Source organism: Solanum lycopersicum, chromosome 7 (assembly GCF_036512215.1).
Source record: "Solanum lycopersicum chromosome 7, SLM_r2.1".
In the NCBI taxonomy this organism is placed as follows: domain Eukaryota; kingdom Viridiplantae; phylum Streptophyta; class Magnoliopsida; order Solanales; family Solanaceae; genus Solanum; species Solanum lycopersicum.
Genome location: NC_090806.1, coordinates 22,270,603 through 22,342,691, shown reverse-complemented (window position 1 = coordinate 22,342,691; position 72,089 = coordinate 22,270,603). Strand labels below are relative to the sequence as shown.

Sequence of the window (72,089 nt, the reverse complement as noted above, 5' to 3'; positions counted from 1 at the left end):
GCCCTTGCTGAAAGAGTGACCATGCCAATTAACCAAGCTAGGTTGACTGCTGTGGAGGTGCAAACAGCTTTGGCTTAAATAGATCGGGCCATCACCATGATAGACAAGGCTATGACGGCCCAAGCCAATAAATAGACTGTTCATAGGAAGGATTCACCGGTACGTAGCATTGAAGATAGGTTATGAGATTTTACGAGGATGAATCCTCATATTTTCATAGGGTCCAAGACTTTAGAGGATCCCCAGGAGTTTGTAGACAAGGTGGATAAGATTTTTGTGGCAATGAAGGCCACAGATACAGAGAAGGTTGAGCTGCCTTCCTATCAGCTCAAGGATGTTGCACAAACTTAGTGCATGTTGTGCCAGGATAGCCGAGCATGGGACGGAGTTCCGTTCACTTGGAAGTTGTTTAAGACAACCTTCTTGGAGAGATTCTTCCCCTGGAAGATGAGGGAGGCCAAGGTTAAGGAATATATCAACCTTAAGTAGGGATCTATGACAGACAGGGAGTATTCCCTTAAGTTTTTTAAACAATCGAGGTATGATACTTCCATTGCGTCTAACAACATGTATGAGATGCGCAGGTTCTTCACAGGATTCACCAAAGATGTGGAGGAGGAGTGTTGGGCTGCGATGCTCCTCCACGATAACATGGGCCTCTCCAGGATGATGGTACATGTCCATCAGGTATAGGATAGTCGGAATAAGAAGGGCGTCCGTGATGCTAGGAAGCCTAAGCCTTCTGATAATGCAAGTCATAGAAATGGTATTAAAAGGAACAACTTCAGCGTCCGTTAGCAGCCCTGATTCAAGAAGGGTAATCACAGTTTAGGGAAATCTAACTTTTAGAGGAGTGCAACACCAAGAGAAGGCAGACCCGATCCCTAGAAGGGAAATGGAGAATATATGCAGCGTCCCAGAAAGGAGTATGCCAAGTGTTGCCTTGATCACGGTGGAGAGTGCAGACAGGGAACTAATGCCTGCTTTGGTTGCGGAAATAACGGGCACATGGTCATGTACTGCCCACAGAACAGGGGTAAGGCTAGAGGTAATGCTCAGCCTAGGCCTAATCCACATGGTGCAGCAACAGTCGAGCCTCCTAAGAGGACAGGTTCTACGCCCTAAAGGGCAGGATGGAGCAGGAGAAGTCTGCTGATGTGGTCACTAGTAGGCTGCAAGTATTCTCAACTTCTGTTTATGCCTTACTTGATCAAGGATCTATGCTTTCCCTTGTAACTCCTTTGATTTATCTTACTTTTTAATTATTGCCTGAAGTTTTGCATGATCCTATATTTTTTAGTACACCTTTAGGAGAAAATGTAAGAACTCATAGAGTATACAAGGATTTCCCAATAGTTGTATGAGGTTAAACTTCCTACTCTTTAGTAGAAGTTTCCTTATCTCTCCATTCTTTAATGGTGTTGCTTGACTCTTCACAATGGTTATGTTATGATATTATTGACGTTGTGCTAGATTATAAGAAGTGTCATTCGGGGATGAATGTTCCTCAGGGGGGGGATAATGTAACAACCCTAAAAATAGATATGCTAAGTAATACTTAATGTGGTCTAGAATGCATACGATTAGAACGGATTCACACGGATTGATGCGCGTAGAACCAGACCTCTGAACCCATGTGACATCCAAGCCAACTAACTTGGGTAGTTAGTTTATCTAGGAAATATTGGCTCCAGCCATGTAGAGCTCCTGAATATGAAGATTTACTAGGATGAGTCTTTACCGAAATTAAAAAGGAGAAATCTTATGTTTGGAGGGTATAGGAGTACAATGGTCTTTTTCTAGGCTAAGGGTAGTATCATAATTACCCTAAATATGTAATTAATTATTTAATTAATACGGTGGAGGGGCATTTAGGGTAGAAAGGTACGAAATTGGCTATTGAGCAAAATCTTGCTCCACCCTGGTTCGAACCTAGGTGAGAGAAATCATTTAACATGATTATTTATATTCGTGAATTAATTTAATCAATTAATATTTAAATGATGATTTAAGAAAAAGTAAAATCAGATTTTTATTAATTAATTAATTAATAAATGGGGATGTTTGGGTCAGGTTGGCCTAGAGGGACCCGTTTTCACGATGGGGACGTCATGAATTCGAACCTAGACGAAAGAAACATTTAATTTCATTAAATTGAGGTTTATAATCTAATTTTGTAAGGGTGTTATGGTCATTTAACTAAACTAATTTAGTAAGATTTTAAAAGTTTGAAGGAGTCCTAGTTGACTATGTCTACACTACTTCACCTAATCCTAAGCCACTCACCTCTTTCACGTTTATCTCTCTCTCCTTCATGACTATGTATCTCTCATTTCACACTTTCTTTCTGGCATTCAAACGTGAGAAAAAAAAATCATAAAACAAAAGTTCTTCACACTTGAAGAACTTCCACGCAAAACATAAATGTGAAAGCAATCCGAAAATGTTAAGCAAAACTTAATACACTAGTTAGTCAATAAGTGAGTTTCGGGATTGGACGGGAATTTGGAGAAATTTTGGTAGCAAGTTCAAGTGTTGAACAATGTTAAAATCAGGTATGGGTTTTCTTGCCCTTTGTCCCTTCTCAAGAGACCCTTAAGACTCAGATAATTTAATTCAAAAACTAGGATTGTTCCCCATTACATGTTTCCTGTCACTAGCTCCTGTCACTATTCTTAGGTTCGTATGTTTCCTGATAGGTTAGGTATGAATTATGATTTTCGTGATAATGTGTTTATGAATATATTTTATGAACGATGAAGTATGTTTTCCGAAATTTCATAAAAATATATGTGTATGTCGTGACATGATTTTCGTTTTTAAGTCTTAAAAATGATTTTTTTAACGGTTGAATTTTATGTGTGAATGTTTATGTAAATCATGAAGTGTAAAAGTGGTGTAATATTGCTTGATTTAATGATAATTCTTGGCTGAATATAATCATAAAAAAATAACAATAAAAGATGCACCAAATGATCAACGAAATGCCTTAAGAATTAATGTACGAATGATGATAAAAAGAAGCTGAAAATAGTGAACAAATTTCTAGCTTTTGGTAGGTTGGGTTCGGCCAAACAAAGTGGTACAAAATGCAATGAAAAATGAATGTAAAATAAGTGAGATCAATAAAAATCTAACACAAGACATCATTACATGAAAGATAAAAAAAACAAACAAAACATTGAGAGGAAAATGGATTAAAAGAGACCAAGTTTCCAGCTTGCTGGAAATATGGAATGTCGGCCAAGGATGAGGAAAATTAGCTATGTTTTTTTAAAAAAATTGAAATGTGAGGTCATTGTGGATTGAACCCATGACCTCACTAACTGAAAATTTGATAAAAATTGCGTGAGAAAAATGCAAGGAAAAATAGATGTGGTGAGTGGGAATTGAACGGACAACCTCTTGAATGGATTAGAGACATAGGAGAAAAATAAAGGAGAGAATAAATGTGGGAAAGATTGAACCCACAAAATCTTGGATAGGTGATAAAGTTAAGAGATAAATTAAAAGAAAAATAATGAGCTTGTGTGGGATTGAACCCACAACAAATAATGATCTTGTGGGGGATTGAACCCACAACCTTCTTGACTTAAACGAAAAAGGAGAGTAGAAACAGAAAGGAAATATTATGGGGTTGATGGGGATGGAACTAGGGTCCCCCAAATCTCAAAAATGCAATTATCAAGTTTAAAATAAGATTAAGTGTTGTCCGAGGGATTCGAAAACGGGTTCCCTTACTTAATTTCGTATTTACACATAAGTCATACGTATGTAAATATTAAATGGATGCTGCCTATAGATCGGAATCAATATTGTGGCATATCTACAAGATTCATAAGTCTTGTACCACATAATCTTGGGTAAACATGAATCACATAGACATACTATGAATGAAGCCTTATGGCTTGTATGTGTGGATTCATATGTCTAGGATACATTTAAAAGTAAGTGAGCCTAAGATATGTTCTATAAAATGATGTAACCCTAGAAAGGTTAAGTAATTGTGTGAAACACACTAAATGGTCAAGTGCATTGGCATATGATGAAATGAACATTCACGTGAAGGGGTGAGTAATTGTGAAAAACAAATGTGTTAAAGTTAAAGAATGATGTTACAATATGATAAGAGGCTAATGTAAAAGATGAGAGAAATCACAAATGAGCCTAATTAAATGTTACCAAAACGTACTCACCTATGAGAGTGTAAAATCAATTAAGAGACCAGTCTCTATGAACAATCTAATAAAATTATTGAACTTAATGCATACCTAATGCTAATGATGAAATGAGAAATCATCTAATGAGCTATGATGTTCTCATGCTAGAAGCCAGCTTCCATGATGTATGAGTTGAATGTGATGGAACTTTATACTTAGCGTCGATAGGCTAGCTATGACCTGTGATGTCTTCTTTCGGGAACGGAGGAGGTTCACGTAACTCTCATTAGATGAGACTGTCCGGCATGCCGGGTATGGGTCTCCTTATATCTCCTAGTCTTTGAACCCATACTACCAATATAGGGATCTAGAAGGGTTCAATTCCCTATATACGCTAGCATGTTTTGGTTAACTTTGGACGATGATTCCACCTCTTATCGATGTGAGAATTACACACTAGATTTTATGATGCTCACATGATCTTTGTTGGATAAGGTTAAAGTTCCCAAAGAAAGAATGCGACCAGCCTAAACGATGAAGATAATGAAATGAACGATACCAAATTTGTTAGGATAGGCTAATCAAGAGGTGAGCTAGACTTAAGTAATAATACTAGGTTATTCTTGGTCATTGCACAACAAACTTAATCAGAGCTTGAAACTACATCATAGGTATGAATGGTGGCTGCACTAGTATCTAAAAGAATGAAACTGAAGTACGTATGAATGGATGAAGCAGATTCTGTGTTTGTCAAAGAAGGCTCCCTAATTGAGGTCCCTTATGTTGAGCCCTCATTTATGGAATTCGTAATGTAAAGTCCATGATTCCAAGGTCTCATGGCATATGAAAGAATGATACGAACTTTGTGATATGATATGCGTAATATGTTATATGTTGTTTGCAAAATGATAAGTATGATGATGCATGTTACTCTCATTGCATGACTTTCCTAATCAAAAATTAGCAAGTCCACTGACTTGACTTTCCGTAGTTCATATACATAGGAAAGAGATATTCTTAATCATGCATGTCCTTAGTGTGTGCTTGCATGTACCCATGCTTAGTACAAGTGTGTACTAATACCATACCAGTCTAAATTTTTAGGTGCAGACACAGGTGGACGTTAGAGCTTACAGGTCGATGTTGAAGCTATCCGGACGTGGATCATTCATCCGGATTTGGTAGGACCTCTTGCTTTTGAGGATGATTGTCTATTATATTCTTTCATAGCTATACTTTTGAGTTAGTTGAGTATATTCCACTAGCGTTCCTTTCTAACTTATTCCAAACATTTTATTGGTGCCATTTTGGCAAGTATACACTTAATGCAGTATGGAACTATTTCTTTCATTTGATGATCTTAATATTAGATGGTTGATTATGAACGTTTATGAGTTTAAGTAGAATGTTTTATATGAATATTGAGCAACAAAAAGTTCAAATTTTCCGCTAAAATTACCCTAGATGAAGTAACGATGACGTATGTAGGCTTGTCTGTCACCTCTGAGAGGTCAAGGATGACGGTCTCTTCTGGGGTGTAGACTCCGGTTTGACAAAGTTGTTAAATTCCTAGGATAATAAGTTTACATCAACCACATCGAGTAGTTTCTAAGTCATGGTAGTGAAGTGCACCACTATCTTGAATTAGAGACTGCATGATGCATAGGAAAAATTCCCTTCTTCTGATCTTATCGTGCCTTTTCCTATAAATTCTTGGTGGTATGAGCATATCTAACATATATCCTTATTGTTTTGAGAAAATGAATACTAGGAGGAACGCTGGTTAGAGGAGAGGAGGAGCAGCTGTAGGGTGAAAGACACTGGTCTCGCTTGGGGCTTAGACTCCGGTCCTGACATTAAGAAACATATTTAAGGTACATTTTGATGATTGTATGTCATTTAGGAAGTCTATAAACCAAAATATCCAAGAACGTTCATGACATCCGAAAAATAGATCAAAGAGGTACTAGTGTGCCTATTTAACTAGCTTTTAGTAGTCGTAAATTCATGATAATAAGTTGAAGGGTTTCTAACATGCATTAGAGATTATTCATGGTTGAAACGATTGGGTACAACTCCCCAAGGACCAACCGAGGGCCCTGGATCACCAATGGATGCTACAGATTATCAAGAGACAGTGTCACAAATGGATGCTACAAACATACCATTGGTGAATCAACGAGGCGTCGTTGCCTCCGTTGATGAAGACATAGCCAAAATATTGGAAGGGTCATTTTTCACAGTCCCTGAACTTATCTATGAATGTGCCGCATGGAAGGAGGGACTGGGCGTCGATGGACCAACGATGTGTCAATCGTGGTCGCATCGATGGGGTCTTTGTTTTGCTGCATGTTTTGACTTGTTCCTTTTAATTAGTTGACTTAGTCAGGATTTTAATTAGGGATGAGGGAAATATTAATTAATTGATTTAACTCCCTATAGAAAGTCTAACCTAATTAAGACTAACTAAACTCTCATAACTCACAAACCCAAAACTCTCTTCCTTCTCTCTTCTTTCTCTCTGTAGTTGGGGAAAAAACATTGAAGACCAAGCTAGGGGAGGGTTTAATGTCTTATAAGGGTCAATTTCCTCCATCAGTGTTCATCAATAAGTTAGGTATGAGATCTAATTCACCTTTGAGACCTCTTTCCTCAAAGGGTTCCATCAAATGGATTTCCAAAATTTGAGTTTTCAAGTGGCTTTTATCCAATCTCTAAAATTACATTATGAATTGATTTGATTGTGATTTATTTTTCATATTATGAATATATTAACATGTATTCTAACTAAATTATGATATATCTTGATGGTTTGGTCTAGCTTGTAGAAGATTGTCTTATCCTATTAACCCTATGTTTTAATCTATATACGAATTTAGTTGTATTTGATTCAATTGACTTTGTTATTGGTTGAATTACTATTAGATGATGTTTTTATACTAATAATGAATGAAATATGGTTATTTGTAGTCTTTCATGCTAGTTCTTGATAAGATGAACTAGGTTATGAAGAATATTGTTAATTGACCTATGTATCTTGTCTTAATCTTTGATCTAGTATTGAATAGTGATGTAGTTATTCTTTTAGTCTTGATACCATGCTTGCCATTTAATTATTATGATGTTATGCCCTAATTGGGTTTAATTAACCGTGATGGTAAATCCTTGATGATAGAATATGAAAGAGACTTGGTAAGTCTTGTGATCCTTATCCTTTACTTTAAATTGTGGATAACTGTGATTAAGTCATGATGTTGTATTGGAGTATGCCTTGTATTAGGATTGATAAGATGAAATGATGTTGAATTGAAATGTCTTGACTATGATTGTGAGATGTTGGATTAAGACGTATATGTTACAAGGATGGTGAATTATTTACCAATTTGCCTTATCATGATATGAGAATGTTAATGTGCAAGCCTCACCTATATGAATTGTAGTGAAATTAAAATACTCATGAAATTATTATTGAGATATGATGATAATGATGTTTATAGAATGTACCCAATGACCTACAATAAGATATGATGATAAATAAAGACATTTAAAACATTTCAAAAAGGGACTCTAGATTAGCCGAGTGAACTAGAGTGAGAAGTGTCCCTTCTCACATAGGGAAGGTAGGATCACTAATGTACTCTTGAGTTTGGAGACTGCAACGCATGCAGTAAAAAGAGTTTTGCAGCATTTAATAAATACTTCACACTATTTCTTATAGTATAACAATATCTAGTAGTATTGAAAGAATACAGTGATGCAAATAGGATCAATGGAAAAATGAATTAATATCTATGAGTGGATATGTATTTACATAATGTTTTAACTAGTCAACTACCTTATCATTGAAAAGAGACCATAAGATGCCAAAAATCATGGAGTTCTAAGGATTCTTATACCTAAGATCGCATCAACAACTCAAGGATTATTCATTCAAAACTTGAATTCTAGCATATGTTTAGTAGCACTAATGCCATTAGTTTGTGTATTGATGATAAACATATCACTAATATACAAACAAGCAATGAGCTTGTGATTTTAATGTGAACACATTTCTCACTTCCATCATTCTTAAATTCATTTGCCAACATGGTTTGTTCAAATTTTTTGTGCCATTGTTTAAGTGCCTTTTTAGTCCATAATGATACTTTACAAGTTTTCACACTTTATTTTATATACTAGGAACCACAAAACCCTCGGGTTGTTTCATATAAAATTCTTCCTCCAATTCTCCTTTTAAGATAGTTGTTTTCACATTCATTTTGAAGAATTTTATAGTCATATACCACAACTAACAAAATCCAAATAAATGTTATTCTAGTTAATTGCGAGTATGTATCGAAAATATTAAGACTTTATTTTTGTCTAAAAATTTTGACAAGAGTGTTGCTTTATAATTGATTTTCATTTTCCTTTTTGAGGATTCACTTTGAACCCAAAAGTGTATTTCCTTGACGATGATCAACCAACTTCAAATAAGATTGAACCAATCTCACTATTGACATCATATATCTAAAAGGATGAGTCTACAGAAGAAACAAGAAATGTTACAAATCATATTCGAAAGAAGAAGATGTCCTTTGAAATTTTCTATGGCTCTGAATCTGTGTATAAAGTAAATTGTCCTTTTGTTTTTCCAAAGGTCGTTTAGAACTTTCCCTAGACTATTAAAGTCTAAGTTGACACTCCACAATATTAGGTCCTATTATATTCCTTTTAGGAATAGGAATTTGGACTTTGGTTAGACAACCCCATGCTTTAAAATATTTCAAGTTCGATTTCCTTCCTTTCCATTTCACACATGGAATAGATTGTGCCCTGAAAAAAAATTAATTTCTTTCTTTCGAAGAAGAAAACATTTTTTCGTTCCCTTTTGTAGTAAGGATAGTTCCTCCATACTAGTTTTTTGGTAAACCTGAACCTATCTGTAATGTTACTATCATTTCCTTCAATGTTTTTTATCATTAGTTTGAGGTGAACAAGGAAACAATTTGATGAATAATTTCACTTTTCAAACATATTTATGCAAAATAATATTTATGCTCTACATTCCTATCACTTCTATGTTCTCGTAACAAATTTTAAACTTTCATATTATATTGTGTAGACATTTCTATTGCTTCATCCTTACCGTTAAGTAAATAGACATAGTCATTTCTAATGCAATTGTTAATAAGAGTAATAAGATACTTTTTTCCACCGTTAGATGGTGTTGCCTTCATATCACAATTGTCACTGTAAATCATTCTAAGGAATTAGAATTTCTTTCAACAGATTTATAAGGATGCACAATATACATATAATCCATACAAACTTGACATTTTTATTTATTGCACTCTAAGTTAGACAAACCTTCTATGTTGATCAGTTTTGCTTACAAGGTTTTATAATTGACATGTCCCAAGTGTTCATGTCACAAACAGTTTTACTCAAGAAAGTAAGAACAAATAAAAATATACAGTTTCAAAAGCTCTTTGCGAGGTATCTTTTTTCTCACTAATATTTTTTCCTATCTCTTACAGTTTTGTACGATACAAACATTGTTTAGAGTATTCACTTTTTAAAATGTCCATTTCAGAAGGACATTTTCATAAATTTCATTTTTATTGTTATCGAACTACCCTGAAAAAAGTTTCATCGGTTCCTATAAAGGCAATATAGTCCAAAAAATTCTTTTAAAAAATTTTGAGAACTGACTATTAACCAATATTCATATCTATGCAAATCTTTTTATTATAATATAGATATCTTTTCATGAAGAATTACAACATTTTAAGTGACACCTTGCCATAGAAGAACACAATAATTTTGAACAAGCGTGTGTGTGTGTGTGTGTGAGTGAGTGTCTATATATATATATATATATATATAGATATAGATATGAAATTTGGTTATAAAATACAAGTCACACCATATGCTAGTAATAGAGAAACTCAATAACCACAAAACAAAATATACTCCAAGAATATTCTAGGTCTAAGATAATCCAAAAGTATCATTGAGTTACATATCTTCCGCTCCAAAGTTAAATGAGATCCCAACTCTAATCATAAGCAAAGAACCCCCACATTTTAAATGTGATCTCAAAATATTTTTCAAATATTTGAAAATACTTTTTCCACATACTTTCCAAGACTTAGAAAATATTATTGAAGTATAAAACCTCTATTTTGAAATATTATTCTACAAAAGAATAATGTTTTTTTCAATTCTCTTTGACAGTCTTTACAGAATGTCAAAGTTCATTTCGTAAAGGCACAAAATCACAAACTCTAAGTCAGTGGTATTTTTTCGTCTATGACAAATAGACATCGTCTTATATTTAGAATACAAACAATAAAGAAAAATAAATTTTGTACATTTTGGTTCTATATAATAATGAAGTTCATAGAAGTTAAAAGTACAACATTGACTTATTATGTGAAGTATTAATATTTTTCAAATCAATAGCATAGTTTGATTTATCGAGAGTAGAAAACTACAAATTTTTTTAGCTTTTACAAATAAGAGACAACCGAATTTTACATAGACTACAAAACTACAAAAGTTTTTTAATATCCAAAAAAATTAAACATATCCATTATCACATAGAAATATTTTTCTTTTGGAATAGCCTTCAAAGTATAACAATTTTAAAAAATATTTTATCAAACAAAAATGTGCATCTCTAATTTGCAAGCTAATGAATTCCAAAGGCAACACTATTTGCCAAGCAAAATCATTCCACAACATATAGTTGCAGATCATTTCCAAAGATACAAGTGATAAATAATCAAAGCTGTTACTCGGTGTAATCTTTAACCGCAATGCCACCAATTTTTTATGTACATTCTCACTTCAACATTGATAAATAAAGCAACGAATTCAGGAGAAGTAATGTATTAATCTTCTACTTCCATGATTTGTTTCTCTTAATTAGTAGAATACAAGAAATATCAAAAATTTAATAATTTCCTTAAGACTAGTATTGTTCAATTTGTATGCCTGAGATACATAGAACAAATTTGTAAAGAATATTGTAAGACACAATAAAATTTAAGAACTTTTTAAAAACTAATAAATTAAAACTAGTAGAGAAATTAGAATCATAAACAAATTAGAAAAAGTACACCAAATATTTTTTGAAGAAGAACATAAGACTATAAAGTAATTCCTAAATCTAAAATTTGGAACACATAAAAAAAACATGAAAAATAAAATGAAGATCAAGGCCACTAAACTCATAGTGTCCCCTTAAGGAAATGATTCCCCTCTAGTATCCAATGTTTCATTTGGATTATGTCCTCTTAGGATAGAATGATCTCAATGACCAGTGTATTGATACTCAAAACTCTAGCGTCAGCAAGCCTCTCAATGACAGTAATGTACACATAGAATACTTGATTTATTGGTAGTAATGTAAGTCTATAAATTGGTTCAACTAAAGTTAGAGGAAATCCCTCAATTTATAGAAAACAAAGGGTAGTGTGAAAAGTTTCTTATTGTACCTTACCGAAAAAGTCACAAACCTTTGGAAAAGTCATATTTAGGAAAGATCACAACCTTTCATACAAGTCACAACTTTTCATAAAAATCGCAATCTTTCACAGAAATCGCAACTCTTCATTTTCCATTCACGCCATTTAAAACCAAACAGATCAAGAATTGAGCAGTTCTAGATCTTCAACTTAGAAGTATCAAAGTTTAGCATTTGAGTTTTGAAATTTTGATAGATTTAGTTGGGGCATGTCCAAACACTTCTACTCACTTAGACGCTTATTTAAAACATAGTTAATTTCAGGTTAGCATTTGAGTTTGACTTTTAAGTTGATGTTAAACTCTAAAATTTTATATATCCATATATGTATGGTTATTCCCATCATTTTATTTAACTTTATATTATGATTTATCGTTCGCACAGTATTTCCCTCATTTAACTTATTTCGTATGTATATGATATGCCAAAATGGTTAACTTGGGGTCACTCGTGATCCTATGTTCTATCGCCACTTCCAGTGGGAGCTTCGGGATGTGGAATGTAACATCTCATAAATAAAAGGAACTAAAAAGGAGTTCAAAATTATGGAAATACCTTTTTTTTCGAAAGTACAAGGAAATATGGAAATTTTTAAGTAAGTTAAAAGTAAGTTTTTAACAAACGTCAAACGACCATAAATGATATCCTAGGTTGAGTAGGGTGTATTTAAAGATATAATTGGAAAGTATTTGGAATAATCATTCTAACACTACCAAGTATGCGTTATTTTGAGTTCGTATGAGTGAGTTATATCTTTCAAAAGTAGGTTTGTTGGATTAAGGATAGTCCGATTCGGATTTGGGAAGGACAAATTTATCTTTTCCTTAACCACTTATTTTATTTCATTTTTGAGAAACAAATTGGGGCCTAAAGTGATCTTATTCAGTTTACGCTTTTAGAATAACAAGTTAGGGTTTTGAGAGAAGACAAAAGAAGAGGAGAAAGGAGAAGACAATTCAAGAGTCATCAAGACCATCATGTTTAACCTGTGGATTTTATTGGGGGTGATCCCTAAAGGGTATGTGAGATAACATACTTGTTTGTTAGTTCATCCAGACAGATCCATGTTTCAATACAACAAATCTATGTTTTAGAACGTTAAGAAAGGGATTTCTTGAAGAACATTGTAGAAGTTTTCCTTGATTTCTTTGTGGTTATGTTGCTGAAGTTTTGATTCATGTTTCTGGGTGTAATTTTGGGTTACATCTATAGTATATTGATAGTACTGATGATCCTAATTATTTGGGATTGCACCATGGAAGTTTAGAGGTTTAGATATGCTAAACGACGGATAAAAGTTGAGAACACTTTGGTACAAGGGTCGGTGTGCTGCACCTCTTAGAGCCCCAAAGCACAGACTCTGTCTATAGAGTCTTAGCCCACCGCACCATCAAGACCACCCCAGCATGCTCTCGATAAGATAAGGGTTGGCGCCCCATGCCTCTACACCGCCAGGAACGCCGCATTCTTCCTCCACATTTTCATACTAATTCCATAGTGACGTACATATTTTTTTTAGTTCATTTTAACACTGTAAGGTACATCCAAAAATTATGAAAACATCCACAAACACGATATTTTGAACTTGATCTATAATCCAATTCAAAGAAATTTAAAATTTACGTAAGCGAAGTTAAGTGTCAAGTCTATAAGTTAAGATGCAAGTCAAAGAAAAGTTCTTAAAAGTTTCAAGAGTCTTTATCAATGTTTTAACTTTGTTTTAAGACTAAAAATTTCAAGTAAAGCAAAGATTAAATAGTGAATCTTGAAATTCGTTTCTTCAAAAGTATACGAGACTATGTATTCCCTAAGAGATTTAAAATATTTTCATATTAATTAAGAATTGAAACTGATATTTCCAAAGAGACTTTGGGCTAGTTTTCAAATAAGAGTAATCACTTTCTTTAAAAAGAAAGAGAGGAAATTGAGATTTTTAAGATAGACTTTGAGCTACGTTTTTAAGGAGTAATCTCCAATCACAAAAGAAGTTATTTTTAAAAAATATGAGCTACGTATATTTTTGGGAGTAGTATTGAGCACCGATATAGGGATGCGAGTTCGTACTAATTAAATTCTCCATAAACCATGTAGTCATCATTGATAGAAAAGGGTCATACTTTTTAGATGAACCATTTTCACAATAGACTAGTGGATCCACTTAGTATGTTAACATCCTAAATATTGATGGTAAGGTATAGGATGGTCCTTTACAGCATGAGGTGAAGTGTTGTTTTAACACTATACCTCTTACATGATGGTTGTTTGTGAGAGAAACTCCCACAATTGTAATTACATGCTTCCTTAAGGGGTTCTGCTTCGTGTGAATTGGGGTATGAGACTTCATTCATGCATTACACAAGTAGAATTTAAGAGAAAGTAAGATATGTTTTTATGATATAATGATTATGAGTTTCCATAATGTTTTAAGAAATTTGATTTTCTTTGTATTGCACTTGTTTTAAAGTACTGTATACCGAAATGATTTTAACTAAGAATTCATGAGCTGAGAAGAGAAAAGGTAAGTTTTTCTTTCTTAATCTCTTTCAAACCTATATTGTTTTAGCATTCCAAATAGCATACTCGTACATTAAATGTTTTGATGACATTTGATGCAGATGTAGGTAAGTAGGATTTGAATCTAACGCACAGTTGATCCGGTAAGCAATTAAGAGTTTATCGATGATTAACCTGGCTTTTCGAAGGGTTGATTTATATTTATTTTGTTCTCCGTTGTAGTTCATTAGGGTGTTGTAGGGGTTGTCCCAACATTCATCTCAGTCTTACAGACTTCATAGATAGTCATATGTTAGTCTTTTGAGTCTCGTAATTTTCATTTATGTACAAAGACTTAAGTTGCCATTTTTGCTAAGTTCAATGTATTACATTTTAAACTTTCTAAATTAAAATTTAAATAGTTGAGTGAGTGCATTTTAAACCTTGTATTAATGCTTTGAGTATTGTGCTGAATTAGTAAGTAAGACCAAGAGTTCGCTCGTGACAATCTTGATATTAGAGCAGAGTGTACCAGGGAGTCTATGAACTCTTACCAATAGAATCCTAGTTATCAGTTCGAAGTGCGCCACATCGATAATTAGCAGGCTGAAAGATTTATAAATTTCTTCAAGTCTTTCACACTCTTTTAGTGTGTTAGAGTGTGATCCTTAAAAATCACGTGTTTTAAGAGAATCATGCCTCCACGAAGAAACCATAGAGGTTCTCCAGCTATAAGGAATGTTGAGGAACAAGGGGTACCCAATGCACATGAAGTGCAACCCAAAGGAAGTGTTACTCATTCCAAACTAAGAGAGGCAATTACGATGCCGAGTGAGGTTGTGACTAACAAGGTTGGTTAGCAAAGAGGATATCAATAGGAATGGGCTGACACTTCGAGGATTCTTGAGTTTTTGAGGATTAATACCCCAAGTTTCATTTGTTTGGGAACTATGTAGGATCTAGAGAATTTTTTCTGAGGAACTGCAAAAGGTTTTGAGGTGATGTTTGTTTTTGACAATGAGAGGGTTGAGCTAGCTTCATATTAACCCAAGAGTGTTGCTAGAACCTTGTTTAATCGATGGATAAAGGGAAGAGATGAGAATTCACCACATTGAATTGGGCTTGTTTTGATGAGGTCTTATTGGGGAGTTTCTTTCCCCGAAAGCTTAAAGAGGACAATGTATATGAGTTCCTAGTTCCTCACTTAAGAAATATTCTTCGAGTGTTCCTGAGTATGGTTTGAAATTCACCCAACTATCTCGCTATGATCCTGAATTGGTTGCGGACATTAGGATTAGGATGAGTCTTTTTGTTGCTGGGTTCTCTCGTCTATCAACAATTAAGGGTCGGACAACAAGTCTTATTAAGTACATGGACATTTCCTGGTTGATGGTTCATGTGCACTTAGTACTGGAAGAGAAGCTTAGAGATAGATGGGAGATCAAAATAAGAGGGCTAAGGCAGGGAATAAGGCGGGACAACAAAAGAGAAATACTTACCGATCATATTTAAAACATGAACAAAACAGACCTGCTCCACCGTCTGCTGGTTCAGCTACACCTAGGAAGAAAGGTGAGTATACTAGCTAGAATTCACAAAACATCAGAGGTAGACCTACACAGTCTAAGGGTACTGTGGCACTAGCAGGTAACTTGTCTCCTGCATGTACTCGATGTGGTAGAGCCAACCTAGAAAAGTGTCATTAGTGACAGAAATGTTACTTAAACTATTGACAAGAGGGTCACTTCATCTAAGAGTTCCTAAAAAATATGCAAGCAAATGGTACTAGCGGAGGGCAAAACAACTTCTATGCTATTGCTAGTCACCAAGATTAAGAGGATTGGCAAGATTTTATAATTAGTATGATCCAAGCCTTTGACCTTTCTATTTATGCCTTGCTAAATCTAAGAGGGAGTTAATATTTTTATAAATCCATATATTGCTATGATCTTTGATATTATTCTTAAGAAACTTAGTGAACTATCCAGTGTTTTGACAATTAGTAATGATGACATTCTAATAGACAAAGTCTATCGTCATTGTAAGGTTTCTGTCAAAATGAAAAGAGTATGATGGCTTATTTAATTATTTTAGCAATTGTAGATTTCAATTATCATTCTTTGTATGTACTTGCTTCATGCGTGTTATGCCTTAGTGGATTGTATGTTTTGAGATGTCAAGTTGCAGTTTTCTAGTGCACCTGTAATAGAGTAGAAATACACTTAAGCAACGCCTTTGGGTCGTTCCATTTTGTACCTTAAATGAATAAAGTTAGTTTCCAAAGGGTTTTTCTATCACTTAGTTCTGGTTAATGAATCTATTGTTTATATATGTCCTATTCAATAAGTTTCAATTTTAGTACAGTTAAGGAGTTTGTATTTGTCTTTCTAGATGATCAACCCCGGTCCCTCTTGAGCGAGGAATAGACTTCGACATAGACAACATTTCATTTACTTATCCTCTCTATATTATGCCATATAGAATGGCACTAGCAGTTTTGAAAGAGTTGACAGAGAAGTTGAATTGTTTTCTAGATAAAAACTCTATTTGATCAAATTAACCCGGGAGACAGTTAAGTTTCTTGTGTGAAACTTGTGAGAAACGTTTTTAGGAATTGAAAAAAAACTTGACAATGGCGCAGTAGTTACTTTACCGAAAGGTACAAAGGTTTTGTGGTGTATTGTGATGCATTTAATGTAGGTTCGCATTTTCTGTTAATGCATAATGACAATAGGTTATCCCTCTAGATAGTTGAATGTTAATGAGAAGAATTATCCAACCAGTAAGATAGAGTTTGCTACGATATTATTTACTTTGAATATATGGCGTTGTTATCTTTTTATTGTTAATGTGGATGTGTTCACCAATCACAAGATTCAACAATTATGTTTAGTTATAACGAGTTTAATTTCAAATATAGAAGTTGGTCAGAGCTACTTAATTATTTTACACGAGTATCCTATACCACCCATGTAAGGATAATGTTTCTCCTAATTTCTTAAGCAAGTTGTTTGTGGGTAGAACCACCATTTTGAGGAAGGTTAGAATGACTTAGAAAAAAATATACACAGACTTGCACAATTAGGTTCGATTTATGGATTCCATTGGAAAAGGAATAGTGGTAACGAATAGGGATGAGTGATCGTTAGGTTCAAAAGTAAAAGGTGACCAAGAGCAAGACCCTAACTTGCTTGAATTAAAGGCAAATGTTCACGAGAAAAAAGTTATTGTTTCTGAAAAAAATGGAGATGGTTATTTGAAGTATCGAAGTAGCACATATAATTGATTTAACAAGTAATTGGGACGATCAACTATATAACATTGAGTTGCTTAGAACAATAGTTACCATATCCTTATGAAGGTCTAACGAGAGAAATGAAGATGTGTTTTCTAGATGGTTTGAAGTTAATGAAGCTAGGTTGATAGGACCTGAGTTAGTTCATCATGATATAAATAAAATGAAAGTCATTCAAGAGTTATTATAAATAGCGCAGAGTTATCAAAAGTCCTCCAATATTTTAGGAGAACATAATTAGAGATACCAATTTGGGGGTGGAAGCGTAAAGAGAGATTATTCAGAAAGAAGAGAGATGTAAGGATGAAGGTGTGTTTTATTTATGAGGAAAGCTCCTCTATTTATACATATAAATTACACCGTCATACTATTTACTTTACATAATTGGCCGACAAACTTTTTACATGATTGGCCGACAAACTATTTACTTTACGACTTTTGTACATTTGGCTTTTTTCAGCCGACGCAAGACGACAAAAAATAAAAAGACTCTTACTTTATACATATGGCTGATATTCAGCCAACAATAATAACTCTTTTTTTTATCTTTATGTCTTATCTTCTTTTTCTTAGTCTATTCCAGTTGTATTCCGGGGACATAGTTATCTTCGCCATTGCATTTTGAACATAGATGGTCTGGATACTTTTGTCCAATTAGTTTGCAGTATCTGGTAATCAAGTCTTGAGAAATGAAATTTTTTCTGATAGCCCTTGTTGTAGGTGTTTGTTCTGGCTTCAGTAGACTTAATATCCATTGTCGTACTTCTTCCATATCTGCTACTCTTATGTCTTTACAATTGGAGTATATCATTGTCTGATCTCTGTTGTAATAACTCCAAATTGCATTTTCATTTAGGTAGTTGTTTGATAACTCATTTAATATTGTAGCTATCCCAATAGTCCTTTTGTTTGCATAAAAATCTGGGATATCCACCTTCTGTATCTCTTCTTGTGTATCTATTTTTTCTGGTATTATCATATCTCTAGTTAAACCTATCTTAATAACTTGTATTGTAGGTTTAATTTCTTCATATAGTATCTCTGCTGTTGCTGAGTAGAACTTTATATAAAATAAAGTTCCTTTTGTTATTCTTTTATATTGCAGAAATGCCTTATGTAGCTCAGGTATTTTAGCTACTTCGTCTCCTGTAATAGTATATACTGTGCTTATAAGTCCGTAATTGTAGCAAGTTGCTACTAGGTTTGGATTCGTTCCTGGTTGTGCAATTAGTTTATTGTATCCTTGTAGATGTTGGGTTACGTAGTCTTGTTCAGGGTTTCTCGTATTTTTGGCTTTAGGGTTTTTGTTTAGAAAAGTTTGTACTTTGTATATGTTTTCTATATACATTCTGGTAATGTGGTTATATGTTTGTTTATCTGAATCTAGGCTGGCTTTGTAGGTATTTACCTGTGGTGGTATGAATATATCTTTCTGGGTACCTTGAGGAGTATATGGTTTTGAGAATAACTTATTCAAGTTTGTATTTGTGTATTTTATTTTAGTCTCCTCCTTTTTTGTAGATTGTCCTGCTGTAGATATGCTGGCTGTAGCTGCATTTAAACAAATGTTATGGGTTTTTTGGAGTATCCCATCGTCTCCTTGTAGCTCTGGAATTTTTGTGTCTTCCGATCGACATAGCTCCGCATATTTATAGTCATGCTGCTGACTTTTAGTTTTCAAATTTTGTAATTCTTTACTCATACTATCTACTTTCGTAGAAAGTGTAGTAATAGCTTTGAGTATTTCTTCTATTGTATCTGGTTCAGTTTGTGTTCCTTTTTCTTGATAGGTAATCTGCAACAAGATTTTCATCAGTTTTTATAATTTCAATTGTAAATATAAAATTTAATATATTCAATACTAATCTCCTTATTTCTTTTGTTGTAACTGAATCATCTAGCTTTTTTGTTATCCACCATTTTACCTGTGTGTTATCTGTTCTTACAATAAATTTATTGTAAACTATATATGGCTCAAATGCTAACAAACATTTATATAATGCAAATAATTCCTTTCTATTTATTTCCCATTTTGCTTGTGCCTCAGTATATGATCCTGAGCAATACCTGCAATGGTGTTCTACCTTTTCTTTGTCATGTTTATATTTTAATACTCCTCCGTAACTGTGGTCACTTGAATCTATTTCAATTATATATGTGAAAGTTCTATTTTCATCAGGAAAATATAATTTTGGTAATTTTTTGCATAATTTTTTAATATTTTTTATGTCTTCTTTATCTTTATTGTCAAAATGATATTCAATATCTTTTTTGAGTTTTTTGTATAATGGTTTTAAATGTTCTGCTAATTTTGGTATATATTCTCTTACTTGATTTACTAATCCTAAAAATGATTGTAATTTCTTTTTTGTATCTATATTTTCATCAATAGTGATAATTTTTTGTACTATGTGAGTTTGCATTTTTATTCCATTTTTATCTATTTGTATCCCTAGAAATTCTATCTGTGGTTTCATAATTTCTGCTTTACTTTTACTTAAACTTATACCTGAGTGTTTAATTATGTGTATAAATTTTTCTAATAATTTTATATGTTCATCTTGTGTTTTGGAGTATAATAATATATCATCTATATATATGATACAATTTTCTAATTGGTTAAAATAGTTATCCATAAAATGTTGGTATCTACCTGGTGCATTTTTATATCCTAATGGTAATACATTTCATTCATAAAATCCTTGTGGCACTGTGAATGCTGTTAATTGTTTAGATTCTTCTTCTAGTTTTAGGTGGTAAAATCCTGATTTACAGTCAAATTTACTAAAATAATTATATCCTTGTATTTTTCTTATTTTAAGTATTTTATTAGTATTGGGTAGTTATATGTTCTAGTTTTAGCATTTAGATTTCTGTAATCTATAACCATTCTACTTTTACCTCTTTTTTGTTCACTGTGTTTTATTACTATAAATGCTGGGCTTGTATGTTTACTATTACTTTCTTGTATGTAATTTTTTTCTAGTAATTCATTTATATGTACTTTAAATTCTTGTAAATCATCAAAGTTATATTTTAATGGTTTTTGTGTTATTATACTATTTTCATCTATTAGTTCAATTTTTACTTTTGTTTTATGTTTTTCCCATCCTTGTAATGGGTCTTCATTATATAGTTGTTCTAGCTGTTCATTGATTATTTCAACTTTGTCTATTGCAAATATAATGATTTCTAATTGTGATATTTGTTTTTCACTTATATTTTCCATCTCCTGGTTTATTTTTTCACTACCTCTAATCCATTCTATAGATTTTCGTTGTTTATTTTTTACTCTTTTTGCTCCTATTTTATAGCCACATGGCGTAGTAAGCCACCAGTGTGTTTTTGTAATTATGTGAGGGTAAAATTTATCTAAAAATGGCATTCCTAATAACATATCTTTTGTGGTAAATTCAAAATTATACATTTCTTCTATTGTTAATATCTTATCCCATATTTGTATTTTTATATTTTTTGCTTTATATTTGATCATACTTCCTTCATTGTTAAATCCTGTTACTACCATAGGTGTTTTTAATTTTTCCCATTTATCTTCTGGTAAGCAATTATATTTACATATATTCGCTTCTGCTCCTGTATCTATCATGGGTGTATAATATCTGTTGTGATATCCTTCTACAATAATTTTTGCAAGTATGAATATTTTCATTAATCATTTTTGGTTCTTTTTATAATTATTTTTTTATTTTGGCAAGTTATTGTTAATTGTTCATTTTCTATGCTGTATGGTTTAACTTTTTCTAACCATTTTATTCCTAATGTGATATTATGATTTCCTTCATATATCTTAAATTGTATTTTCAATGGAATTCCTCCTATAATTATTTCTTTTTCTGTTGTCTCTTCATTTGTATTTATTATTTCACTAGGTAATCCAGGGCATATGTGTCCTGTTTTCATAATTTCTTCTTCTAATACTAGTTCTCTTGTTATATGATTCTCTTCTTGTCCTGTGTTTATCAAGATTTTATATTTTCTTTGGTCCATTATTCCTGTTATAAAATAATGATATATTGTTATTTCTCCTAAATCTTGTGATATTTCATATTTTCTTTTAGATGAACTCATTCTTGATGAGGAAGCTCTAGTCATCATATTTAATGAGTTTGTATTTGGTGTACTTGAGGTACTTAATCTTTCTTTTACTATCTCCAATTCTTCTTCTGTATCCATTTCTTTATAACTATAGTCATTATTATCTATTACCGTAATTATTCTTTCAAAAGGATTTTCTATTTTTATTTTATCAATTTTATTTTTTGCTGTTATTTTATGTTTTGTTGTTAATATATAAAGATTTTTACATCTTGCTGTGAATACCTTACTTCCTGGTGCTAACTCTATTCCTGACATTTTCCAATATAATACTAATGATTTGTCTATATTTATATCTGTTAATGCTACTGTATAATTAGCACTTATTATAAATTTAAATTTCTGGTATATTAAAATTCCTTTAACTGCACTTATTACGCTTTTTTCTATAGGATATTTTATTATATCATCTGCTAAATATATTTCAATGGGCGTATCTATTCCTTCTCTGAAACACGCTTTTATTAGTATTTCCGTTCCTCCTAAATGTACATATTTTATAGCTTCTTTATTTTTTATGTTTTGTATTTCTTTATTTATTATTCGTTTGTTTATTATAGGTATATATGCTTTTCCACTTGTATATTTTCCGTCTATTATATGTTCTTTTTGACTAACCACATAATATTCTTCTTTCTGTCTTTTTAAAAAAGTTTTTTAGTATAGGTATCTCAAGTATTTTTTCAACACTTAAATCTAATTCTTTTCCTTTTATTTGTTCAAAAAGTGTATTATCAAATATGATTTTTTGGTGTGATGATTCTTCATCTTCATAATTCTCTTTAGATATTATTTCGTTTTCAGACATTATATTTCTTCCTCTTCTTCTATTTCATTATCTAGTTTTTCTTCTCCATTTTCAGTTTCTATATCTGATACTTTATATATACTATCGTTTTCACTTAATTCATACTCTATGTATTCTATTTGCATATATTCGTCATTACCTATAACTATTTCTGCAATTTGTTTTCTTTTTGGATTTTTTGGTAATTTACAGTCTTTAGCTATGTGTCCTATCTTTCCGCAATTATAACATGTACATTGGGATATCTTTCTTTTTGGTCTATATGGTCTTTTTATTTTATAGTTTTTTACATAATACCTTCGTCTTGGTTGTTTATATTTATACTTAGTTTTATTTTTTCTATAATTTTTATATCTTCTAGATTTTGTTTCTTATTTGTACACCCAAACTGTGGTGTCATTTTATTTTTACAACATGATAAATTTTTATTTAGTACTTTTTCCATTTTTAATTTTTCTTTTTGGTTTTCGCATAATTGTGTAAACCATTGAGATAGAAATTTTATTCTAGCTCCTAAAGTATCTACCATTCCTTCATTATTCCAATCCTTTATTATTTTTGTGCTAAACGGTTCTGGTAATTTTGTAAAATATTGTTTTCTTATTTCTTTTGCTTCGTCTAAATTGTATTTAGATTTGTAATAGTATTCTTTAAATGCACAAGTATATTCTTCTATATAACACATTTTACATATAGCTAATTTTGTCATAAGTTGTCTGTTTATTATTTTTTCCCTATTTTGTTCTCTTATATCCGTGGTCATACCTCCAAATTCATTTCTTATTGCTGATTCATATTTGTCTAGTATATCTATATTTGTTGCTGATGGGGATCCATCCATTTTCTTATCATTTCTAAGTACTTCTAAACTTTCTGGGGGTAGATTTTCTATCCATAATTTTGCCGTTCCTATGAATGTTCTTTCTATATATCTTAGTGTTTTTGTTGTTTCTATTTTGTTATCTATTAACTGCTTGGATATATTTCCTGTCCATAGTAATATTGCTTTATTTATGTCTGTGACGCAATCTAAATCTAAGAAATTATATTGTTCACTTATTGGTTTCGGTATCCAATTTTTATTTAATGTACTGTCCATATTGCATTATTTCTATCTGATTGTTGATAACTTTCTGTATAATAAGTTGGTGGTGTCCACCTAGGACTACTTCTAGGGCTATTTCTGGGACTATTATTTGGGGTTTTGACTCTTGACGTACTAGGTCTATTCATATCTCGTGTGTTTATTTCTAATTTTTTTAGTTTATTTGTCTGTTCTAAGATTTCTGTATATGTTTCACTTATGTCACTTATTTCTGATTTTTGGTCATTTTCATTTTCATCTATTTCATTTACTTCATTTACCTCAATATCTTCATTTAATTTTTGTTCTATTTCTTTTATTTCATTAGTTAATTCAAGCTCTTTATCTTTTTCCTTTTGTTTTTGCTTATTTTCATATAATAATTTTAACCTAGCTAATTCTTTTTCTAATTCACTTCTTCTTGTATTTTTTATTTCTTCTAATTGATGTACTTCTTGTTTTGCTTGTATTTTTATTTTTTCAATTTCTCTTGATTTGTCTATTTCTTCGTTTTCTTTTGTTATTCTTATCATAGCTGTTAAACTATCTTCTAATTTTGCCGTTTCTTTTTCTAACATTAAGTATAAATTATTTCCAATTTTTTTATATCTTCTTCCTAGATTTGAAAATATTATTTTTATTATCATTCCGTCTTGATTTTCGTATGTTTTTTCGTCTACTGCAAATTCTTCTTTATTTATTATAATCTATGTATTATATTATGTTGTAACTCATATTCAAGACAATCTAATTCTAATTTTATCATGGATATATCTTTTCTTTGTGCTAGTAGTGATTTATTACATACTCCTGCTAATATGTTTTCTTCTAATCTTCTTTTTCTATGTTTTAATTCTTGTTCTTTTTCAGCCATTTTTTCCATTATTTCTTCTATTAATTGTTGTTTATAGATTTCTCTGTTCATACTGTTTTTTCAAATAGCAGACATATTTATATTCTGTTTTTGAAATTATGTTTATCAATTGATCTTTTCTATCATTATCTGTTTTGACTGGTTGTGATAGTTAATATTCTATATATAAAGATCTTAATTTTTTTCCATATTTTTCATACCTTTTTATCTATCTTAGTTCTTTTTATTTTAGTATTTTTATTTTTATTTATCATAACCTTTTATATAATATTTTAAAAAGCTTACTTAATTTATCTGGATATCTAATCTTTTTTAACCTGTAGTTTCTACCATATCGCTTTAGCCAATATTCAGTCATATTTAATCTCCAATATCTAAATCATCATATAAATCGTATATGTCATAATAAAGTTCATCTTGTATACTTTGTATGGTTAACTCAGTCCAACCTTGGGTTGTTATTTCTATTATCTCGTATGTTACCAATTTATCATAAATTTCTCTTTTTATATCAGTATTAAGATTTTTTAATATATAAAGTAATAATATCTTATAATCAACATCATCGTTTAATAGGTAAGTTTCCATTTTTATCATTTTTATTTTCACTAAAATTTTATTCCTTCCAACCTCTTAATAAATTATAGTTGCTTATTATACAAAAATAATGATTTAATAATCATCTCGTCTGGTCACTACTACAGTTTTCTTTTTTGATAACTTACCCTAACAGCGCCTCAACTTTGTTTACTTCTCTAAACGGCCTTCTCTGCCTACCGGTTTCAACCTTAGGATGGCATAGTCTGGGCATACTTATTCGAAAAATATTTCTGTAGCAAACTTTCTAAAGATGGTTATTATAACATTATTCAAACATGATAAACAATTATAATTAACAAGAGATTTTCAGGAATAAATCAATTTAGCTACTCATAAGTATAAAATAGTATACCTGTTTTTGTAAATCTTCCGACATAGTTGGTTTGTTCTCCATAATTATTTAATTAGCTAGCTCTGATACCAATTTGGGGTGGAAGCGTAAAGAGAGATTATTCAGAAAGAAGAGAGATGTAAGGATGAAGGTGTGTTTTATTTATGAGGAAAGCTCCTCTGTTTATACATATAAATTACACCGTCATACTATTTACTTTACATAATTGGCCGACAAACTTTTTACATGATTGGCCGACAAACTATTTACTTTACGACTTTTGTACATTTGGCTTTTTTCAGCCGACGCAAGACGACAAAAAATAAAAAGACTCTTACTTTATACATATGGCTGATATTCAGCCAACAATAATAACTCTTTTTTTTGTTTTTTTTTTGTATAAAGTAAGAGTCTTTTTATTTTTGTCGTCTTGCGTCGGCTGAAAAAAGCCAAATGTACAAAAGTCGTAAAGTAAATAGTTTGTCGGCCAATCATGTAAAAAGTTTGTCGGCCAATTATGTAAAGTAAATAGTATGACGGTGTAATTTATATGTATAAATAGAGGAGCTTTCCTCATAAATAAAACACACCTTCATCCTTACATCTCTCTTCTTTCTGAATACTCTCTCTTTACGCTTCCACCCCCAAATTGTTATCAGAGCTAGTTAATTAAATAATTATGGAGAACAAACCAACTATGTCGGAAGATTTACAAAAACAGGTATACTATTTTATACTTATGAGTAGCTAAATTGATTTATTCCTGAAAATCTCTTGTTAATTATAATTGTTTATCATGTTTGAATAATGTTATAATAACCATCTTTAGAAAGTTTGCTACAGAAATATTTTTCGAATAAGTATGCCCAAACTATGACATCCTAAGGTTGAAACCGGTAGGCAGAGAAGGCCGTTTAAGGAAGTAAACAAAGTTGAGGCGCTGTTAGAGTAACTTATCAAAAAAGAAAGCTGTAGTAGTGACCAGACGAGATGATTATTAAATCATTATTTTTGCATAATAAGCAAGTATAATTTATTAAGAGGTTGGAAGGAATAAAATTTTAGTGAAAATAAAAATGATAAAAATGGAAACTTACCTATTAAACGATGATGTTGATTATAAGATATTATTACTTTATATATTAAAAAATCTTAATACTGATATAAAAAGAGAAATTTATGATAAATTGGTAACAGACGAGATAATAGAAATAACAACCCAAGGTTGGACTGAGTTAACCATACAAAGTATACAAGATGAACTTTATTATGACATATACGATTTATATGATGATTTAGATATTGGAGATTAAATATGACTGAATATTGGCTAAAGCAATATGGTAGAAATTACAGGTTAAAAAAGATTAGATATCCAGATAAATTAAGTAAGCTTTTTAAAATATTATATAAAAGGTTATGATAAATAAAAATAAAAATACTAAAATAAAAAGAACTAAGATAGATAAAAAGGTAAGAAAGATATGGAAAAAATTAAGATCTTTATATATAGAATATGAACTATCACAACCAGTCAAAACAAATAATGATAGAAAAGATCAATTGATAAACATAATTTCAAAAACAGAATATAAATTTGTTTGCTATTTGAAAAAACAGTATGAACAGAGAAATCTATAAACAACAATTAATAGAAGAAATAATGGAAAAAAAGGCTGAAAAAGAACAAGAATTACAACATAGAAAAAGAAGATTAGAAGAAAACATATTAGCAGGAGTATGTAATAAATCACTATTAGCACAAAGAAAAGATATATCCATGGTAAAATTAGAATTAGATTGTCTTGAATATAAGTTACAGCATAATATAATACATAGATTATAATGAATAAAGAAGAATTTGCAGTAGACGAAAAAACATACGAAAATCAAGACGGAATGATAATAAAAATAATATTTTCAAATCTAGGAAGAAAATATAAAAAAATTTGAAATAATTTATACTTAATGTTAGAAAAAGAAACGGCAAAATTAGAAGATAGTTTAACAGCTATGATAAGAATAACAAAAGAAAACGAAGAAATAGACAAATCAAGAGAAATTGAAAAAATAAAAATACAAGCAAAACAAGAAGTACAACAATTAGAAGAAATAAAAAATACAAGAATAAGTGAATTAGAAAAAGAATTAGCTAGGTTAAAATTATTATATGAAAATAAGCAAAAACAAAAGGAAAAAGATAAAGAGCTTGAATTAACTAATGAAATAAAAGAAATGGAACAAAAATTAAATGAAGATATTGAGGTAAATGAAGTAAATGAAATAGATGAAAATGAAAATGACCAAAAATCAGAAATAAGTGACATAAGTGAAACATATACAGAAATCTTAGAACAGACAAATAAACTAAAAAAATTAGAAATAAACACACGAGATATGAATAGACCTAGTACGTCAAGAGTCAAAACCCCAAATAATAGTCCCAGAAATACCCCTAGAAGTAGTCCTTGGTGGACATCACCAACTTATTATACAGAAAGTTATCAACAATCAGATAGAAATAATGCAATATGGAATAGTAGATTAAATAAAAATTGGATACCGAAACCAATAAGTGAACAATATAATTTCTTAGATTTAGATTGCGTCACAGACATAAATAAAGCAATATTACTATGGGCAGGAAATATATCCAAGAAGTTAATAGATAACAAAATAGAAACAACAAAAACACCAAGATATATAGAAAGAACATTCATAGGAACGGCAAAATTATGGATAGAAAATCTACCCCCAGAAAGTTTAGAAGTACTTAGAAATGATAAGAAAATAGATGGATCCCCATCAGCAACAAATATAGATATACTAGACAAATATGAATCAGCAATTAGAAATGAATTTGGAGGTATGACCACGGATATAAAAGAACAAAATAGGGAAAAAATAATAAATAGACAACTTATGACAAAATTAGCTATATGTAAAATGTGTTATATAGAAGAATATACTTGTGCATTTAAAGAATACTATTACAAATCTAAATACAATTTAGACGAAGCAAAAGAAATAAGAAAATAATATTTTACAAAATTACCAGAACCGTTTAGCACAAAAATAATAAAGGATTGGAATAATGAAGGAATGGTAGATACTTTAGGAGCTAGAATAAAATTTCTATCTCAATGGTTTACACAATTATGCGAAAACCAAAAAGAAAAATTAAAAATGGAAAGAGTACTAAATAAAAATTTATCATGTTGTAAAAATAAAATGACACCACAGTTTGGGTGTACAAATAAGAAACAAAATCTAGAAGATATAAAAATTATAGAAAAAATAAAACTAAGTATAAATATAAACAACCAAGACGAAGGTATTATGTAAAAAACTATAAAATAAAAAGACCATATAGACCAAAAAGAAAGATATCCCAATGTACATGTTATAATTGCGGAAAGATAGGACACATAGCTAAAGACTGTAAATTACCAAAAAATCCAAAAAGAAAATAAATTGCAGAAATAGTTATAGGTAATGACGAATATATGCAAATAGAATACATAGAGTATGAATTAAGTGAAAACGATAGTATATATAAAGTATCAGATATAGAAACTTAAAATGGAGAAGAAAAACTAGATAATGAAATAGAAGAAGAGGAAGAAATATAATGTCTGAAAACGAAATAATATCTAAAGAGAATTATGAAGATGAAGAATCATCACACCAAAAAATCATATTTGATAATACACTTTTTGAACAAATAAAAGGAAAAGAATTAGATTTAAGTGTTGAAAAAATAGTTGACATACCTATACTAAAAAACTTTTTTAAAAAGACAGAAAGAAGAATATTATGTGGTTAGTCAAAAAGAACATATCATAGACGGAAAATATACAAGTGGAAAAGCATATATACCTATAATAAACAAACGAATAATAAATAAAGAAATACAAAACATAAAAAATAAAGAAGCTATAAAATATGTACATTTAGGAGGAACGGAAATACTAATAAAAGCTTGTTTAAGAGAAGGAATAGATACGCCCATTGAAATATATTTAGCAGATGATATAATAAAATATCCTATAGAAAAAAGCGTAATAAGTGCAGTTAAAGGAAATTTAATATACCAGAAATTTAAATTTATAATAAGTGCTAATTATACAGTAGCATTAACAGATACAAATATAGACAAATCATTAGTATTATATTGGAAAATGTCAGGAATAGAGTTAGCACCAGGAAGTAAGGTATTCACAGCAAGATGTAAAAATCTTTATATATTAACAACAAAACATAAAATAACAGCAAAAAATAAAATTGATAAAATAAAAATAGAAAATCCTTTTGAAAGAATAATTACGGTAATAGATAATAATGACTATAGTTATAAAGAAATGGATACAGAAGAAGAATTGGAGATAGTAAAAGAAAGATTAAGTACCTCAAGTACACCAAATACAAACTCATTAAATATGATGACTAGAGTTTCCTCATCAAGAATGAGTTCATCTAAAAGAAAATATGAAATATCACAAGATTTAGGAGAAATAACAATATATCAATATTTTATAACAGGAATAATGGACCAAAGAAAATATAAAATCTTGATAAACACAGGACAAGAAGAGAATCATATAACAAGAGAACTAGTATTAGAAGAAGAAATTATGAAAACAGGACACATATGCCCTGGATTACCTAGTGAAATAATAAATACAAATGAAGAGACAACAGAAAAAGAAATAATTATAGGAGGAATTCCATTGAAAATACAATTTAAGATATATGAAGGAAATCATAATATCACATTAGGAATAAAATGGTTAGAAAAAGTTAAACCATACAGCATAGAAAATGAACAATTAACAATAACTTGCCAAAATAAAAAAATAATTATAAAAAGAACCAAAAATGATTAATGAAAACATTTATACTTGCAAAAATTATTGTAGAAGGATATCACAACAGATATTATACACCCATGATAGATACAGGAGCAGAAGCGAATATATGTAAATATAATTGCTTACCAGAAGATAAATGGGAAAAATTAAAAACACCTATGGTAGTAACAGGATTTAACAATGAAGGAAGTATGATCAAATATAAAGCAAAAAATATAAAAATACAAATAGATAAAAATGGAATAAAAATGCAAACTCACATAGTACAAAAAATTATCACTATTGATGAAAATATAGATACAAAAAAGAAATTACAATCATTTTTAGGATTACTAAATCAAGTAAGAGAATATATACCAAAATTAGCAGAACATTTAAAACCATTATACAAAAAACTCAAAAAAGATATTGAATATCATTTTGACAATAAAGATAAAGAACACATAAAAAATATTAAAAAATTATGCAAAAAATTACCAAAATTATATTTTCCTGATGAAAATAGAACTTTCACATATATAATTGAAACAGATTCAAGTGACCACAGTTACGGAGGAGTATTAAAATATAAATATGACAAAGAAAAGGTAGAACACCATTGCAGGTATTGCTCAGGATCATATATTGAGGCACAAGCAAAATGGGAAATAAATAGAAAGGAATTATTTGCATTATATAAATGTTTGTTAGCATTTGATCTATATATAGTTTACAATAAATTTATTGTAAGAACAGATAACACACAGGTAAAATAGTGGATAACAAAAAAGCTAGATGATTCAGTTACAACAAAAGAAATAAGGAGATTAGTATTGAATATATTAAATTTTTACATTTACAATTGAAATTATAAAAACTGATGAAAATCTTGTTGCAGATTACCTATCAAGAAAAAGGAACACAAACTGAACCAGATACAACAGAAGAAATACTCAAAGCTATTACTACACTTTCTACGAAAGTAGATAGTATGAGTAAAGAATTACAAAATTTGAAAACTAAAAGTCAGCAGCACGACTATAAATATGCGGAGCTATGTCGATCGGAAGACACAAAAATTCCAGAGCTACAAGGAGACGATGGGATACTCCAAAAAACCCATAACATTTGTTTAAATGCAGCTACAGCCAGCACATCTACAACAGGACAATCTACAAAAAAAGAGGAGACTAAAATAAAATACACAAATACAAACTTGAATAAGTTATTCTCAAAACCATATACTCCTCAAGTTACCCAGAAAGATATATTCATACCACCACAGGTAAATACCTACAAAGCGAGCCTAGATTCAGATAAACAAACATATAACCACATTACCAGAATGTATATAGAAAACATATACAAAGTACAGACTTTTCTAAACAAAAACCCTAAAGCCAAAAATACGAGAAACCCTGAACAAGACTACATAACCCAACATCTACAAGGATACAATAAACTAATTGCACAACCAGGAACGAATCCAAACCTAGTAGCAACTTGCTACAATTACAGACTTATAAGCACAGTATATACTATTACAGGAGACGAAGTAGCTAAAATACCTGAGCTACATAAGGCATTTCTGCAATATAAAAGAATAACAAAAGGAACTTTATTTTATATAAAGTTCTACTCAGCAACAGCAGAGATACTATATGAAGAAATTAAACCTACAATACAAGTTATTAAGATAGGTTTAACTAGAGATATGATAATACCAGAAAAAATAGATACACAAGAAGAGATACAGAAGGTGGATATCCCAGATTTTTATGCAAACAAAAGGACTATTGGGATAGCTACTATATTAAATGAGTTATCAAACAACTACCTAAATGAAAATGCAATTTGGAGTTATTACAACAGAGATCAGACAATGATATACTCCAATTGTAAAGACATAAGAGTAGCAGATATGGAAGAAGTATGACAATGGATATTAAGTCTACTGAAGCCAGAACAAACACCTACAACAAGGGCTATCAGAAAAAATTTCATTTCTCAAGACTTGATGACAAGATACTGCAAACTAATTGGACAAAAGTATCCAGACCATCTATGTTCAAAATGCAATGGCGAAGATAACTATGTCCCCGGAATACAACTGGAATAGACTAAGAAAAAGAAGATAAGACATAAAGATAAAAAAAAAAGAGTTATTATTGTTGGCTGAATATCAGCCATATGTATAAAGTAAGAGTCTTTTTATTTTTTGTCGTCTTGCGTCGGCTGAAAAAAGCCAAATGTAGAAAAGTTGTAAAGTAAATAGTTTGTCGGTCAATCATGTAAAAAGTTTGTCGGCCAATTATGTAAAGTAAATAGTATGACGGTGTAATTTATATGTATAAATAGAGGAGCTTTCCTCATAAATAAAACACACCTTCATCCTTACATCTCTCTTCTTTCTGAATAATCTCTCTTTACGCTTCCACCCCCAACAAAGTAATAAACATATTTACGCTAACAGATGGTTGGATAAATAAATGCATACAAACACTTAATAACCTTTCATCTGAAAGTGAATTTATTCTCAAAGTAGTAAGGTAAAACACCAAATGTCAAGGCTTAGCAAAAGAAGAAAATATTAAGACTAACAGTGATAAAGGGTGAATCTAGGCATAACTGTTAGACAAAGGTAATGATAAAGTAAGTAATTATCTACTAAAAATATAATGACCCTTTTTTAAAATTATTTTCTTGTCTATGACAGTTACAGAAAGAGACTAGGATCATTAAGAACAAATTAAATCACTTTTTTTTAAAATTAAATATAAAATTAGCGAATGATGTAATAGACTCTTTATATGGGAAATACCAATTCAATGAAATTCCCTCACAACACTATTTACCAAATTTATTATAGTCATCATAGTTGTCTTATATAAAATCATCAAATCTATTAAGTATTTAGTATTTCAAAATATTTCTAAATTAGAGCAATAATTATACATTTTATAATATATTAAATTATAACACAAATCCTGAAAAAAATACTATTAATTATTACCATTACAACTTATACCAGTTGCAATTAATTTGCAAAAAAAAAAAAAAGAAGATAAAGTGATTAAACTATTTTAATAAAACTATTATATTTCAAAAATTAATTTTACATTATTTGAAACTTGTTATGAATACAAAATTTCATATTTAATTTATGCATTTTAAGATCATTTTAAATCTTCATCACTTATATTAGTCAAAGCCACAACTTTCTTATCAATGAATCCAATTTATTATTAGAGAAAACAATTGTACAAATATTGACACAACATTACACTACACAACTAATTACTACTTTATCAATGTAATTTGATCCAACTATATTATTACTATAACGACATAAAATAATCTTTATTTTATATATTATGCTTCTTTTTTATTTCATTCAATATATTTCATGTACCTTTTATTCATTATATATATCATTATTAATAATAACTTTGATTTTTATGCTCCCACACAAGCATAACACTTGCAAGACAAAATTAAGTACCAACCGACTAGACGATGTTGAAAAGAAAGCTTAATCATGCAACCGAAGAATAACTTTCTTGATGACTCCAAAAATAATTCATGAGGCCAAAGAAACTCTAAGATTTCAGAAGAAATGTGTGACAAAATAAAGAATCATTTTATTAAATTAAGAATAAGAGCAAACCCTTAATTCTTAACTTGACAACCAAATTCCACATACTAGTAACTATAAAATCATGATTTACAACCTAAGAGGGAGTGGTAATGATTGAAAGGTAAGCACACACAAAGATCCGCAAAAGTGTATTGAGGAAATTACTCTAAAAGATAACAGTAAAGATGGATCTACAATGCTTACACGGTTTTGAAAAAAGGGTAGTCATACTTCTACACAAATAAACATCTTGAGAGAATAATACAAGGAATTAAAACTAAGCCTAACTTATTCCTTGTACACATGAAATCATTTAATCTTAGTATAAACGAACAAGTCATTCGAACAACCCATCGAGGCAAAGCGAAGAACAAGATAACTTGAACCAGAGCTAACTGAAAATAGAGGCGTGGAAGACGGAGGTAAAGGAACCATTTGCATCTGACCATAGTAAATAACAACATACACACTTCATACCACCGAACTCTCTAAATTATCCCTATCTTACAATGATAAAGATGTAAAAAAAACATTATAGCGACAACAGATGAAAGAAACTTTACATTTTTTTTTAAAAAAGGAAAGGAAAGTACTGATTCGGGGAACTTTAAGGTAATCATAACAAGGGAAGAAAAGAAATCGATGCTTATGTACGACCTAATAATGGATCCTACACCAAACGAATCTATTTATTTCATTCAATACCATATTAATAAATCACCAATTCGACTACCTGCAACGAACCAGTTGAATAATGAGGCTATTCGACATCAGAAAAGTGTCATCTTTTAAGATAGAAAAACAAAAAAATAGCGAGAGGAGCAAAGAAGGCATTATGAAGGAGAAAGTATTATCTTCCCTAGGGAGCGTACTAGGACGAGAAGCGAGCTAGCGATGACCACAACATGATTCAAATTTTTAACAGCTATGTAAAGATGCAGAACTAGACTCAAAAAATACCTTTCCAACGTCTCAAAGGGCTAGAGAAGATCGTCTAACATCTTTCAAGTCTAAGTTATTGCTGCGAGAAAATCAAACACTTTTCGGAGAAAACCTCTATCTCTTTCACTTCTCTTTTTCTTAGCAATTCCCACACTAAAATTTTCTCCACAAATCTTGCTGTCTAGAATGGCCTCTCCAAAAATTAAAAAATCCTTTTGAAAAAAGAAGAGGTTATAAAGAAGATAATTAGACATCGTTTTGGGGACTAATTGAATTGGATTCGGGTTCAAAACCTATTTTCAACTAAAATTTGAAATATCCTGAAGGTCAAACACCTTTTCCCTGAGATTTCAACCTTATTTCGAAATGGGAAAGGTGGATGGATGGCTGGATCGATCACATCGTCCTTGTGGGCAACGTGGATCGACCTCATGCTAGAAGGACGAATCAACGTGTTGCAATCGCTTTTGCAAATTGTACGAGTGGGCAGAGTAGAGGGAAGAAGATGCGTGATTTCGCTTTCCCTCTAGCGCCGCTTGTTGTCGTTTGCTGAAGTGAAAAAAGTGAGGCACGTTGGGATGATGGAGCGCGTATAGGATGGCTCGATGATTTTCACGCGTTTCTGCGTCTATCACGTCGTGAAGCCGATTTGATGTGCTAAAAAAATCTATCATTTTGCAAACTGCTGAGGGAGACAAACCGTGGAATTTTCCTTTTGGTAATCAGATTGCTGGATTTGTTCTTGGGTTGGGTCAGAGGGGAAGAATAAAGGAGTGGGCTGCTGCTAGGACAAATTTGCTGGAAAATTGGAAGAGGCCCAAAATGATCTTAAAAATGCAAGATAAAATGGCATGTTGAAAAGGGTGAAATAACCCAAATTGAGTTATGTTGGAAGTTAAAGATGGATTAAATTTAAGAACTCGCGAAATTGAGTTAAGATAACTAATTCGGTTAAACCTTAAATAAGACTAATTACTATTAATTAGTCAACGAACTTGCGAATTTTAACAAAATAAAATAAAAAAATAATTTTAAAAATAGTGATTAAAAAATATAACAATGATTCAAACTAAACTAATTTAATAGAATACTTTCTTAAAATTAAAATACTTTTGAGATGGTTTTGAACAATCATAAAATATACTCATTATATACATAATTATGTAAAATTTACATATTATCTAAAAATTATAAGAAATCGCAAAAATATTTAAAATAATGCAAAATTTATATTTTTTCTTAAAATTTATAAAACTAATTATTTTAAAATTTTTGGGAAATTTAAGAAGCTCATGAAGTAATTCCTATGGTGGAGGGTCAAAATTGAGTGTCAACAATTGTCCCTCATTTTATTTGGATTGAGGTAAGAAATCCGAGGAAAATGAATTTGATTGATCCAATTTTGACCGACCCCAGGTTCATAAAGGAATTTGGTACAAACTCTTGATTATGATCGAACCCTGAAAATGGGTTTCCTACATATCTCAAGATTTATGAGAATTCAGGCCACTTGTAGTTTGATACACTAGATTTAACGCACGATTTTAAAGAAATCAGAAGTCATCTCGATACCGAGTTATGAAGGTATTGGGATGCTTGGGAATAAGATTTAAGAGAGAATGTTAGAATAAAACCGAGTTTTTAACATCAAGCCCGCCTACATATCCATAAACTTTAGGAATCAGGCTGTTTGTAGTTTGACTCGATCGGTTCAAAGCAAATCTATTATGCTAGATAACCTTTTGCTCTGGAAAAGTGACAATAAAATGAATATGAAAAAGAGGTTTGTACCCTCTTAGCCATGAATGTGGCGCATTTCACACTCATAATTAGGTTTGTCACTTGGATTGGAAACTTACTTATGGTAAATCAAATTTTTCAGATGCAAGACCGAAACTGATAAAACTAAAGAAAAACCCATATGCATTATGATAGAGGTGCGGTTTGATTGTGGTGGAAGTCGCTCCTCTACTCGTATCCTTAGAGTTTGACACTCCTTTGGACTATGTCCCTTTTTGTTGCTAAGAAAAAGTTAAATGTTGTGTTGGATCCTTTTGATGTCGTCCGCACCTGTGATTTTTTTTTTTGGAGAATTCATCCTTCCTGATTCTCTCGACAAAGACTTAAATAAAACTCTTCAACAAAAAAAAATGTAATTAAAATGAGAGATAGTGTCTTTTACCATGTCGACGTTTAATTATTCTCCTCCACATTTGATGACAACTCAATCGATTTGACGTGAAGAAAATAAAACTTATGTCTTGTGTTTGCAATGCAATCTTCAATGTACTCTTCATGCGATGTCAACATAAACGAAATTTGATGCAATGCTGATAATTTCACTTGATAACGTCTTTTATGCTCTTTTTGATGCGTACTTTTATCAAAATTAAAGAATTCAGTTGATGTCGATGGGTAAATATTTATCTTGAGATGCACAATTCTATCTCTTGGTAGTACATGATTTCTTGCAGGGCATGAATATGTTCCCGTGATGCATGAATTTCTTCGAGGCATGAAATCTTCTCGCGATGCATAAATTTCAACAAGGCATGGAATCTACTCGTTATGCATAAATTTGTGCGAGATATGAAATCTTTTCGCGATGCATAAATTTATGCGAGGTATGAAATCTTCTCATGATGCATAAGTTTCTGCGAGGTATGAAATCTTCTCACGATGCATAAATTTTTGTGAGGTATGAAATCTTCTCGCGATGCTTGGATATTAACTCGCGATGCACGAATATGGACTCCCAATGCATGATTTCCCGTGATGCATGGATATTGACTCGCGATACATGATCCTCCAAGATGCATGGATATTGACTCGCGATGCATGATCTTTCACGATGAATGGATATTGACTTTCGACGTATGATCTTCCGCAGGGCATGAACATCTTCCTGCGATGCACATATATTAACTCTTGATGTCATCCTTGGTACTAAATGAAGATAGTGATTCAATTGAGCAACATAGTGATCCTCTGGGTGGTTTTTTTCTAGATAATCATATCGTCTCCGATAATGACAAAGATAAAATGACTTCCATATAGTATATAATCTTGATCGAAAATAAAATAACTGACTCCTCTGTGTAATGCATAATATCATATCCAATATTATGATGCAAATGACGTTCTTTACGGAAATCGTACACTCTTTCTTGAGATTTTTTCTTGATTACCATTTGAATCTAGTTGGACGTTATTTAAAAATTTCATAGATGGAAATTGATTGAAATAAGCAATTCATATTCCCAACTCTTCGACATAAGTGATATAAAACGATTCTTGTTTCTACGAAAAATATTAATTTTTGGATAGTTTTCTCATCCTTTGACTTCTCGATATTCATCCATCGAAAGAATTTGTTGATTTCAGAGAAAAGCTATAAACCGGCGTCCACAAAAAAATTGTTAGTTATTAAAAGAAGTTGATCTGTGTCAATTTCTTTAGTTGTCTTCTTCTTCTCCTGCTATCTCCGATTGATTTTACGATCTCCCGACTCTTGATAGATAAGACAATATATTTTATATCAAAAAAAGGAAACATAAAAGGGAAAATTTAAATGAAATTTTTTTCGAGAAATAGTATCATTAAAAGGTCAATGTCAAGTCAAGTCATATCAGGCTTAACAAATTTCTTTGAGTCTGATGCTTGGAAGTCTATCTGACTATTCGCTAGAGAGTTTTCAGAGTCACTGCAGACTTGTAGATAAACCCATGCTGAAATTTTGAGGCCATCCTCCAAATTCCTTTCCCTGTTAACTGTCTTGTTTATCTTTCCATTGTAACTGAGTACATAGCAGAATTTTGAGATCTTCTAAAAAATTATGTTCCAGTTGCAAGTCTCAAAGTATATCAAGTCTTGATAGGACTAAAGCATCTCCGATATGAACAAAGTACCTACGGATAATACCTTGAGAACCATGTAGGGTCCTTTCCAATTTGGCTCAAATTTTCCTTTGTATTCATCTTGATGAGGAAAAATGCTCTTAAGGACCAACTGTATAACATCAAAAATTCTGGCTCTTTACTCTCTTGTGAAAAGCACGAATCATTATCTGTTGATATAGTTGACCACGACAAACGACGACCATTCTCTTCTCATCGATCAAATTTAATTGATCAAAGCGCTTGCAGACCCACTCAATATCACTCAATTCTGCTTGTTGGATTATCCTTAGGGATGGTATCTCAAGTTCAGCAGGTATCACTGCTTCTGTTACATATACTAGAAAATATGGAGTTGCTCCAATCGATATTCTGACAATCGTTCGATAACCCAGCAAAGCATATGGCAGCATCTCATGCCACTTTCGGTGATTTTCAATCATCTTCCTCAGTATCTTCTTGATATTATTATTGGCGGACTCTACATCTCCGTTCATTAGGGGACGATAAGCGGTTTAATTCCGGTGCGTGATCTTAAATTTCTCACATATATCTCTCATCAAGTGACTATTAAGATTTGCACCATTATCAGTAGTGATCGATTCTGGTACTCCAAACCTGCCTATAAAATTGTAGCGAACAAAATCAGCCACAACTTTCTTGGTTACCGACTTGTAAGAAGCTGCAAGATGATCCGCCAAAATAAATCTTTGTCCATTAGAAGTGGCTGGCTCTATCAGACCGATGACATCCATACCCCAAGCTACAAATAGCCAAGGTGAACTCATAGCATTGAGTTCTTGAGGTTGCACTCGGATCAAATCACCGTGCACTTGACATATATGACATTTTTGCACAAACTTGCACTAGTCATTCTCCTTGTCATCAATAAATAACCGTCTCGAAGGATCTTTCTTGCCAAAGTCAGCACATTCATATGCATACCACAAACTCTGGCATGTATCTGTTCAATAAGCTTTGCAACTTAAAAAACATCAACACATCTAAGAAGACCTTAGTCTGGAGTCCTCCTATTAAGGACTTCTCTAATTAAGAAAAAGTTGAGGGACATGCGGCATATCGACTTCCTTTGGTTGGATGTAGCATCCTCAGCATATGTACCGGAGTCCAAATACTTCTTTACATCAAAATACCAAGGCAAACCGTCTTGTTCTACTTCAATATGTGAACAATGGACCAGATGTTCCTTCAGTGCTATATCCAAAGGATCAGTATAGTATGTATCCGGATGTTTGATCATTGAAGTGATGGTGGCAAGAGAATCGGCCAACTCATTTTGTATTCTGGAAGTATGTCTTAACTCGATATTACATAATATTTTTCATAACTTCTGTATATACTTCACGTAAGGTATGATCTTGGGTTCTTCACGGCTCATTATCCTTGAACTTGATGAATCAACAAGTCTGAATCTCTAATAACCAGCAACTCTTAGACATTCATGTTGACGACCATTTTCATCCCACGAACATAAGCTTTATACTCAACTATGTTATTCATGAAATTAAATCGGTGCTTAGCTTCCATAAGATAGTGCTGACAAGATTCAGACACTAAGACCGCCCCAATACCATTCCCTTGAAGATTTGAAGCTCAATCAAAGAATAGTCTCCAACCTGGATATGCCTCAGAGATATATTCCCCCAAAAAAGAAACTTCTTCATTGTGAAAATAAGTCTTAAGTAGTTCATACTCTTCATCAACGGGATTTTGTGCAAGATGATCCGCCAAAGCCTGTACTTTTATCGCCTTATGAGTTACTTACATAATATCAAACTCACTCAACAGCATTTGTCACTTAGCTAACTTTCCGATCGGCATTGCCTTTTGGAAAATATATTTCAAAAGGTCCATTCTAGAAATGAGATATATAGTATACGAAGATAAATAATGTCCCAACTTCTGTGCAAGCCAAGTCAAAGGATAATACGTACTCTCTAACAAAGTGTAACGAGACTCGTATTGAGTAAACTTCTTGCTTATGTAATAGATAGCCCTCTCCTTCTTTCTTGTCTCGTCGTGTTGACCGAGTACGCATCCTAATGCACTATTTGAGACAGATAAATACACTAGCAAAGGACTCTCTTCTCATGGAGGAACCAATACCGGTGGATTAGATAAATAGTTCTTGATAGCGTCAAAAGAAGTCTGACACTCTTCAGTCCACTTTGTCAGAGCGTCTTTTTTCAACAGCTTGAAGATAGGATCATACACCACGATTGATTGAGCTATGAATCCACTAGTGTATTTCAATCTCCCCAAGAAACTTATCACCTCTTTTCTCATCTTCGGTGGAGGTAACTCTTGAATTGCTTTAACCTTGGAAGGATGGAGCTCAATACCTCTTCTGCTGACTATAAATCCAAACAACATGTCAGCTGGTACTCCAAAAAAATAGTTAGCGGGATTAACTTCAGGTTATACCTAAGCAGACTATCAAAGAACTTCTTCAAATGTGTTAAGTGGTTCTAACTCTCGCTGTACTTGATTATGATGTCATCTACATACACCTTAATCTCCTTATGAATCATGTCATGAAATATGGTCGTCGTAGCCTTCATATAGGTAGCACCAACATTCTTGAGGCCAAGTTACATCACTATGTAATTATATACACCCCAAGGTTTAATAAAAGTTGTCTTTTCTACATCTTCATCATCTATAAGAATTTGATGATAACCTGCGTAACAATCCAAAAATGACTGCATTTCATGCTTAGCACAATTATCAATCAGAATATGAATGTTCAACAATGTAAAATTATCCTTTGGGCTAGATTTGTTGTGATCTCTGTAATCGACACAAAATATGATCTCCCATCTTTGTTGGTGTTCGGAACAACATTAGCCATCAAAGTCGGGTATTGTGTCACTTCCACCAATCAAGACTCAATATGTATGGTGATCTCTTCTATGATATTTAAAATCAATTCAGGCTTAAACTTCTGAGTTTTTTACTTTACGGGAATAAACCCTGGATTAATCGGCAATTTGTGAGACACAACATCGGTAATCATCCCTAGCATGTCGCTGACTTCCTAAACGAACACATTAATGTTCTCGGTGAGTAAATGAATCGGACCATTTCTTTGATCTTCATTCAAGTGGACGATGATTTTGACCTATTTGACACACTGTTGGTCTCCCAGATTTACTGTTTTAGTTTCCTCTAAATTCGATTTATGCTGATTTCCAAACTGCAGAAACTCTTTAACAACATATTCCGGCGCTTGACTTTCCTCTTCGTATTCATCAATCTTGTCATATACAGCCTCATTTTATTTATTCAGCTCGTGAAATGACATGTCATTTGCAGGTTTAGAACTTATATGACTAAAACCATAAACAAACAATGTTAGGAAAGCAAGGTATAACAAATGAGTAAATAAAAAAATTTAAAATAAAAGAGGCTTTCATTTAAAATTTGAGAGAACGGTGCAAACTTTGGTCATTGCCTAGGTCCATGTTTCCTTTTGAACAATCACGACTGAAAATTAAAATTGAAACAGTTAAGAAAAATGTAAAATGGTGAGTTTCGGTCTTCTTCTGGACTACCTTTGGAATTCCTTCCCAATCAGAAACCTTAATCATATCCACTTTGGATAATCACAATAGCAATCATCTTATACATAGAAGGAATGAGAGGTTGTGGGTCCAAGTCTTCATCGGTGGCATTTACCATCTCAACCAAGTAGAATAAGTACCTTGAGACACTTCATTGATAATCAGGGAATTTCTACCAGAGTGACTACCTTTGCCATGAATGACTAACTCTTCGCTCTTCTAAAGGAGTTTAATCATCTAATGAAGTGTAGAAGGCACAACTCAAGCCATGTGAATAGAAGGCCTTACTAGAAGAAGGTTATAGATGGTATCAATCTCCAAGACTTTAAATTGTACACTTCATTCTTCCGAATCCATTTGGATGAAAAGATTCACCTCTCCCAATATATCTCTGCAAAACCCCATCAAAGGCTCTCACATTGACTTGGTTTTTCTCAAGTTTTCCCAAGTCAAACCTTAACTGCCTCAATTTTGACAATGTGCAAATATTCAGACAATATCCATCATCTACTAAATGCGATTGACAACCTTTCCGTGACAGGCGGCAGTTAGGTGTAGTGCTTTGTTGTGGGACCTCCTTTCAAAAGGCAACTCATCGTCGCAAAAGTTAATTTGACGCCCTCGAATAACCTAGTGGATCATAGCGGTCATGTTATCGCTGCTTGTTCCCGTGGGTACATACGTATCATTGAGAGTCTTCATCAAAGCCTGCCTGTATGATTGAGAACTCATCAGCAGGGTTCATACAGAGATCTGGGTTGGACTCTTCTCCAAATGCTTGACAATAAATAATCTTTCAACTGCATTGTTCTCCAGAAACCCTTTGCCTCACTCTCGCTTATCGGTCTTTTAGATTAATGTTTCTGTTAACCTACGAGAGCAAGATCCTTGGGAGTTTTACAATTTCCGGATCGGGTCATACCTTATGCAGCAGCAGTCTCAATCAAAAATTTTAGCTTGATAAGAATTTTGATGGCACCAAGGCAACAACCTTTGCGGGTGTCAAGATAACAAACTCTTTCTTCTCTTTGATTCTCAAGGCAGCTACATACTTTTCAAACTCGGCATGAAGGAGTTATCAATTTTTGTCCCACACCAATCACCATTTTTTCTATCATACTGACGTTGCCGTCTCGATGATTCGGCAAAGGATTGTTATTGACATTGGGTGTAGCTGGTTTGAGAGAAACCACATCTTGGTCAATTAAATACTGGATTTTGTGCTTGAGATTAATACAATCCTCAGTATCATGCCCAACACTGTTTGAATGATAAGCACATCTTTGATCAAGCCTATAGAATTTTGAATTGATATCCACAGTTGTGGGCTCCAATGGATGGATATGTCCGGCTGCAGCCAGTCACTCATATAGCTTTGTTCGGCTTTCTGCGAGCACAGTGGAATTCCTTGAAGGTTTCTTTTTGAATCGAGGTCGAAGAGTATCATAACTTCCTTGTGGGGGAGGCATATGTTGATAACCTCGATTGTTTGGATGGGGATCTTTGCTTATGGGATATGGATTTGTTTTGTAGTTTTACAATGGAGATTGGTAATTCGGAAGGGGATTTTTGTATAGTGAAGCTTGGACTTAATACGCAGGAGGGGGTGCTCGGTAGCTCGGCTGCACGTTAGCACAGTTTAGAGCAACACCCTGGTAGTGAGTTGGAATTTTGTAGGGTGGAGGATGATTTGGGTAAATGGGAGATGGATTATGGTAATTCGGCGGTGGACTTTTGTATTGTGGATCTTGGACAATTGGATGAGTGGAGGTAGCATTCTGATAAATTGGAGGATTATTGGGATGAATAGCTTTCGTGTAGAAAGCTTGGTAGGAATTTGGGGAGGGCCGAGAACGACCGTGGGAATATGATGAGCTTTTGGGGTTTTCCTTCCCCCATATGAAACAACAACGATTACTTCTCTTTTCATCTTCAACTTCCTGATGATCCGGGTTACGCAGCAACACAGGTTATCTTCCCAGTTTTCAACCCGTCTTTGATAGTCTCACCAACTTTGACTATCTCAGCATATTTAGCTACTACGAGCAACAGGATTCGATCATAATATTCGGGCTCTTGCACCCGCACGAACACTTCTACAATTTTTTTTCAGACATAGGTGGACTCACCCTCGCCGTTTCTTTTCTCCATCTTTGGGCAAATTCCAAATAGTTCTCAGTTGATTTTTGCTATATCTTATATAAAGAGTATCGATCTGGAAAAATTTCTATGTTTTAAGCAAATCAATCGATAAAATTTTTTGCCAATCCATTCCAGCTGGCCATTGTCGGGTTTCATGCAAGCTGAACCATTCAAGGTCTTCTCTGCACGGTCTTCGGCTGAAGAGCATCATCAATAGAGCTTCATCCCTACAAACTCCAATGAGCAGGTCCTAGTAGGCTCTCAAATGAGCCATAGGGTTCCCCACTCCTCCAAAAGTATCAAATTTCGGGATTTTGAACCCTTCTGGGAGGTCCAAATTTGGACGAATACATAAGTCTTCATAACTAAGTCTGGCGATATCAGGGACGCATTGGAGCTCCTTCATATCCTAGGTGATCTCTTATTTTATGTTGACCTTCGTCTCTTCCATCGCCCTCCACTCTTCTTTATGTTCCTCATAATGGTACAGCTCAAAACCGTGTACATCGTGTTGGGCAGGGACAGAAATTTTGAAAGTGGTTCTTTTGGTTAAGGGTGGATCTACAAAGTGACTCTGAGCATTTTGAGCGGTTTGATAATTATGCGGGTAACTATGCGGATTGGTATTATGATTTAAGTGGTGGTGGGATGTTTATGCATTAAAAGTATTGTTTTTTATTTTGATTTTGGTTTTGGTGTGGTGGAGCGGTTTGAGGTTGGGCATTTTGAGGATGAGAGGTCATATGGAGGTGGTTGTTTTGAGGAGGAGGTGGAGATTTGTTGGATACGTAAGCATATTGTGAATTTTGGGTATTCAAATCTATAATCGACGAATTCTGAGCAGGTGTAGATGGTTGGTTCTAAGCTGGATCCATATTTGAAGAAGGGAAGTAGATTGGAGGTCTTCCATCACCAGCGTTATCAGAAATCCCTTGCGGAGGCAGATGCTGTATCTTTTGCATCTCTACCGTTATCACTGCAATCTGTTGGATCAGCTGAAGAATCAACTCATTCTGGTCCGCTATGGTGGGTTGAGCCACCACAACATAAGTAAGAATTACTTCTTCGTTATTATCACCCATAATAGTCTTTTCATTATCTGAGCTTTGTCTAGGGAAGGAATCTGTGGGACCTTTTGATCTGGTTAAATAAGGATGATCTACCAGCTTTTGATCGACACAGATCACTTTGAAAGTACCTGAGAAGGAAAATAACTCAAAGGCTGATTTGTCAATACAGATTCAGAAGACAAAATGAACAATATCACACAAAGAGCAGATAAACACAAGTTGCTTCGTTTGAGGATATCTTCAACTCACGAGTAAGGACGGAAACACATCTTTTTTAACAAGCAGGAGTTTGCTTGTGTCAGTTTTGACTTTGTCTTAGAAAGTTTAAATCACGTTGATCTACGGTCTTCTTATAGCTTCTCTTTGACGTTTGGTGATCTGGTCTTTGTGTCTTCTCGTAACATAAAGGGGATAATGAAAATTATTAAAGATAGGGGTTGGGCCGGGGAAGGCTGCCTACGTATCTCATAAGGAGAAGTCAGGCCTAACGTAGTTCGATTACAGGATAAAACATTTTCATTCATTCATTTATTACGATTACAAGGAAATTGAAAGGAAACAATAGGCTTTTTAAAGTTAAAATGATGACGAAACGTTAGTCATTTCCTTTCTAGTTGCGGCATTAGTCTCCTCCTTTCAAACGTCCTAGGAATGGAGGTTCGTAGACGATTTCCTCGTAGTTGTCTTCCTCAGTCGCATCAGGGTGAGCGTTATAGGGACCACTCTTGGCTTCTTTCTCATGGACGCGACATTTTTCGCCCATTTTCTGATGTTTATCAATCATGTTACTAAGGAAGGGATTGTTCTTCTTCCTTAGTGTGGCCATCCTTTATCTTATGGATGTGAATTCTTCCATTTCCACTGTCAGCTCTTCATCAATTGAGATGCTTTTAGAAAATAGAGCACTGATGTCCGATTCTATCCTTGCTTCTCTTTGTTACACTTTCAACCGAACCATGTCCAAATTCTCTCTCAAGTACTTTTTATCCATCTCAAAATATTTCTTTCTCTTGATCTGTGATGCCAGATTGTCATCAAGCATCACGATTGCACCTTTGTAAATTGTGGTGGCCATGTCGACTCTGAGCCCTTCCTCTTTTGCTTATTGAACTTCCTGAGTGATCCGTTCGATCTTTCTTTGTATTTCTTCTCCAGTGAGTTCTATCTGTATGTTCTTAATCTTTTCTATAGCAGTAATTTTTGCCTTCCCTGAGATTGTAGAATAGTATTTTACGATTTGTTGTATATGAGGTGGTCTTTTGACTGAGAAACTTAAGACTTGGAAATTTTGGTAAGTCATTTCGTAATAGTGACTTGTTTGTATATTTTGGAAATATTTGGAATGGATGGATTTACAATTTCTTCATTCATAGGAAAATAACACATAAGAAATTAATAACACATATATCGCGTCCTAATGCATACAGAGGGACCTTTTTTTGCCAAGGGTAGGCCTAGCACATTTGAATGATATACGTGTGAATTTGAAACAAATAAAAAATTCCCCCAAAAATAAATTACACTAGTCAATATTAATGTTTACAAATAAAGGATAAAATATTAAAGACAAACCCAGACAGGGGCCATTTTAAATTGCAATAAAGGAAGGCCGACGCAAGGGCTAGAAATAACATAAGTACATATAAAAACCCGCAAAGGGGCGAAATCCACTATGCCACTAAAGATGGCCCTGATCCATTGCCGCTCACCTAAGTTTTGTATTGCTGAAACATATATCTTAGCATCAGGAAGAATCCTTCACCAAGGCATCCTTTGTCTTCCAGTCTTTCGTATCAAATCCTCTTGAGTTTTTCTTTGACCCAGGTATCTAAATCATCAGAACCAAGCCTTAGTCTATACACTTCTTGGGTCACCGTCTCAAGAGTATCTTGTTTCTCAGCATACTTAGCGTAAAAACTTACTTCGGCCACTCCTTTTGCTTATTTATTCGTTAAGCTGCGAAAGCTGCGTGGGGTTTGGAAGGAGATGTTTTGTATATCCTTTTTCATCCATTCTTTGTAACCCTTTTCATATCCAGCATTGAATTGGTAAGGAGCAATGGTGTCTTTATCCATACACTTGGAACTTTTCCATTCTCTGAACATTTCAGATGCGTCGTGCACTCTATCATCTCTAATATCGTATACAAGAGCCATAGTATGACTCTTTGGGTACATCTTGTCTCCTCCCGAACATTCAAAAGACTCTAAAGGGTGCATAAGGGCGAATTCCCCAAATACCTGGTATTGGAAGCACAACCTTTCTGCGGCTCTCCAGGATGATTTCTTTTGATATGAAATGATCAAGCATTCATAGGAGATCTTCTTCTCTCAATTCGGAGAAAATTTGAGCCCATCTCCCCCTTGTTCTTCAATTTTCCATATTCCACTGTACAATATGTCATTCTAATATTTAAGGGTGTTATTGTTGTCAAGATTATGCAGCTCACGAGTCCCATCACCCTTCGCTAAATGGATGAGGATCCACCACTGAAGGAGCAAGTTGCATCCTTGGAAGTGTTGATGCCCCTCTCTGCATTTTCCCAGGGCTCGATATATATCGGACAACATTACCAGAGCTATAGTACAATACTTTGTTGTCCCTTGGTTCTCTTACCCTTTGAATAGAGTATGCGTGAGTGTTATAGCTCAGGTATTGATTCTCATACATAGGCCACGCGGGAAGACTATCGTGCCCAACAACGCTACAATTGATGCTAGAGAACTAATCTCGTTCCGTTCTTTGTAAGAGACCTTGAATTCTTGGTTGTAAGTGTAGTATAAGCTAGCATGTACAAATCGTATATAAAGATCTCTAAAGTCTACATAGGATTCTTGGCACCAGTAGGCAAAGTCTTTCCCTAACCCGTACCAGTCTGCAATATTTTCTATGGAAGGCTTATTTGGGATGAAGATGTCTTTTAGCTTTCTTTCCTACCTTTCGATACCAGCCCCTACTGGGTCTATGTAGTCTCTAATCTCCTCCAAAGTCGGGGTAATTTCAGTTGTTCAGAATCGGAACACCATTTGTTGGCTATCCCAATAGCCTGTGAGGACCTCAACAATTTCCGACCAACCGTTCATGTTGATCAATTCAGTGAGAGCACCCACATATTTGTTGAGTGTTCTTTTATGATCAACATCGAGATTGTCATACCACATTTTGAGTTCGGGGGGCGCTTATATGACCATATAAAACTTTGGGAAATGGTTCCACCCAAAATTACTTTTCACACGTACATCATTCAAATGTCACATAAAATGATGTGTCGTGAGGTCGAAAACATTAGATACGGTTTTGACGGTTTTCTACTAAATGAACTTAATGCGCGTTGGGTATTACGTTGTCTTAGGCTAATGCTTAATCTTTTGTTTTGGTTTCTCTCTAGCATTGACTTACTAAAATAGGTTTCAAGTTGGCGGTTACCCGAATCAAACAAGCATTGGGGTGAAGCTACCAAATAACGTAGGATGACTGCATTCCATATATTTGTTTGATACTTACAAATGAATTTTTATGTATTTCTGCAGAAAGCCATGGAAAGCCATGTAACTTTCATTTTCTTTATGCATCTATTTGTCGTTTGGTAGGAAAATGCCATGAAAATGCAACAATTCAACAATAAGGTAAAGTTAAAATCTAAACAAATAAACAAATATTGCAAAAAGTCAAATAAAGTAAGTTTTATTGTTAGAATCCTCGGAAGTCACCAGCAGAGTCGCCATTTCTGTTTTATACAAAAAAGGAAAAATATATTTTTGAAGAGTTTTCGACTTTTTAGAGTCGCCACTTAATTTTGAGAAAAATCAAGAAAACTATTCTTTCAAATTGACTAAAACAGAAAGTCAATTTGAATATTTTTTGGGGGGTTCGGAGATTCATAGTAAAGTCTTAGGAAGGTTTTAAAAGCACCTAAGACATTCCGCTAACTTTAATTTATCCAACAACTAAATATTTGCCTAAGGCTTACAATTGCGATAAAAATACACTTTAGATTTGTTTAAAATATGAAAGTTAAAAATCATTTAAGATTATTTTTGAAGTAAAAATTTATTTATCGAACTGAATTTTAATTTGTAAATCCTTCAAAGATATTTACTTTATTTTGTCGAGTCGTTAAAATAAAACTTGCATTTTACGGGGGTTCGGATTCTTCTAACCTTGAGATAACCACAAAAGAAACAGTTAAATATTTTAAAACAAGTATGGGGAGAGAGGGAAAAAGATTTTGGGTCCGAATCCGGGTTCTGTTCCCCTTAACCGGCTTTTGGACCCACCTATTTTGGGTTTTTCACCATCTTGTTTTGTACTTGTCCTAGACTAACCAAATAATAATACAAAGTAAATATAGAAAAGTAATAGTCGACCAGGGGTTAGGCCCGAAAAATAACAAAATACAAAATAAAATGAATAGATAAAGTGGGTCTCCTCTGACCCAACTTCTTCAAATCTCCGACTTCTTGATTTTCAAATTCATAAAACATAGGACCTGTACTTAGATTTTAATGGGTCGGCTAGCTCGAAAAAGCGTGAGTCTCCATGACTCTCTCCAAATGTGCGAGGAATGGAAAAGTTCGTGATAGACTCGAACCATTTTCACATGCGACAAAGTAGTTAACAAAATTAGTATCTGCAGATATGGAATAATGACTATGTAACCCAAACAATATAAGATTTAATGAAGGAGAATTCCATTCAAAGAAATCAAATTAAGGCAGAATGCGACTATAGAAGAAAGAATTAAATCAAACTATTTTGAAAAAGAACGAAGTAAAAAATAGATTTACGCAAACAGATGGTTGCATATATAAATGTGTACAAACACTTAATAACCTTTCAACTAAAACTAAATTTATTCTCAAAGTAGTAAGGTAAAACACCAAATGGCAAAGCTAACCCAATGCAGAAAATATTAAGACTAACAGTGATGAAGGGTGAATCTAGGGATAACTGTTAGCAAAATTAATGATAAAGTAAGTAGTCATCTACAAAAAATGAAATGACCCTTTTTTAAATTTATTTTCTTGTCTATCACTATTACAGAAAGAGACTAGGATCAATACCAACAAATTAAATCCCTTTTTCAAAAAAAAAATTAATATTGGCGAACGACATAATAGACTCTCAATATGGGAAATACCATTTCAGTCAAATTCCCTCACAACACTATTTACCAAATTTATTATAGTCTTCATAGTTGCCATGAATATATAGAATCATTAAATCTATTAATTAATTAGTATTTCAAAATATTTCTAAATTTAAGCAATAACAAAACCTTTTTCAATATATTAAATTATAACACAAATCATAACAACAATACTATTAATTATTACCATTACAACTTATCTCAATTAATTTGCTACAATTAATATGCTAAAAAACAAAAGAAGATCAAATGATTTAACTATCTAAATTAAACCATTATATTTTAAAAATTAATTTTACCTTAGTTGACACTTGTTATGAATACAAAATTTCTTATTTGATTTATGCATTTCCAAATCCTCTTAAACCTTCATCACTTATATTAGTCAAATCCACAACTTTCAACAATTGCACAAATCTTGACACAACATTACACTACACAACTAATAACTACTTTATCAATGTAATTTAATACAACTATATTATTAATATAAATTACTACTTTATCAATGTAATTTAATCCAACTTATAAATATATTATCAAGTGACAATCTTTTACTTGATAATCCCTATTAATCTAAGGTATTTTCACGACCTCATTCACGAGGGGTGGGGAAGAGCACTGATAGTGAAGTGGTTTGTGAAAGTTGGGCTGTGGCTTGGCCAAAATGACTTGCCTCACATTTCACCAAAGCATTTTCACGAGCTCCTTCACGAGCCGTGGTCATGACCATTAGTCGTGAAGTTGTCTGTGAACCTTGAGGTAGTGAGTTGCCAACTAGAGACAACCTTGGGTCTTTGGCTAGGCTTATCCCTTTTTGCTTTGCTCCTTGTCAAGCACCATCAACCAACATCAATCGGGTCCAATAGCCTTTATTCTAATACTTTCCTTGACATTGACTCCGAAAACTCATTCAAACAATGCTACGACCAATTATAACATCATCAAAACACATAAACTCATAAGACTAGTCTCCAAACATCATCGTCGTTTAACCTCAAAACTTTTTAAACCAATCATTAAAGGTTGTTTCCAACTTTATAAAAAATTTATAAAATAATACAACTCATGTGAAGATCAACTTTACCCTAGTCCATTTGAGAGTCTCAACAATATCCTTCACTTGGGAACATTTGTCATCAAATGTCACTTGGAAAACTTTCATCACTTTAAAAGAATCAAATTTTCCATATTAGTGTCTCACAACATTAAGCATAGAATATCCTAATTTTCGATGTACCAATCATGCAAGGAACACTAACTTCATACCATTATGAACTCAATACAACACAAGTAAATGGAAATGTTGTCCACTCACTCCCAATGCATCAAAAACATAGACACTTCTCATGTGTATAGGAGGAAAATCCTTCTCCTAATCATGAAATGATATTTTCTTTTTATTTTACCAAAAGGCTCAATATTTAATAACCTTTAAATCATTCATTTGCATGTTCATCATTATCATTCAATATGCGAATAAGTAACCAATACTAGATGCACATAAATCATGAGTAATGTAGATCAATAACATCTTTATCATTTAGTGCCATTCCATCAATGACATAGTTATCATTAACATGTGGGGAAAATTCATAAGTACCCCCTCAACCTATGCATGAAATTTTAGAGACACACTTACAATATACTAAGGTCGTATTATCCTCCTAAACTTATTTTATAAATGATTTTCTACTCCTTTTTAGCCTATGTGGCAATAGTTTAAAAAAAATGTCAAGACACGCTGGGCCCATAAGATCGTGCCACATAGGAAGAAAAGGGGTAAAAATTATCTATAAAATAAGTTCAGCGATGTAATAGGACCTTAGTATAGTTTAAGTGTTTATCTGTGATTTCGGGCATAGGTTGAGGGGTACTTGTGCATTAAGGTTATGTTCAAGGAGGAGTTTCCTTCTCCTTCACATAGTCACATGTCATCATAAAGTTCATATACAAGCATTTCATAAAGGTCAATTAATTTTAAGGATAATTTTTCTACTCCTAACCAAAGCATGCTCACACTCCCTTCCTCATGATTTAAAAATTGTAGGTCACACCAAACACATCACAACATTAGGAAGTTATTTCAGAAAATTCCAATTTCTAACACAACACTAGTTTTAATAAACATGCATCATTTAGGAAAATTGTTACAATTCATAGGCACACATCAATAATATTGTCTTGACAAACCATTATTTCTTAAGAGAGAGCCTTTATTATCCCTCGCCAAATCACAACATCACATATTTTCAAAGGGACATCTTACTTATGTAAGGGAAACTCAGCACCTCCTTGTGGGGCAAAGATACCCTGACATTAAAAGTGCTATCAAGCATGTTCATCAAACAATCTCATGAAGTCAAATGCACATTTTTCATATTAAGATGCAGAATAACATGAGAAACATTCGATAAAAAAAATCCCCTTTTCATAAAATAAGAATTCTAAAAAACATGTATAACATAATGTCAATTAAAACCTACATAGCATATGGAGAACATGCAACTTATACACATATTTAATACTCCAATCATCAGCAAGCTACTAGGAACTCTTTCTTTTCAAGGTTGAGTAAGAATAGAAGAAAAAAATAGGGATATCAACAACCTTACTACTCAATATAATATCCTCCACTTAGGGTAAACCCATCTAAGAGAAACACATCCCATCCATGAGAAATTATACTTATTCATCCTTATAGTCAAGCAAATAATCCCCCTCTTGGGATCAAACATATGCAAATCCTTCTTAAGATTTCTTCCTTTCTATCTAAAGAAGCAACCATTTATTGCTAATTCTTCACTCACACTCCATTAAGTGGGGATTTCAAGAGATCACAAATGAGTATCTACATTAATCTACTCCCTATCCATCACCCAATGTTATTCTTAATATACCGAAGTCAAACGTAACTCAAATAGGAACATTAAGGCTACTCAAATACTTACTATCTAGGCACATTATCCCCCACTTGGGGTAAATCTATTCAAATATTCATCACCTCATGCCCTTACACACCAAGGTCATGTCAACTAAAGAATAAATCTCCATGATACTCTGATAATGTGATTCTATAACATTAAGGATATTACTTCTTACCCTCATATGAATCTTACCAATTCAATCATCAATAGGTACTACTCAAGCACCCTATTGCTTTAAGCTCATCTCCTAAAGGAAACCTCATGATAATTCAAATTAGGTCATACTACCCAACCATATGAGGCCTTAAGTACTCCATGAATACAAAATGTTCATAATTTAAACACTTTCTACTACCTAGTCATAACAAGGTAAGTAATTTTGGAGTTACGCCAACAAGGGTTATTCCATTAGGTGTTTAATCTATAGAATTTAGGGAATTCTCCCTCCAACTAAGGACTATAGAAATCCCAGATGCTAACATACAATATCACATATGATAGGCCTCTTAAGATCCACTACCACATTTCTAAAGATTTAGGGTAACCATCCTCTCTATTTAAAATCTTAAAAGGAAAATATAGGAGAGATTTGGACATAGAGGCCTCATTCTTTTCTTCCAACACAAGGAAAGGTAGCTTCTAGGTCATTTCAACCTATATCATCGCCTTTGGTGGAACCTTCCAACCAAACATGCCTAGGTACAATCTAAGCACTCTTTCAAATGACCATACTAAAATCAAACTTAAAAAAAAAAACTAACCTGTTTAAAGTAGGTCAGCATCCATTTTCTTCCTCTTATGAGCTAAAGGGTTCATATTTCCCTTTAAATCAACCTTAGAAGAAGACATAATTCCAACTTATGGAACAACACCCGTCTTCCTTTTATCCACTCTTAGTATATGCTCATAAGGGAACTAATTCACTACTCACATTGGTTCTTGCATTAACTAGCATACATCAAAATTCCTTTATTAGGTTCAACACCCATTTTCCCCTCTTAGGGGTAAGCCTATGCAAAAGGCTCCAATCAGCACAAAAAGAACTATGAAGCATTACTCATATATTAAGGACGACATTCATCTCTCACTATTTACGACATTGCTCCAAAATATTTCAAACCTATTTCATAATATTGTACTATTATTAAACACAACCATAAGGCATTATTCCTAAGAGGACTCTATTAAACCATAATAACCCTCAACAAGTTAGAACTATATCATAACATACCTTCTCAACATCACAATTCTCATCGGTCACATGTAGCCATAAATGGGATCACATTAAAAACTTTCTAATTTCACCTTCACATATACTCAACAAGTCACAAAACCATAATAAACATCAAAACTCACCTTATCTCACACAATCTTTGAGACATCGTCCATTCGAAGCAATCACATATAAAAGATCACCAGTTAAGGAAACATAAGAGAGAGAACAAATAGAGGTAAGCTCTATGGCATGACACCATAGTAATGAACCGATGAACAGGACTCTACTAGATATGGAGTTATGAGACATTGAACCCTAAAACCACTTTCTATAATATAATTTTGATACTATGTTTGTCACGATCGAGGAGAACCCCCTAGAAATAATTTGTGTCATCGAACTCTTTGAGGTCTTGGACAAGCTTCTTAGCATTCATTCATTGAATTGTCGTAGAATTTTAGCGGAAAATTTAAAATTTTTTGTAACATAACATAATGCTAGAACATCACTTCATTTATAGAATATCATAAGTATAAAGTTTAGGCACTAAGTCTCGTCTAGCCATCTTAGACTCAACATCAATAAAAGAGAATAAAATAGAACAGAATTGGGAAACGACCCTTAACAACATAAAAGTATAATGTATACTATTATATGAAATTAAATAATATCTTGAAATAAAGGTACTTGAATCATTAAGGACACACTTGAATTTGTCAATAGCTATCCAAGCTCTTCATTCTAGGTATGATCCTGTAGCCATCACCACCTACACTTAGTGTAAAAAGATAAAGAAGAATTGTATTGGTATAAGATTTCAAAAATTATGATAACTATCCAAAAACATGAGTTAAACACGAAATTTTAGTTAAAAATCAGGCATCATGTCTTTTATTAAAACATCATGAACACTAGATACAATAAACAACATATGGTTCACGTACATTATCTTAGACATGGATATTAATCAAAACAACACATAAAGCAGTGTTTCACATTTAAGGCACATTCAACATCATCATAGAATTAACCTTCTTTGACCTTACTTCTTTGTTAAAGCAACCTTTAGATAATACTTAGTGCAATGCATGTAAAGTGTCCCATTCCACCATTCACACCAAAGTATAACCGAAAGGTCACCAAGGTGAACATTCATACAACCTTCAGTCTTTTAAGCATACACATTCATTTAGATATAACATGTCATGAAAATTAATCTTCAAATTAGTTACACCACCTAAGAAAACCTCAAGTCATACTAGTAAAATGTACAATTAGCTTTCGATAATACTACCTCAAGTAAGTGTTCCTATGAAGTTACCCTAGACTTAGGCACAACATATTCAACAAGTCAAAATACATACATTAACCTTAGACACAAGACTAACATACATGTACTCATTAATTTATCATCTTACATCCATTGTACATTTTACATTTGGGAAAATTCTCCTTAACCAACATTAGACCATGAGCTAAACATGGAATCCGGTTTGAACCTCTCCCACCGAAACGAGGGAATCCTTCTTACCAAGTTAGGACATATACATAATAATAGCATCTAGGTGGATCCGCTTGCTAGGTTCCTATGGGGGAAAATAGTTAAAGTCCTAGGAGGTTGTTACTTGTAACACTCTTTATGCTAATTAGCATTATGGTTTCGACCTTATAAGAGAACATAGAGTGAAGCTCCCTTGCTTTGTGAAGGAACACCTCTCATTGTCAAGTTCACTCGGTTCTAAGCTAAATTCCCCTTTTTAAAAATCCTTTAAGTAGTCATTAAACATTTGAGTATAAGATAGGCCTTAGGGGATTAAATCCTTCTATAACATGTACATATATTCTAAGTTATATGATGAGAATGTCCTTTAATCAAAACCTACATCATGTGACTATATCCTTTCACATAATTATAACATAGTCTAGTATAGAGTACAATTAAGGAAACCATCCAAAGGACTCTTATTTAATAGATTATAATCTACATAATTCATTTATGCATTTATGTGAGAACATTACATCATAACATAGTAATAATGTATATAAGAGGATAACTTCCAATCCCTCATAGTCACACTCTTATAATCATCTCACATACATCATGTTTATAGCTTAATCGTACATTCATATCTTATATATATAAATAAATTACTCTAGGAATTATTCACTCAAGGTTCGCGTGTGCAATGTATAGGCAAAGTCCCATACCTTTACCTACACTAGTAAATCTCTGCAAGTCATCCTAGTTAAGATGCATCTTTTAAATTTTATTTATTCAATTGACAACATGAACATATTACACTTAAAGTTATGCATGAGATGTATGTGTATATGTTGGACATCAAGATTACGTAAGAGCAACCACCTAGAAATTGAGGAAAGCACGCTCCAAAGTATCACAAGACATATAAAATCTTCCTCAAGTCATGAACAACTCAAACATAGAGTATTAGGGACTATAGACCACACACCCATATTACATCATAAGAGACAAGAACATATCTAACATTTGAATAGAAAACTCCTAACATGCATAAGAGCACACACTCATATTGGGTTACATTTGTACATTCATTCAAAAATGATATTTATCACAATCAAACATGTAGATCGTACCTTACCCTAACATGATAACTCATATCCTATTGTCATTAAACCTCAGTCATGATACTAGAGTTGAAGACTACACAAAAGCATCATAATAAATATATTCATCATATCAATCCACTTTGCATCTATTTCCATAAAGTTCATGATCACAACATATATATAAAGACAAGAATGAAAACATCACCACCATAGGTGGACCAAACAATGCAATGTCAATCCTAATACTATAAACTAGAAATTAGGTCAACTTACCAATACTCAAGCCAGGGTAATCATAAACCTATTCTCAATAATTTTTAATCAATAAATATTGACAATAATAGGATTAAACAATATAACACAATCTAATCACAATTTAATTAACATCTCATGAATATTACAAGACTCATTTTATAGGATAAAATAAGTGATTGAGGAGATCATCCGTTGTTCAAGGATTTTTATTGAAAATCATTTTAGAAACAATTATAAATCATAAATCCATCATTAGAATGACTTTGAACATCATTTGACAATGAACCCAAGTTTAGATTGAAAATTAGAAAATCTGATCTTAGAATAACATTGAAAACTCTTTGATAAAACTCATTATATGAAAGTTTAGCTAAGGATCAAGGGTTACCATATCTTAATATAAGAAAATTTCATAAAATACCAGAATAAAACCTTGAAAAGTCTTCAACTCTACATCAATGGATTTTTTTCTTCTTACTTGGATTAGAGAGAAGAACTTAGGGTTTTGATTCGGAGATTCGAAAATATGAAGTTAATAAATTGTTAAAAGACCTTAAAATATTTATATTTAATATATAAAATATTTAAAATCAACCCCAATTAATAAACACTTAAAATTAATTTTCTTAAAACTATCCCTTGAGGCAGCCCCACTAGAGACCACGTCAACCTTTATTGTCTGTGACAGTTTTCCATGACCATGTTGACGACCCATGGTCCTCTAGGCAATAGAAAGCGTTTCCTTTCCAAGATTTATAAAGCTAAGTCACTTTCACAAGATTTGGTAAACACCATTGGCCGTGAAGTGGTCTTTGAGAGTTGGAGTAGTGGTCTAGAAAAGCTCCTTGCTTTACATGCCACCAAGAAATTTTCACGACCTCCTTCATAAGTCGTGGTCAAGACCACTGGCCGTGAATTTGTTTGTGAACTTTGAGGAAATGAGTTGCAAACTTGGGATAGTCTTGGATATTTGGCTAAGGATAGTCCTTTTTGGCTTGGATCCTTGTCAAGCGCCTTAAACCAACATCAACAAGGGTCCTATAACCTCTCGTCTAACATGTGCCTTTATATTGACTGATAAAACTCATTCAAACATGGGTAGGACAAATAAACACATTATCAAAGAAAATAAACTCATAAGTCTAGTCTTCGTACGTCAGGGTCATCCCTTGATGTTCAACCTCAAAACTCATTCAACCAATTATAAGTGGTCTTTTTAAATCTAATAAACATGTTAAAAACTAATACAACTCATGTGAGGCTCTAGTTTACCTTAGTTCATTTGAAGGTCCTAACAATCATATCAATAGTATACCTTTCTAAATTAATTAGACTTACCGGGCAAGTTCTAGGTTTATTCATACAAGGTTAAAGGTAAGCTCATCACTCAAGGAACTGATACTTCAGGGAAATAGCACAACACACTTTATCTAGTGTGCAATGGTCATTTCAAAAGATTTAATTCAATTATTTTTCTAATCCCAACGAGATGCAAAGAGTTTACATATTGCCTATTTAACTCGATTCGTTCTCGTTGTAGCCGAAAATTGAATTAATTCTTTTGAAATGACCATTGCACTTTTCAAGTCATTGGTATAGATCAAAACCCAGATTCAAATTAGTACAAGAACAACCACTTTCAACTTAAGAGGTAGCGAAATTTTCAAAAGTGAATTTTTTTTCAAAGGTTCAACATTATTAAGATATTATGACCTTAAAGAGAGCCATAAGCTCAAATATTTGTGAATGCACTTTTATAACTTTATTTAAACAGATAATCCTAAATATATCAAAACATATAAAATATTGAGCACAACAAAACAAGGTTGGGTCTCACCTAACCATAGACAAGTGTTTGTCCTCGAATCCGAGTATCAGTATAAAAAATAAAATAAATGCAAAACAAGGAGGAAGGTGAAAAGAAATCCTTTCTATGTGGTGTCTCCTCATATGGGGGTATCATAACTTTGAGACAACCCATAGTTAGGCATCAAAGCCTGAAATGCTAACATTAGTGGTAGTATTGTAAAGTCCAACAGTAGCTTCCACAGATGATTCAACATGCGCTGCAAGAATCATAGGTTGTACTATTGTACCTCCTAAATATGATCGATTCCCAAAGATGTGATGCTCTCCTTTTGCTTCTCTAAGCTCTTCTCGTGCTTTTTTCATTTCTTTATCTTTCTTAACATTTATATCTATAATTTCTACCTCTTCAGCTGCATCCTTGTCCAGTGTAGTTCTCATCATGTAATTCAAGTCGACCGACTTTATATAATTTATATCTATCCCTAAATTTTCAACATCGACTTGTAAAGCTGACATCTTATATGGCCTCTTCTCAATGGTCTCGCATGCTGAAATTTTCAAGTTTAAGAGATAGAATGAGGTTTGAACTAGGATAAGTGCATTTGATATCTCTCTATCAATCATCTGTGGGATTGAGTTCTCCAGCTTAGATGTCCTTATCTCAACTAATTTGGCTAGACGGACCCATATTCAGGATCATTCTTAAGTGATTTGTATTTAATTGTTGGGTGTGAAAACACCTGGATACTTTTGAGGAAGAAGAGGTAGAAGAGGTACATGTGGTCCTAGAGCTCGGAGTGGGTGTAGCTAAATCTACAAATAAAAAGTCTACATCGATCTCAGGAGTGGTGTCAGCTGGGTTGCTTTTCTCCTAACAGGTTACTCATAAGTGTACTCGGCCTCAATGCGTCGCATGTCCCTGGAAGAAGATGGGATGATTTGAAAATCCCTCGTAGTGTTCATAGGGTCTTCAACACATCTTCAATATTTAGTAATCAATATAGGAAACGATATTGATGTATGTTTTTCTTGGCCCTCATGGACATTTTTCTTGATGTCAACAATCAAGGATCAATAGTACTCTTGTGCATGATACAACCAAGGTAAGCTTTTCTGGGAAGGCGCAGGACAAACTCATTTTGGGATGGCATGATAGTACTACTTATAAACCCAAACCAGAATCTAGCAGCAACATATAGGTCCCTTTTATCGATAGGAGTTGCAGTCCAAATACATTTTTTCAGTATTTTCAGAAATCATAGGAGCCAACAATGTTGATATGATTGTTGTGGAATCCCGCCACTGTGCCTCTGACACTGACTAATCTTACTGGTCTGAATTCACTTGCCTGTTTTTAATTTTTAGGCACCAATACTCCATAGTGTCATGGACTTAGAGTATTTGCTAAGACTTTCCGCAGCCCTCGACGACTTACTCACTAATCTTTCAAGATCTTGTCAATTCAAGGAAGCCTTTAAGACATGGAACGCTAAAAGAATGCTTTGAAAGACTTAGAAAGAACAAGAAAGAGAGCTTTGAAAAAGGCTTTAGATTATGCTTTGAGAATGGGAACCTCTATTTATACTTCTTCGTAGGGTCTAAAGTTCTATTAATATTTACTATATAAGTCCATAATATATTTACACTTTGGTACTATTTCTAGAAATTCTACAATGCTTTGGGACCTTCTCTAAACTTCCAAATGGTTCTACAGTATTCTGCACAACTCCAGAACGTTCTACCCCTATTCGGACGTAGAATAAGGCTAGATTTATGGCGGGATATAACACTCTCCCCCAGCAGATGATGCAACTTCTGCGGCATATTGCTGTAGAAAACTCCTAGACTTTTTCCTTGAATTCCCACAAGTCGTCATATTTTTCCATGTGTCCTCCTCTAGAGTTTGTCCCTTTCAAAGGACAACAAACATGGCGTTGGCTTGTTGACCTCGCTTCAGTTTTTCTCTATAATCTATGATAGCCTCAATCTCCTAGTTGTGTGAGGTAGTGATAGTAATGGGTGCCTGTTGTAATTAATTCCAGTAAGTATCTTCCTTGTCCTTGTGGTATGACTTGAGGACGCTTGTATGAAACACTAGATGGATGTTGAAGTGTGGAGTTAACTCCAACTTTTACGAGATCTTGCCCACCTTGGAAATGATGTTGAACGGACCGTCATAGTTATGCACTAAGTTTTGATGGACGCCACTTTGTGTCTTGTTTTGTCTTAGGTTTAAAATAACCAAGACTATGTCACCTTCTTTGTAGTCCGTCTGACGACGCTTGCCGTCAGTGAACTTCTTCATCCTTTTGTCTTCCTTGTCCACGTAGGACTTGGCAGTGTCAAGTTGCTCCGCCCATCCCTTTTCAAGATGGTAGGCACCCAAACTCTTACCCTAAAAAGTAGCCGGCAATGAATGTGGAGTTTGATGTTGTTGGCTTGTCTCCAACTCAAATGGTGTGCTCCCGGTTTACTCACTCCTCTTAAAATTATAGGAAAATTTCTCCATGTCTAGGATTCTGGCCCAATCCTTCAAAGGCGCACTAACATAGTTCCTTAGGCAGCACTCCAATAGCGCGCTGACGCGTTCAGTGTGGCCGTTAGTCTACGGGTTTGAACTTTTGGAGAAGTGAAGCTCCATGCCATGTATGTCGAACAATTCTCTCCAAAATTTTCTGGTAAAGAGAGGTCTCGGTTGCTAATAATATGTCTCGGCAGTCTCCGATATTTCACCATGTTCTTGAAGAATAATCGAGCAGCCTCATTTGCGGTGCAACCGGCTGTGGCGGGCATGAAGGTAGCATACTTTGAAAACTTATCCACCACGACCATGATCGTTCCAAACCGGTCGGACTTCAACAAGGAAGTGATGAAGTCCATAGTCACGCTCTCCCATGGGAGTTATACTACAGGTAGTGGCTCTAGTAACACTCCCGGTTTCCTTTGCTACACCTTGTCTTGTAGGCACACAAGAAAAGTCTGCACATAGAACTCAATTTCACCCCACATGTGTGGACAGAAGTAAATAGCTTTGATCAGCACCCTCGTACATCGTTGCCACGGATGCCCAGCCCATAGTGTATCGTGGCTTTCCTTAATAATGTGCCGCCTAATTGATCCCAACATTGGGCATATTGACCCTTCGACCGGTAGTGAGCTAAAGCTATTATCTACCCAAAAGTGTATTTCTTTCTTGGGCAATGAATTCCATCAACTTCTTCGCCTCTGTATCATGTTTCATGCAATCCTTTTCTGCATCTTGAATGTCACATTATGCTGTAGTGATGGCGGCAAGTTCAGTATTCCTACTTAGTGCGTCAGCCACAATGTTGCCCCTTCTTGGCTTGTACTCAAAGACGTAGTCGAACCCAAAAAGTCTTTCCATCTATCTTGCATCGGGTTGATGTAACTGGAAGTAGGTAGTGGCCATGTTTTCTGTCTTTACCAAAAACATCAAGCCCAGTAATAAGTGTCTTCATGTGTGTAGGAAAAGCACAATGGCCGTCATTTCCTTTTCTTGCACCTTGCACCGCCATTCAGCCTTGTTTAGTTTGCGGTTGTCGAATGTTATTGGGTGTCTATCATGTATTAAGAATCCCCCAAATGGAAAAGTATGAGGCATCCATATGTATTTTGAAGGTCTTGGATACGTCGGGCAGCATCAAGACTGACTCTTTTGTTACTGCGACTTTGAGACCTTCGAATGCTTTTAAGCACTCCTTACTCCAACCAACGCCTTATTTTTCTTTAACAACTCACTTAGTGAAGTGGCTTTAGTGAGTTTCCACTGATGAACCTGCGATAGTAGTTTGAAAGTCCAAGGAAGGATTGTAGATCGGTCCCCATCGTTGGTGCCTCCAACTCCTGAAATGTCTAAATCTTCGCCTCGTCCATCCGTAGTTCGCCCTGGCTTATAACAAGGCCTAAGAAGTGCACCTCGTGCTGGGAAAACTCGCACTTGTCCCACTTGACATAGAGTTGGTTTTCCCGTAAGACTTGGAAGATTTTCTCCAAGTGCTCCACGTGCTCCTCCAATATGCTTCTATAGATGAATATTTCGTCAAACTACACAACCACGAACTACTCCAATTATAGGTGAAATATGTTGTTCATCATCATGAAAAAGGTGTCGGGTGCATTGGTTAAGACAAAAGGCACTACTAACCACCTGTGTGCTTCATATCTGCTGATGCGCGTTGTCTTCTGCTCATCCCCCTCCACGATACATCTTGGTAGTATCCTTTTCTAAGGTCCATCTTTGTAAAGTACTTGGCCTATCCAAGTTTATCAAACTACCGATGAGCGAGATAGGATATTTATTCTTAATTGTTACTTTATTGAGTGCACAATATTAGATGAATAAGTGTAATGACCCGTCTTTCTTCTTTTGGAACAATACTGACATGCCATAAGGTGCTTTGGACTGACGGATGTGACCGGCCTCCAGGAGCTCCTTCAACTTCTTTATTATCTCCTCTAACTTTTGTTGAGCCATACGGTAAGGTGAATGTGCGTGTTACTTGGCTCTGATACTAAAGTTCCGTACGGCACTTGAAAACTTACTCATGAATCTTTAACGATCTTTTAAGCTCATGTAAGCCCTTTATGGTAAGATTGCTAGAAGAATGGAAAGAAAGACTTGCGAATTTTCGAACAAGTCTTTCTATATTACTTGTAAGATTGTTTTCAACTTGTTGGATATATTTCAAATGAGAGCCTCTCTATTTATAGTAAGTACTAGGGGATAAAGTGTAAATATAAATTACTTAAAAGTCTCTATATTATTTGCACTTTGGTCCCCTTTCTATAGAATTCTATAGTTTCTAAGATTTTTCAAAGTTTTCCTAGAAAATATCTAGTCTTCCTTCTGGAACTCTTCGAATCCTTCCAGAAAGATATTGTCACGACCCAACCCGATAGGCCGTGACTAGTGCCCGTTTAGGACACCAACATACAAACCTGCTAAGTATGACCAACTGAAACTAAGACAATATGGAATTTAATCAAATCAAGCCAACACCAACGTCATATATATATTTATAAGAGGACCTGTCTCATAAGGAGTCATAACCATTCAACCATAACAGCATACGCGAGCCGACAAGGCCGCCACTATTCAAAGCATAATGATGTACGCAGCCGACAAGGCTGCCCCTGTACAGCGGACATCCCAAACAAACCATGTCCAGACAATTATCCAAAACATATATATACAACCCACATAATGTCCACAGACCTCTAAGAGTACATTAGTGAAACTCGACGGGACAGGGCCCCGCCATACCCATAGACGAGCAAAAGACTACACAAAAGTTATGTACCAAAACAACTGTGCTCCGGAACAGTGGAGCTCTCCCAATCAGCTGAGTAGATATCCTAGGCGGGAGGATCACCGAACTGCGTGTCTACACCTGCGGGCATGAAACGCAGCCCCCCGAGGAAAGGGGGGTCAGTACGGACAATGTACTGAGTATGTAAGGCATAAGGTAAAGATGACAGGATACCAATGTGGCAAGTCGAAACAAAATATCGCTACACATATACTTTTTAAGTGAAAATCATGCATATATTTAACATTTAAGGTGCCCAGCTTCCCTAGTAAGGGGCTCGGCAAAATAATCATCACGTCATCTCCGTCATCATCATCATCATAACCATCCTCATCACCAATCATATATATAATATACATACCCGGCCCTCTAGTGAGGAACTCGGTGACATATGCAAGAAACTCCGCACGAACATTGCCCGGCCCGGGACTCGGTGAAATGATAAATGACTCTATGCACGAGCAGAATATTATGAGCAACCATATGCAATTAAAATCATTTCTTATAACTCAATAGAACAATCAACGTGAACCAGCAAGGAGCATTACCAAAGATTAATGTTTTATCAAGATTATGAACCTTTAATACGATATGGAAACGTAAAATTTCAATGACTCTAAGAAGCATTACCAAAGATATTAGAGATCATCATAGCCTTAGACATAGCCGATATATAGAGGAATAATTATGGAAGCAAGAATATACATCACCTAGACGCTTTAGAGGTAAGTATCAAATCTGTCCGTTATTCGCTTATTTTTAAAAGTCATGCCAAGCAAAGAAAGAAGGGACAGCGTTACATACCGTATAATCGAGCCGCACGTCCAATATTTACTGCTCAAGCTATTAATCTATAACAAGTAACAATCGTGCCGCAATTAGATAAACATCGTGCTTTACTTTCTTGTAAGCTAGCTAATAATCTAACGAAAATTCGGCAGCACCTCCCCTATTTTCCTTACTTCGTCCCAATCCGACAACAATCCAAATTATCCACAGCAATACCAATAACACATATAACCCAAAGAATCATATAAACAGCCCAAGCACCAACATGACACCACTAATAATCCGATTATGGTTTCCATTCATACTTAGCACATTCAATAACTAAAACAAACTTTCTAAGCTACTGGTCACGCCCCCTTCTTAAAATTAATGGATAATTAACAAGGGTATTCTAAAGAATTAACACACTAAACAAGGAGATTACTAACCAAATTATTTGCAGCTGCTGGCCAAGAGTTGCAGGGTTGGTTTCTCCATTTCCATGGCTGCCTAAGACAAGTGGTGAAGAAGAAGATGATATGCAGCAATGCATTTCACCACTTTATATAGCATGGAGTGGATTTCTCCACCTCATTTAATAGTATGAAGTGGAGGCAGCCCCCCTCTACACCTGTCCACTAAGGCCAGCCCACAATCTGATCCCTTTTTAATTTTTGCCTTGAGTGGTGGGGCCCATTGGATTAAATCAATCCAAATTAGCCACTAATTAATCCCTCACTTAAAGTTAATGGCACTTACATTAACCAACTCACACTTAATATCACATTTGGAAATAACATCCTTGCCTAATATTTCTTTACATCTTCTAGATCACAATGCGCACTACGTATAAAAAAAAATACGAGGCATAAAATCCTTCCCCCCTTAGGAACATTCGTCCTCGAATGTTAAGTTAGCGTCTTGCAAAAACAAATTCCAGCGAGGTCTCTCTAAAAGTTATACCTATCAACCTGCAATCCGTAACTTACAGATGCCTCACAGCTAATTAATCTCATTATCTATCAATATAGTCAAGCTAGGAATTGAATTACTTGCAGGTACGGGGAACAAGTAAGGATACTTATTCTTCATTTCATCTTCCGCTTCCCAAGTCATCTCCTCCCTATTGTTATTTTGCCACAACACTTTGACGGAAGCCACATCCTTAGTACGTAACCTTCTAACCTGACGATCAAGTATAGCCACGGGTTTCTCCTCATATGACAACTCCTCTTTTACCTGAATATCATCTACAGGGAATACTCTAGAAGGATCACCAATACATTTACGTAGCATCGATAAATGGAAGACTGGATGTACCGCCTCCAAATCAGATGGTAGATCCAACTCATAGGCAACCTTGCCTATCCTACGAACAATCTGATAAGGCCCAATGTATCTCGGACTGAGCTTCCCCTTCCTGCCGAATCTCATCACACCCCTCATGGGTGATACCTTCAGGAATACCCAGTCACCAACCTGAAACTCCAAATCTCGACGCCGATTATGTGCATATGACTTCTGTCGACTCTGGGCTGCTAATAATCTTTCTTGAATAAGCTTCACCTTGTCAACAGCTTGCTGAATCACATCCGGGCCTGTTAACTTAGTCTCGCCAACATCAAACCAACCAATAGGTGATCTGCACTTCCTCCCATATAAGGCCTCGTACGGTGCCATCTGGATACTAGAATGGTAGCTATTATTATAGGCAAACTCAATGAGCGGCAAGTGGTCATCCCAGCTGCCTTTGAAGTCAATAATACAGGCCCGCAACATATCTTCTAGTGTCTAAATAGTACGCTCAGCCTGCCCATCAGTCTGAGGGTGAAATGCTGTGCTAAGGTTCACTTGTGTCCCCAATCCCTTCTGAAACGATCTCCAAAAGTTGGCTGTAAATTGAGCTCCTCTGTCTGATAAAATGGACGTGGGAACCCCATGAAGTCTCACTATCTCCCTGACATATAACCTCGCATAATCTTCAGCCGAATAAGTAGTCCTGACTGGAAGAAAATGGGCCGATTTCGTCAGCCTGTCTACAACAACCCATATAGAGTCATACTTCCGTTGAGTGCGAGGTAAGCCTTTAATGAAGTCCATATTAATCATCTCCCATTTCCAAGTTGGGATCTCTATCTCCTGTAATAATCCACCAGGCTTTTGATGTTCGATCTTGACTTGTTGACAATTTGGGCACTGAGCAACAAACTCTGCTATGTCCTTTTTCATGCCATCCCACCAATATAAGCATCTGAGGTCATGATACATTTTTGTTGACCCTGGGTGAATAGAATAACGGGTAGAGTGTGCCTCTCCCGTAACTTGCCGTCGTAGCCCCGCAGTATCGGGTACACACAATCTGCCTTCATATCGTAACACTCCATCAGGTGTAGCCTTAAATGGGGTCTTTTCCTTTTGAAGAGCTGCATCTCTATACTGTGCCAGAATAGGGTCCTTGTATTGGTGTCTCTTTACCTCATCTATGATTGAGGACTCAGCAACCTCTCGAATAGAAACTCCACTATCTTCCGAATTAGCTAGACGGACTCCAAGGCTTAATAGCCGTTGAATCTCCCAAACCATATCCCTCCCTTCTGGTTGTACTTCTGTCAAGCTACCCATGGACTTACAGCTAAGAGCATCTGCTACAACATTCGCTTTCCCTGGATGATATAAAATATCAACATCATAATCCTTTAGCAACTCTAACCACCGCCTTTGTCGTAAGTTCAGCTCCTTCTGTTTAAAGATATATTGGAGACTCTTATGATCTGTATAAATGTCCACATGGACACCATATAAATAATGTCTCCATATCTTCAAGGCATGAACCACGACCGCTAACTCCAGATCGTGAGTAGGATAGTTCTTTTCATGCTTCCTAAGTTGTCGGGAGGCATAGGCTATAACTTTGCCATGCTGCATCAATACACATCCTAGCCCAACACCCGAAGCATCACAATAAATAACATAGCCGTCTGGTCCCTCTGGAAGAGTTAGGACTGGAGCTGTAGTCAATTTGTCTTTCAATAGCTGGATGCTTCGCTGACAAGCATCTGTCCACTGGAACTTGGCTGCCTTTTGAGTTAGCCTTGTCAAAGGCACTGAAATTGAGGCAAACTTTTCTACGAATCTCCTGTAATATCCTGCTAACCCCAAAAAGCTACATACCTCAGTAGGTGTCGTAGGTCTGGGCTAAGTCTTTACTGCCTCAATCTTCTTCGTATCTACCCGAATACCATCAGCTCCAATAATATGCCCCAAGAATGCCACTGAAGTCAACCAGAACTCGCATTTAGAAAATTTCGCATACAACTTCTGGTGCTGAAGCACCCTAAGTACCGTCCTTAAATGATCTGCATGCTCCTCTTCTGAACGTGAATAGACCAGAATATCGTCTATAAATACAATAACAAACATATCAAGGAATGGTTTAAATACTCGATTCATTATATCCATGAACACCGCTGGAGCATTAGTCAGCCCAAAAGACAGCACTCTAAACTCATAATGCCCATATCGGGTCCGGAATGCTGTCTTTGGAATATCTGCCTACCTTACCCGCACCTGATGATAACCTGACCGCAAGTCTATCTTTGAAAAACACTTTGCACCCTGCAACTGGTCAAATAGATCGTCAATCCTTGGGAGGGGATACCTGTTCTTTATTGTTACTTTGTTCAACTGCCTATAATCAATGCACATCCACAGCGACCCATCCTTCTTCCTCACAAACAGTACTGGTGCTCCCCAAGGTGACGTACTAGGCCTGATGAAGCCCTTTTCTAGCAAATCCCTCAATTGCTCTTTCAATTCTTTCAACTCAGCAGGTGCCATTCTATAAGGAGGTATAGATATAGGCTGGGTAACTGGCAGTACATCTATAGTAAACTCTATCTCCCGTTCTGGAGGAAGGCCTGTGTCACGACCCAACCCGATAGGCCGTGATTAGTGCCCGTTTTGGACACCCATATACAAACCTGCTAAGTATGACCAACTGAAACTAAGACAATATGGAATTTAATCAAATCAAGCCAACCCCAACGTCATATATATATATATATATAAGAGGACCTGTCTCATAAGGAGTCATAACCATTCAACCATAACGGCATACGCGAGCCGACAAGGCCGCCACTATTCAAAGCATAATGATGTACGCAGCCGACAAGGCTGCCCCTGTACAAGCGGACATCCCAAACAAACCATGTCCAGACCATTATCCAAAACATATATATACAACCCACATAATGTCCACAGACCTCTAAGAGTACATTAGTGAAACTCGACGGGACAGGGCCCCGCCATACCCATAGACGAGCAAAAGACTACACAAAAGTTATGTACCAAAACGACTGGGCTCCGGAACAGTGGAGCTCTCCCAATCAGCAGAGTAGATATCCTAGGCGGGAGGATCACCGAACTGCACGTCTACACCTGCGGGCATGAAACGCAGCCCCCCGAGGAAAGGGGGGTCAGTACGGACAATGTACTGAGTATGTAAAGCATAAGCTAAAGATGACAGGATACCAATGCGGCAAGTCTAAACAAAATATCGCTACACATATACTTTTTAAGTGAAAATCATGCATATATTTAACATTTAAGGTGCCCAGCTTCCCTAGTAAGGGGCTCGGCAAAATAATAATCACGTCATCTCCGTCATCATCATCATCATAACCATCCTCATCACCAATCATATATATAATATACATACCCGGCCCTCTAGTGAGGAACTCGGTGACATATGCAAGAAACTCCGCACGAACATTACCCGGCCCGGGACTCGGTGAAATGATAAATGACTCTATGCACGAGCAGAATGTTATGAGCAACCATATGCAATTAAAATCATTTCTTATAACTCAATAGAACAATCAACGTGAACCAACAAGGAGTATTACCAAAGATTAATGTTTTATCAAGATTATGAACCTTTAATACGATATGGAAACGTAAAATTTCAATGACTCTAAGAAGCATTACCATAGATATTAGAGATCATCATAGCCTTAGACATAACCGATATATGGAGGAATAATTGTGGAAGCAAGAATATACATCACCTAGACGCTTTAGAGGTAAGTATCAAATCTGTCCGTTATTTGCTTATTTTTAAAAGTCATGCCAAGCAAAGAAAGAAGGGACAGCGTTACATACCGTATAATTGAGCCGCAGGTCCAATATTTACTGCTCAAGCTATTAATCTATAACAAGCAACAATCGTGCCGCAATTAGATAAACATCGTGCTTTACTTTCTTGTAAGCTAGCTAATAATCTAACGAATATTCGGCAGCACCTCCCCTATTTTCCTTACTTCGTCCCAATCCGACAACAATCCAAATTATCCACAGCAATACCAATAACACATATAACCCAAAGAATCATATAAACAGCCCAAGCACCAACATGACACCACTAATAATCCGATTATGGTTTCCATTCATACTTAGCACATTCAATAACTAAAACAAACTTCCTAAGCTACTGGTCACGCCCCCTTCTTAAAATTAATGGATAATTAACAAGGGTATTCTAAAGAATTAACACACCAAACAAGGAGATTACTAACCAAATTATTTGCAGCTGCTGGCCAAGAGTTGCATGGTTGGTTTCTCCATTTCCATGGCTGCCTAAGACAATTGGTGAAGAAGAAGATGATATGCAGCAATGCATTTCACCACTTTATATAGCATGGAGTGGATTTCTCCACCTCATTTAATAGTATGAAGTGGAGGCAGCCCCCCTCTACACCTGTCCACTAAGGTCAGCCCACAATCTGATCCCTTTTTAATTTTTGCCTTGAGTGGTGGGGCCCATTGGATTAAATCAATCCAAATTAGCCACTAATTAATCCCTCACTTAAAGTTAATGGCACTTACATTAACCAATTCATACTTAATATCACATTTGGAAATAACATCCTTGCCTAATATTTCTTTACGTCTTCTAGATCACGATGCGCACTACGTATATAAAAAAAATACAAGGCATAACATCCTTCCCCCCTTAGGAACATTCGTCCTCGAATGTTAAGTTAGCGTCTTGCAAAAACAAATTCCAGCAAGGTCTCTCTAAAAGTTATACCTATCAACCTGCATTCCGTAACTTACAGATGCCTCACAGCTAATTAATCTCATTATCTATCAATATAGTCAAGCTAGGAATTGAATTACTTGCAGGTACGGGGAACAAGTAAGGATACTTATTCTTCATTTCGTCTTCCGCTTCCCAAGTCATCTCCTCCCTATTGTTATTTTGCCACAACACTTTGACGGAAGCCACATCCTTAGTACGTAACCTTCTAACCTGACGATCAAGTATAGCCACGGGTTTCTCCTCATATGACAACTCCTCTGTTACCTGAATATCATCTACAGGGAATACTCTAGAAGGATCACCAATACATTTACGTAGCATCGATACATGGAAGACTGGATGTACCGCCTCCAAATCAGATGGTAGATCTAACTAATAGGCAACCTTGCCTATCCTACGAACTATCTGATAAGGCCCAATGTATCTCGGACTGAGCTTCCCCTTCCTGCCGAATCTCATCACACCCCTCATGGGTGATACCTTCAGGAATACCCAGTCACCAATCTGAAACTCCAAATCTCGACGCCGATTATGTGCATATGACTTCTGTC

The 72,089-nt window shown here is 34.2% G+C and overlaps 1 protein-coding gene and 1 long non-coding RNA gene across 2 annotated transcripts; both read right to left on the bottom strand.

Annotated features, from left to right (window-relative positions):
* Nucleotides 1-20,408: 20,408 nt before the first annotated feature.
* On the bottom strand, nt 20,409-35,622 carry LOC138337161 (uncharacterized). The gene is made up of 3 exons (XR_011210645.1): nt 34,722-35,622; nt 27,757-31,296; nt 20,409-23,544 (listed from the first exon to the last, which is right to left on the bottom strand). It is a non-coding gene; the product is annotated as an uncharacterized lncRNA (long non-coding RNA).
* Nucleotides 35,623-38,321: 2,699 nt separating this feature from the next.
* Nucleotides 38,322-39,096, bottom strand: LOC138337362 (uncharacterized). The gene is made up of 3 exons (XM_069287272.1): nt 38,803-39,096; nt 38,625-38,711; nt 38,322-38,528 (listed from the first exon to the last, which is right to left on the bottom strand). Exons 1-3 carry the CDS (start codon nt 39,094-39,096, stop codon nt 38,322-38,324), a joined length of 588 nt encoding a protein of 195 aa, XP_069143373.1.
* Between the last annotated feature and the right edge of the window lie 32,993 nt (nt 39,097-72,089).

What these genes read in the sequence shown, in the direction of transcription:
- LOC138337362 (XM_069287272.1), bottom strand. Translation starts at nt 39,096, where the DNA reads ATGAACGGAGATGTAGAGTCCGCCAATAATAATATCAAGAAGATACTG. An exon ending in TGATCGATGAGAAGAGAATG is followed by an intron (nt 38,712 to 38,802) that starts GTCGTCGTTTGT and finishes GATGTTATACAG; the next exon opens with TTGGTCCTTAAGAGCATTTT. An exon ending in GACCCTACATGGTTCTCAAG is followed by an intron (nt 38,529 to 38,624) that starts GTATTATCCGTA and finishes ATAATTTTTTAG; the next exon opens with AAGATCTCAAAATTCTGCTA.